This window comes from Lolium perenne, chromosome 4 (genome assembly GCF_019359855.2).
Source record: "Lolium perenne isolate Kyuss_39 chromosome 4, Kyuss_2.0, whole genome shotgun sequence".
NCBI classification, from domain to species: domain Eukaryota; kingdom Viridiplantae; phylum Streptophyta; class Magnoliopsida; order Poales; family Poaceae; genus Lolium; species Lolium perenne.
In genome coordinates, this window is record NC_067247.2 from 44,941,068 (window position 1) to 45,002,015 (window position 60,948).

Here is a 60,948-nt window from a genome sequence, read left to right on the forward strand (position 1 = left end):
CGCCTTCCGCATATCAAGTTTTAGCGCACAAACTGACTGTTCTTCGGAAATAATTTCCGGCAGAATAACCTTAAGCCTATTTGCAGCAACCTTTGATGCAATCTTATATACCGCATTGCAAAGGTTGATCGGTCGAAACTGCCTAGCTCCTTCGGGCTTGCCACCTTCGGGATAAGCACTATAAATGTTTTATTCACACTTTCTGCGCTGTCGTCTCCAGCCAGAACACACATAACAGCCTTCGTCACTTCCTCTCCACACACATCCCAATTTCTTTGAAAAAACTGTGTTGGGAAGTCATCTAGCGCCTTCGTTGGAAACATCTCGAAAAGAGCCTTCTTGACCTCATCAGCCCCGAACGGTGCTCCCAACTTTCTATTCATTTCACTTGTAACCCGATAGGGTAGCTTGCTCAACATCTCCTCCATGCCAGAGACTCCCTCTGACTCATATAGGTGCTGGAAAAAATATTCGCCATACCTCCCATCGCTCCCTCCTCGTTGACAATGGTACCATCATCCTTAGTGAGCTCTGACACCCTGTTCTTTTTCTATCTTTGACTCGACCTTAAGTGAAAGAAACGAGTATTTTTACCCCCTTCCGCCAACCATTGGACACGGGACCGCTGCCTCCACATAATCTCCTCTTGATGGAGAACCTCCGCCAATTTTTCTACAATTTTCTGCTCCTCATATGAAGGTCCAACACAGGTTGGCTCCGAAGCTCACTCAGCTCCCTTCGCGGCATACGCATTTTATGACGTACATACCCAAAGGTATCTTCTCCCTATCTAGACAATCCTTTTGCAACCTCCATCATTATGTTGCAAATCACCCATTGTTTTGCTTTTCTCCTCTATTTCAGCCTTTATACTTTTCTCTCTAGTAAAGCTGGCAGGGGAAGATTGAGGCTCATTTAAGATGATTGTAAAACCTAACATACACATCCATCATCAATGGGTACTAATTTTAGACAGGAAAGCACTGTTCTAAAACATGGCCACCACTACGGGAAAACTGCACTTTGCCGTGCGACAAATCGCACGGCAAAGGACCCTATATGCCCGACAAAGGGTTTGTCGTGCGATGTCGCACGGCAAAGACCGACCGGCAAAGGTTCCGACGGCAACGGCATCATTGCCATGCGCGTTGTCACTTCGCACGGCAACAACCTTTGCAGTGCGCGTGCTGGGCTGCCGTGCGGCAGGTGCTTTGCCGTGCGCGTGGTCTTTGTCGTGCGTGCGCTAGGCTGCCATGCGGCAACTCTTTGCCGTGCGCCATGTTCTTTTCCGTGCGCGAGTACGTTGCCGTGCGGCGGCCCTCTGCCGTGGCACTGCCTTTGCCGTGCGCCCTCAGTCCAGCCCGCACGGCAAAGACCCCTCCAGGCACGCCCCCAGGAGCTCCCATGAGCACAGCTGCACGCCACGTGGCTCCTTAAGTTCTTTGCCGTGTGCATACACACGGCAAAGGCTCCTATATTTTTCATTTTTTTGCTGTTTTTCAATATTCTATGCATTTCAAAAATAGCATTTGATAAATATAGCATATACAACATATAGAGTTCAACATATCATCACCAAACACATCAACAACACCACAAATACATCGAACGCACATATTCATGCATACAATCCATTACATAGAGTCCATCCACATAGTTAAATAGCAATGTCCATTACAATCCATTACAAGTGTATACAATCCATTACAAAAACGACAAGTGCACGACAAAAGTGTGGTGGAAGGTGTAATGGTGCAAAAGTAGCTCCCCTAAATCCTAAATCCTAAACTGGGGAGGCTTCGAGACCTAAACCCTTAGACCCTAAACTATGAACTACACGTGCTGACACCGGAGCTGCAAAACCCTGCATCATAAACCCTAACCCTAACCCTAAACCCTAAACCTATACCTAACCATAAATCCTTACCTTGACCCTAAACCCTAGCCCTACCCCTAAACCCTAGTCCTAACCCTAAAGCTAACCCTAACCAGTAGATCAGGTACACCCTCGATCGTGTGATAATGGCTCTAGCTGCGGGTGACATAGGCATCCCCAATGGGCCTGCCGAAGATGGTACCCGGGGTTTACTGAAGGCCCACGATCCGAAGGATAAGAAGAATCGGAAGCCCAATTTACTATTAAGGAAAGCTAGAGTTGTATTAGGAGATGAAACTTGTAATCTTGCGGGAGGAGTTGAAAACCCTCCCGGACTCTGTAACTTGTGTATCACGAATCACTCGGCTCCGCCTCCTATATAAGGGGGAGTCGAGGGACAAAGAAAGCATCGATTCATTGTCTCACAAACCCTAGTTTTCACATCTTCGAGTACTTTTCGGCTGAAACCTTCGAGATTTACTTGCCCCCTACTTCCAACTAAAACCCTAGTCTACAACCCGTAGGCATTGACAAGTTAATCCCTTGTCAATTGGCGCCAACCGTGGGGATTAGAGGCGTCAAGGATCTGATCTCGATAGCACGTTCAAGATCATCGACTTCATCAACAGCAAGCAACGCGATGGATCGAGGTAAACAGATCGAAACTGGTCTAGTCGATTTTGTTCCTCACCCGCCCTCCCGTTTGGATGCATATGCGTATCTGGAGGAGCCTATGGAGATGACGTTCGGAAGGTTCCACTTTCGCGTCGAGAAAGAAGGAGCGTATCATTTCGAAATTCCGATCTCGTCGGGATTATCGGCGGTCGATTCCGATTTTTCGAGTTCAACATCGTCAATCGAGTCAGGCAACGAGGAGACTTCTTCGCCGCGCTTCATCAGCACCAGGGCAAGCGAAAAGCTCGCCAAGATCTTCAGCGACATTCCTTCGAGTCATCTGCGGACTCAGATATAAGCGATGACTCGAGCAGCGTCGACAAGTTCAACTTCATCGACAGATCCACCACCGTGGGCAAGGTCTTCACCAATCTCTATGATGGTGTCACCAAACCCAGCAAGGCTCAGAATTCAAAATATCATCAGATCTATGCCATTGGAGAAACAAGTCGCGATCAGGAGGAGACATCAGAGGCTTTCGACGATTTGGGAAATCCATACGTCGATCCCTCCGACCTAAGGTGAGGTTTAGGCAATAAATATGTCGGGCCTACACCACGTGTTAGGGTTCAACTTCCACAAGCAGCATGGGATAAAGCCGCAAGAGCTATGGATGGTTCAGAACCAATGGCCACAACCGCTACAACGGAAGAATTGCAAGCATACCAATATAGGCTCGCTCGAGCTGGAAGGGAATTGGAAAAACAGACAGCTGCTCTGAACAGAAGAAAGGAGGCAGCTTCCGCATCAAGCAGGCGAAGGACGGAGCAAAGTCGACATTCAGGCTCAGGAGATAGCCACAGAGAAGCTCGGAACAGAGCAAGATCTAGGTTGCAAAACATACCTGAGGCTGATAGGAAAAACTTGGTTCAAAACCTCGATATGTCCTTTATGTCGATAGACACGAGAGGAAACATTATCCCTAAAACACCAGAAGCCGGATATATGGCGACACAAGCCTTCATCCTTGCATCCAGGCCACCTCCCGAAGATCCAAGGGAAGCATTGTACAATATGTCCATGGCAGGAGTTGGAGCCATGAGAACGGCGTTCGTAACCTCGCCTCCTGAAGGATCAGCAAGGCAAAATAGTCCACGACCCGCTACAGCAGCACCAGGTCCCGAGAGAGCAAGTGGGGCAAGAGATACAGCAGCCCAAGCACGGGTGGACAGAGCACGACAAAACAGAAGGGAACATTGGCACTCCCCGGAGATAGATGACGAGGATATGTGTGGGCTGCCGTGCTTCACAAGGAGGGTCCGGAAAACTCGAGTTCCTTCAGGATTTAAGTTACCCGATAACTTCAAAAAGTTCGACGGCCTGCAAGATCCAGAGGATTGGCTAGTCGATTATCTCGAGACGGTGAAGCTGATAGGAGGAACCAGAGCAACAACCATGTAGAGCATGCAAGTACATTTAAGTGGAGCCGCGAGGTCTTGGATAAAGAAGCTTCCTCCGGGTTCCATCGACAGCTGGGACAGTTTCGAGGACGTGTTTGTCAAGAACTTTCGATCTACCTGCAAAAAACCTGCATCGTTAGAAGAGTTGAGAGCGTGTCGATAAAATCAGGATGAATCCATGAGAAAGTATATCCAAAGGTGGAACATCATTAAAAACTCGGCAGAGAACATATCTGATGAGATAGCGATAGATGCGTTTGTCGCAGGAATCCGACAAGGAGACTTTGTCGAGGATTTGGGGAGAACCAACCCAAAGACAGTATCAGCGTTGATGGAGATAGCAAACAGATGGGCAGATGGAGAAGACGCTGTTCACAACAAACGGCATAGGTCACCAGAGGAGGACCGTGGTCGAAATTATCAAAATAGACGTCGGTTCTCTCGACAATTCTCGAATTACGACGCTCCTGGCCAAATCTCGGCTGGGTTTCGAGCAAGCGCTGGAGGAAGCAATAGAGATGACTATCAAAGGAGCAACGAGCAGCGAGGCGACAACAGAGATGACTCCCGAAACAACAGGCAAAATAGTGGGCCAAGGTTCCAGAGACCTTTCGTATCTCCCGAGGATATGATGAACGGGCCGTGTCAGATGCACTTCTATCTCGACAGCAACGGGAAGAGACAGTCAGGACACCTGCAGAAGGACTGTCGAAATTTTCAAGCAATGCTAAGGTTTGCAGGGCAAGCCAATGCACAGGCAACAAATAGAAATCCCCAAGGGCCTATGAGTGAGATCCACTTGCCACCTCCTCCCGCAATTACGGACGAAAATCGACACCAGCTCAGAATAGCGGCATCACCTCAATGACCTCCTTACGTTGATCCCAATTCCAACGGAGCGGTCTCGATGATTCAGAAGGGCAGGCCATCCAATAGAGCTCAGAAAGTAATCTCGCGACAAGTGTTCATGGCAGAGAAGATGCCTCCACCAACGATTGAGTACCTCAATTGGTCAGGGCAAGACATTGGCTTCACAATAGCGGATCATCCGCAGCAAGTTCCTCGACCAGGGCAGTCAACACTTATCTTACCAGCAGTAATCGCAGGATTCAATATATCTCGAGTATTCATAGATGGAGGCAGCAGTCTAAACCTTATGTACGCAGATACACTAAGGAAGATGAACATATCCCTAGCAAATCTGAAACCAACCGACACACGTTTCCATGAAATCACGCCAGAGAAGCCGAGTTATCCGTTGGGGAAGATTAATCTCGACGTTTGATGCTGTCCAGGACTGGCGCGGGGTTGACGAGGGAGGAAATCCCTGTGGTGTAGCTTTCTGGTCCCCGGCAACGGCGCCAGAAAATAGCTTGATGTCTACTTCCCCCTCCTTTTCCTGTAGACAGTGTTGGACCTCCAAGAGCAGAGGTTTGTAGAACAGCAGCAAGTTTTCCCTTAAGTGGATCACCCAAGGTTTATCGAACTCAGGGAGGAAGAGGTCAAAGATATCCCTCTCATGCAACCCTGCAACCACAAAGCAAGAAGTCTCTTGTGTCCCCAACACACCTAATAGGTGCACTAGTTCGGCGAAGAGATAGTGAAATACAGGTGGTATGAATATATATGAGCAGTAGCAACGGTGCCAGAAAATAGCTTGCTGGCGTGTAGTTGATGGTGGTAGTATTGCAGCAGTAGTAACGCAGTGGAACAGTAAACAAGCAGTAGTAACGCAGTATTTAGGAACAAGGCCTAGGGATTACACTTTCACTAGTGGACACTCTCAACATTGATCACATAACAGAACAGATAAATGCATACTCTACACTTTTGTTGGATGATGAACGCATTGCGTAGGATTACACGAACCCTCAATGCCGGAGTTAACAAGCTCCACAATTTGTTCATATTTTAGTAACCTTATAGTGTAAGATAGATCAAAAGACTAAACCAAGTACTAACATAGCACGCACACTGTCACCTTCATGCATATGTAGGAGGAATAGATCACATCAATATTATCATAGCAATAGTTAACTTCGCAATCTGCAAGAGATCATGATCATAGCATAAACCAAGTACTAACACGGTGCATACACTGTCACCTTTACACACGTGCAGGAGGAATAGAACTACTTTAATAACTTTGCTAGAGTAGCACATAGATAAATTGTGATACAAACTCATATGAATCTCAATCATGTAAAGCAGCTCATGAGATTATTGTATTGAGGTACATGGGAGAGATGAACCACATAGCTACCGGTACAGCCCCGAGCCTCGATGGAGAACTACTCCCTCCTCATGGGAGCAGCAGCGGTGATGAAGATGGCGGTGGAGATGGCAGCGGTGTCGATGGAGAAGCCTTCCGGGGGCACTTCCCCGCTCCGGCAGCGTGCCGGAACAGAGACTCCTGTCCCCCAGATCTTGGCCTCGCGATGGCGGCGGCTCTGGAAGGTTTCTGTGGTTTTCGTCGTACGTATCAGGGTTTTCGCGACGGAGGCTTTAAATAGGCGAAGAGGCGGCGCAGGAGGGTCGAAGGGGTGCCCACACCATAGGGTGGCGCGGGCCCCCCCCCTGGCCGCGCCGGCCTAGGGTTTGGGTGGCCTGTGCCCCCTCCCTGGTGGCTCTCGGGTGTTCTGGATGGTTCCGGGAAAAATAGGAACCTGGGCGTTGATTTCGTCCGATTCCGAGAATATTTCGTTACTAGGATTTCTGAAACCAAAAACAGCAGAAAACAGGAACTGGCACTTAGGCATCTTGTTAATAGGTTAGTTCCAGAAAATGCACGAATATGACATAAAGTGTGCATAAAACATGTAGATAACATCAATAATGTGGCATGGAACACAAGAAATTATCGATACGTCGGAGACGTATCAGCATCCCCAAGCTTAGTTCTGCTCGTCCCGAGCAGGTAAAACGATAACACAGATAATTTCTGGAGTGACATGCCATCATAACCTTGATCATACTATTTGTAAAGCATATGTAATGAATGCATCAATCCAAGACAATGGTAATAACATGATTAAACAACTGAATCATAAAGCAAAGACTTTTCATGAATAGTACTTCAAGACAAGCATCAATAAGTCTTGCATAAGAGTTAACTCATAAAGCAATAATTTAAAGTAAAGGCATTGAAGCAACACAATGGAAGATTAAGTTTCAGCGGTTGCTTTCAACTTGTAACATGTATATCTCATGGATAGTTGTCAATGCAAAGCAATATAACAAATGCAATATGCAAGTATGTAGGAATCAATGCACAGTTCACACAAATGTTTGCTTCTTGAGATGGAGAGAAATAGGTGAACTGACTCAACAATGAAAGTAAAAGAATGGTCCTCCATAGAGGAAAAGCATCGATTGCTATATTTGTGCTAGAGCTTTGATTTTGAAAACATAAAGAGAGCATAAAAATAAAGTTTTGAGAGGTGTATGTTGTTGTCAACGAATGGTAGCGGGTACTCTAACCCCCTTGCCAGACAAACCTTCAAAGAGCGGCTCCCATTTTATTTTATTTTGGGTGGCACTCCTTCCAACCTTTCTTTCACAAACCATGGCTAACCGAATCCTCGGGTGCCTGCCAACAATCTCATACCATGAAGGAGTGCCTTTTTATTTTAGTTTTATTATGATGATGACACTCCTCCCAACCTTTGCTTACACAAGCCATGGCTAACCGAATCCTTCGGGTGCCGTCCAACAATCACATACCATGGAGGAGTGTCTATTTTTGTTAATTAATTTGGGACTGGGAATCTGTTGACTGCCAAAACCCACCGGCGGGCAGCGACGGTCAACACGGTAGAGCCGGGAAGAGCCTAGAGCTGCGGCTGGCTGAGACCCCTCCGAGCGACGGCCCGCAATGCTCTTCTGGTCACACGTCCGATGCGAAGTGCAAGGGCGTGCCACCTGACCTATACCTGGTCAGGAAGGTGATGGGGATGCCTCGCTTAGTTTCCTGCATGGCATACACGTAAACATTAAATACGAGCCTCGATCGGCTCTCAGGTTATCCTGTGAATCGGCTCAAAGAGCCGATCCACCCATGATTCGTACGAGGTGCACGAATATATGGTGATCCTGCTTGATCAAGATAAAGCTAATTAGATCTACGACGATTTAGGGTTTTCACCGCATAATCGGATCATCCTACTCCAGGTTGGGCCTCGCGGCCACGCACGGTGATCATAAGCCGATCCTAAACAAGGCCTAAAAACCAACATGAAGTTGATCCTCGGAACATCCTGTTTAGGACTTGCGAACGCCACCCTACGTGCCGCTGGATCCTCCCCCCCTTTGTAAGGCCTAACTATTGCAGATATTAAACTAATCCTTGCAGAGCAAGGAGCAACCATAACGGATCAGATCTACTAAATAATGATCAAGCGGGGTGCCGCCCCCACACCTGAGATAGGCGTGAGGACGGCTAGATATGCAAGGGTTGCACTACGTAAGCATGTTATACGAAGAACTATGCTAACCCTAACACATCTATGATAACTACGTTGCTCGCCATCAAAGACGCTTCAGTACGAGCAACGCATGAACAACGTGGAGCTTGTGCTGCCTAGATCGCAAGATGCGATCTAGGCAGCATGTCGCTTACTTGATAGAAACCCTCGAGACGAAGGAGTTGGCGATGCGCCGAGATTGGTTTGTTTTGGGTTGAACGTGAGTTGTTGTTTTATTCCATAAACCCTAGATACATATTTATAGTCCAGGGGACTTTCTAACGTGGGAATATCCCACCGTGTGCGATACAAACTCTAAATCTTGATCTAAGATATAATCTACTATAATTAAAGATACACGGGCAAACTAGCCCAAATTCTCCGTGCAAGGCCGCTTCAGAGATCTTCCACGTGTAGTCTTCCAAGCCCATCTCTCTTACGGCCCACCTCTGGATTTGTCCAAAATCTGGTGATAACACATGCCCCCCTGGTTTTGGAAATAATTTTTCCAAAATCATTATGCCTTCCTTCGTCGGGTCATGTCGTGGCGAGCAGAGCTGTTGCAGTATCCGTTATCATTATGCCCTGTCTTCTCAGCTTCTCTGCAAAATTCGATAGCTCTGGCGTCATCTCCTTGGAAACTGTAATGACATTAAATTTCCACCAGGCTCCTCATTATTTAACTGTGCCGATCGATTAGCTTTCTTCATCCCCTTCCTCTGTTCCAGCCATCAGCACCCAAAAAACCCTCTTCTCCCTCAGCCATGTCTTCCTCTTCCTCCTCCTTCTCAAACCTCTTCCCCCAATTCTCGCCGAAGAAGAAGAACGAGGACAAGCCTCATTCCGAGGTGAACCCCCTCTCCTCCGATAATGAGAAGAAAGAAGGAGAAGTAGCGAAGGCCAAGACCTCCCCCTCCACCAAGCTCCCGCCGAAGAAGCGCTCGCGTATGTGGGCGGACAGCGAGGACGAAGATGACGAGGAAGAAGGAGAAGAGGAGGAGGAAGATGAATCTTCCTCTTCCGCCGGGTACCCGCCAACCAAGCGCTTCCGCTCCTGGGCGGACAGCGAGGATGATGATGATGACGAGGAGGAAGAGGCTCCGGCCACGGGCTGGGGCAGCAGCGATGAGGAGCTCCCTGGGAGCAGCGCCGACGACATCGACGGCGGTGATGACGAGGACAGCGACGACTAGTAGAATAGGACTAGTAGTAGCAGTGCACTAGGCACTAGATCCCTCTTTTGAGAGCCATCGGCTCTTTCTTGTAAAGCCGCTCCTCTGAATTAATGAAATCGGTCTTTTGATTCAGCCTTCAATTATTCCAATTTCATTCCTTCCGCCTGTCATGCCAAGACCGATAGCAGCGTATCGGATTTCTCTTCTTTTGGACGCCCATGAAGCCGGACCCCATGTCAGTTAGCTCGTAGGCCAAGAACTTCTCAATTTCAGGCTGCGATTTGGTATCCGACCACAATTTTTCGCAATCCCTTAGCTGATGACTACTCATCGGCTATTTTGAGAATCTAGTCCCTTTCTTCCTTTTGCAGCGACAGGACGGTCCAACTTGCAAAAAACCGACGGCCTCCTATCCCGATCCAGAGGAGATCACAATGCAGGGCCAGTCGATGCGACTTCAATCGGCTCTCCAAAACAGAGCAGCCACCAAGCCGCCTGCCCCCGAGTCTCAGTCGAGGCAAGAACGGTAATGGATCAGCCGAATGTGCCGCCTATGCAGAGTTAGCCGATTTCAACAAAATCGGCTCCCCAAAGCAGAGAACCTTCAGGGTGAGCTGCCCCCCGAGCTTCTTCAGTCTACTTTTCGCACCTTGCAGGCCAGGTCGGCTCCTTCCCTGCACTGACCGTTGATGTCGATGTGAACTTTGAGCATATAACCAGCCGGTCTTGGTCTTGTGTGACTGTACTAGTCGATGGCTGCGCATCGGCTTCGCTTCGTGCGAATTTTTTTTTTATTTGGCCGATTTTTCCTAATCGGCCCCCAATGTTCCACTGCACGCATGTCTGCACGTGTTTGCACATGTTTATCTGCACATGTTCATCTGACTATATGCCCCCCGAGCCGATATTTGCCAAATGACTGCAGATATCGGCTTCTATGGTTTAGCCAGGGCCCTGTATTTACACGTCGGCTCCACAAAGATCCATGCTGCCTTTCATCTGCCGACGTGGCCGCTGCCCAGTGAATCATTGCTGAACACAAGCAGAATATGTGCTGAATATGTAGCGAACATAATTTTGGCCGATTGCTGGAATCGGCCTCCATTAGAGTGCTGACTGAAGGTTCTGTAAAGCTCCTTCATAATCATGGAGCCGATCACAAGGATCAGCCTCGTCTTGTTTTGCTCACTGGTGTGTTCTTGCTACTCGGTCAGGCTGGATAAAACCAACCCAACCTCTGACTTGATGCGCCTGCTGTCGTCCATTTTGAGTGCATCGTAGACTCGTGGAGCACTAAACTCTGTCGGAAGGATGAGCACCATGTTTGTGCCAGCCGATGTTTCATCATCGGCTTTCTTTTGCTTGGGACGCCACTCCATTCTCCGTGGACGACCCTCTTCATCCAGGGCTCGCTGAACCTTTGCAGCCAGATCAGGCCGTGCCTTTCTTAGCGTATGCAGGTATAACCTTTCGGCTTCCTCCAGGCCGCGCAACCGCTGAACCCTGCGCTTCTGTGAACGGCTAAGTCCGTCAGGGCACCACCTTGGACGGTGGTACCTGTCTTCATCATCTTCTAGTCCCTCGTCTTCGGAATCCTCAAGATCTGCCGAACGAGGTGACTCAGCGCGTTTGCTTTGTGGCGGGAGTGGCCCTAAGCGCTTGAACACAGACACGTTGGCTGCCTCCTTCTTCTTCTGGTTGCATTCTGGGCAGTTGCCGATTGTGGGCAATCGGCTCATTCCTGAATCCCAGCAGTGTCTGAAGAAAGGGCAGTCCCAGTGTCTGGCGTTGTCATCTTGCTCCCTTGACCTGTCCGTGGCACGGCGCTTGTGCTCCTCCTCATCGCGATCCTGCCGACGATGTCTTCTGGCTTCTCCAGCCAGACGATCTCCTTCATCATCATAATTGGACCGTCGGCGTTGGTCATACTGACTCACATATTTGTTGAGGAGGTGATCAGAAAGAGGTCGTTGATATCTTATATTCTTCACCTCTCCCTCTGTGACGTAGCGCTTGCCATCATGATGGAGCCGATCGCGTGGAGCGGCCTCCTTTGTGTCCTTGCTATGAGAGCAGCTGCCCTCATCTCCATCTTTGCCAGAGTGGTTTCCAGGTCCTACCATGTTGATACTGAACGAGGGACCTGGCTGGCAACCCTCAGGGTAGGTGACTTCCACCATGTTAACGGCGGGGAAGGGTTGGGTGTCGACCTTCATGGCGTACTGGTTGAAAATTAAACGCCCCTTCTCTATCGCCGCTTGGATGTGCTGACGCCACACCCTGCAGTCGTTGGTGGCATGGGAGAGCGAGTTGTAGAATTTGCAGTATGGCTTTCCGCTCAGCTCTTGCGCCGTGGGGAACTTGAGACCTTCAGGAATCGTCAACTGTTTCTCCTTGAGCAGGAGGTCGAAGATTTGTTCAGTCTTGGTCACGTCAAAATCAAATCCCCTGGGCGGCCCTGGTGGCTTTACCCATTTGCAGGACACGGGGGTTCCTCCCCGAGTCCACTCAGCCACTGCTACTTCTTGATCTCCCGCAGGAACTTCGTCTTCCTCTGCATCGACCAGGACTACTGCACACTTGAACTTGTCTTGGTACAGGTCCGGGTGGCGCTGTTCATATGCTGATAGTTTCTGAACCATGTGCGCCAGCGAGGGATAATCTGCTTGGGAGGCCATGTCCTTGAGCTGTGTTGCAAGGCCAGCTACTGCCAACTCGACTGCTTCCTTTTCAGTTATACGAACCGAATAACATCGGTTCCTAAGATTCCTGAAGCGCTGGATGTACTCTGTCACCGTTTCTCCGCGCTTCTGACGTAGTTGTGCTAGATCGGCAATGCTAGACTCGGAAGCTTCTGAATGGTATTGCATATGGAATTGTTCTTCCAATTGCTTCCAAGACTGGATGGAGTTTGCTGGCAAAGAGGTGTACCATCCAAAAGCCGATCCCGTGAGGGACTGTGAAAAGAGCCTCACGCGTAGCTGATCCGACACTGAAGCCGGTCCTAGTTGCGTCAAATATCGGCCGACGTGCTCGATGCAGCTGGAGCCATCTGATCCACTGAATTTGGAGAAGTCAGGGAGCCGATATTTAGGTGGGAGCGGGATCATCTCGTACACGTCGGGGTACGGCTTGGAATAGCCGATTGCCCTTCTTTTCGGCACCATGCCGAACTGGTCTCTCAGTATGGTACTGATCTGATCCGCTGTGCTGGCTGCAGGAGTTGCACTCTGAAGATTCGCCGGGGTGGCGTACTTAGCCAGCCATGTTTGCTTTTCCAGCTCTGAGCCAACTGCAGGAGCTGGGCTCTGGAGTTTCATCGGGGTGGCGTACTTAGTTAGCCACGTCTGCTTCTCAAGCTCTGTTGCTGACGTTCCTCCTATTTTCGCCGGAGTCCCTGATGTTGTGGCCTGGTTTGAGAGTGCCCAGTTGCCACAATCTGGCACATACGTGCACGCGTATCCTTGAGGGATCTCTTTAGGCGCCTCAGCCAAGAACTGGTAGTCACTAGGGTCACCACCGATCTTGTAGACGACGAATGCCGGTGTAGCCGGCACTTCAGCTGGTGCTGCCAACGCATATGGCAGCGGTGGACGGGACTGGAGTGGCAACTCTCCTTGATGCGTCCCGAGAGCTGGTCCTGACGGCGAGTACTGGTGGCTCATGATCTCCTGGATCACGCGCAGAGCGACACGCTCCAACACGTTGACCAAGTTCTCAGAGTGGCGGTGTAGCGAGTGAGCCACCAAGTAGTTGATCTCCTGCCGCAGGCCCCTGGTGCGTTCCTCCGACGGGGCAGAGAGGTCTATCCCATCGAGTGCACCTTGCGGTGAGAATCCCTTCCATCTGATGCCATGGGAACGGGTTCTCTGAAAAGAGCCGATGAGGTCGGCTTCGAGGGTGACCTTGATCTCGTCATATCTCTTCTTGAGCTCGTCAGGCAGCTCCTCGTAGGTGACTGGCGTGCCGTCCGCCATCTCAGATGTAGATGGCGATGTGGTTGATGTAGACGATTGTCCCACCGGGCGTGCCAGAATGTGTTGACTGCCAAAACCCACCGGCGGGCAGCGACGGTCAACACGGTAGAGCCGGGAAGAGCCTAGAGCTGCGGCTGGCTGAGACCCCTCCGAGCGACGGCCCGCAATGCTCTTCTGGTCACACGTCCGATGCGAAGTGCAAGGGCGTGCCACCTGACCTATACCTGGTCAGGAAGGTGATGGGGATGCCTCGCTTAGTTTCCTGCATGGCATACACGTAAACATTAAATACGAGCCTCGATCGGCTCTCAGGTTATCCTGTGAATCGGCTCAAAGAGCCGATCCACCCATGATTCATACGAGGTGCACGAATATATGGTGATCCTGCTTGATCAAGATAAAGCTAATTAGATCTACGACGATTTAGGGTTTTCACCGCATAATCGGATCATCCTACTCCAGGTTGGGCCTCGCGGCCACGCACGGTGATCATAAGCCGATCCTAAACAAGGCCTAAAAATCAACATGAAGTTGATCCTCGGAACATCCTGTTTAGGACTTGCGAACGCCACCCTACGTGCCGCTGGATCCTCCCCCACTTTGTAAGGCCTAACTATTGCAGATATTAAACTAATCCTTGCAGAGCAAGGAGCAACCGTAACGGATCAGATCTACTAAATAATGATCAAGCGGGGTGCCGCCCCCACACCTGAGATAGGCGTGAGGACGGCTAGATATGCAAGGGTTGCACTACGTAAGCATGTTATACGAAGAACTATGCTAACCCTAACACATCTATGATAACTACGTTGCTCGCCATCAAAGACGCTTCAGTACGAGCAACGCATGAACAACGTGGAGCTTGTGCTGCCTAGATCGCAAGATGCGATCTAGGCAGCATGTCGCTTACTTGATAGAAACCCTCGAGACGAAGGAGTTGGCGATGCGCCGAGATTGGTTTGTTTTGGGTTGAACGTGAGTTGTTGTTTTATTCCATAAACCCTAGATACATATTTATAGTCCAGGGGACTTTCTAACGTGGGAATATCCCACCGTGTGCGATACAAACTCTAAATCTTGATCTAAGATATAATCTACTATAATTAAAGATACACGGGCAAACTAGCCCAAATTCTCCGTGCAAGGCCGCTTCAGAGATCTTCCACGTGTAGTCTTCCAAGCCCATCTCTCTTACGGCCCACCTCTGGATTTGTCCAAAATCTGGTGATAACAGAATCCCATTGCCAGCTCTTTTTGCAAAATTATTGGATAAGCGGATGAAGCCACTAGTCCATTGGTGAAAGTTGCCCAACAAGATTGAAAGATAAACACCACATACTTCCTCATGAGCTATAAAACATTGACACAAATCAGAGGTGATAAATTTTGAATTGTTTAAAGGTAGCACTCAAGCAATTTACTTTGGAATGGCAGGAAATACCATGTAGTAGGTAGGTATGGTGGACACAAATGGCATAGTGTTGTTTGGCTCAAGGATTTTGGATGCATGAGAAGTATTCCCTCTCGATACAAGGTTTAGGCTAGCAAGGTTATTTGAAGCAAACACAAGGATGAACCGGTGCAGCAAAACTCACATAAAAGACATATTGAAAACATTATAAGACTCTACACCGTCTTCCTTGTTGTTCAAACTCAATACTAGAAATTATCTAGACCTTAGAGAAACCAAATATGCAAACCAAATTTTAGCATGCTCTATGTATTTCTTCATTAATGGGTGCAAAGCATATGATGCAAGAGCTTAAACATGAGCACAACAATTGCCAAGTATCACATTACCCAAGACATTAATAGCAATTACTACATGTATCATTTTCCAATTCCAACCATATAACAATTTAACGAAGAGGAAACTTCGCCATGAATATTATGAGCTAAGAACACATGTGTTCATACGAACCAGCGGAGCGTGTCTCTCTCCCACACAAGCATTTATTCAAACAAAAACAAAAACAAAATCATACAGACGCTCCAAGTAAAGCACATAAGATGTGACCGAATAAAAATATAGTTTCAAGAGAAGGAACCTGATAATTTTGTCGATGAAGAAGGGGATGCCTTGGGCATCCCCAAGCTTAGACGCTTGAGTCTTCTTGATATATGCAGGGATGAACCACCGGGGCATCCCCAAGCTTAGAGCTTTCACTCTCCTTGATCATAGTATATCATACTCCTCTCTTGACCCTTGAAAACTTCCTTCACACCAAACTTCTCATAAACTTCATTAGAGGGGTTAGTACATAATCAAAAACTCACATGTTCAGAGGTGACACAATCATTCTTAACACTCCTGGACATTGCCCAAAGCTACTGGAGTTTAATGGAACAAAGAAATCCATCCCACATAGCAAAAGAGGCAATGCGAAATAAAAGGCAGAATCTGTCAAAACAGAACAGTCCGTAAAGACGAATTTCTAATAAATACTTCCGTTGCTCAAATCAGAAAACTCAAAACTAATGAAAGTTGCGTACATATCTCAGGAACACGCACGTAAATTTGCATATTTTTATGATTTTTCTACAGAGAGAAAATCCCAGATTCGTGACAGATAGAAATCTGTTTCTACGCAGAAATCCAAATCTAGTATCAACCTTCGATTAGAGGCTTCACTTGGCACAACAAAACACAAAACTAAGATAAGGAGATGTTGCTACAGTAGTAAACAACTTCCAAGACACAAATATAAAACAAAGTACTGTAGCAAAATAACACATGGGTTATCTCCCAAGAAGTTCTTTCTTTATAGCCATTAAGATGGGCTCAGCAGTTTTAATGATTCACTCGCAAGAAATAGTAGTTGAAGCGAAAGAGAGCATCCAGAGGCAAATACAAAACACATTTAAGTCTAACATGCTTCCTATGAAGAGGAATCTTGTACACAAATAAATTCATGAAGAGCAAAGTGACAAGATTGGGAAGATAAAACAAGTATAGCTTGAAAAATTTCAGCACATAGAGAGGCATTTTAGTAACATGAAAATTTCTACAACCATATTTTCCTCTCTCATAATAACTTTCAGTAGCAACATGAGCAAACTCAACAATATAACTATCACATAAAGCATTCTTATCATGAGTCTCATGCATAAAATTATTACTCTCCACATAGGCATAATCAATTTTATTAGTTGTAGTGGGAGCAAATTCAACAAAGTAGCTATCATCAAATATAGGAGGCATATTGTAATCATAATCAAATTCATCCTCCATAATAGGTGGTACCAAAAGACCAGTATCATTATAATCATCATAAATAGGAGGCAAAGTATCATCAAAGAAAATTTTCTCCTCAATGCTTGGGGGACTAAAAATATCATGCTCATCAAAGCCAGCTTCCCCAAGCTTAGAATTTTCCATATCATTAGCAACAATGGTGTTCAAAGCGTTCATACTAATATCATTGCTACTAGCATGCAAATAAGATTCCATGGGTTTTTTAATTTTCGCATTAAACCATTCATGTCTTGACTCAGGAAATAGAATAAAAAGCTCACAGATGTTTTCCATTATGCCTAACTAGTGTAAAACAAGAAACAAAAAGTTGCAATTGCAGGATCTAAAGGAAATAGCTTTGAGTACTTACGGCGCCGGGAAATAGCTTGGTAGCCGAGATCCGGAGTGTGAGTACCTTTTACCTTTCCTCCCCGGCAACGGCGCCAGAAAATACTTGATGCTGTCCAGGACTGGCGCGGGGTTGACGAGGGAGGAAATCCCTGTGGTGTAGCTTTCTGGTCCCCGGCAACGGCGCCAGAAAATAGCTTGATGTCTACTTCCCCCTCCTTTTCCTGTAGACAGTGTTGGGCCTCCAAGAGCAGAGGTTTGTAGAACAGCAGCAAGTTTTCCCTTAAGTGGATCACCCAAGGTTTATCGAACTCAGGGAGGAAGAGGTCAAAGATATCCCTCTCATGCAACCCTGCAACCACAAAGCAAGAAGTCTCTTGTGTCCCCAACACACCTAATAGGTGCACTAGTTCGGTGAAGAGATAGTGAAATACAGGTGGTATGAATATATATGAGCAGTAGCAACGGTGCCAGAAAATAGCTTGCTGGCGTGTAGTTGATGGTGGTAGTATTGCAGCAGTAGTAACGCAGTGGAACAGTAAACAAGCAGTAGTAACGCAGTATTTAGGAACAAGGCCTAGGGATTACACTTTCACTAGTGGACACTCTCAACATTGATCACATAACAGAACAGATAAATGCATACTCTACACTTTTGTTGGATGATGAACGCATTGCGTAGGATTACACGAACCCTCAATGCCGGAGTTAACAAGCTCCACAATTTGTTCATATTTTAGTAACCTTATAGTGTAAGATAGATCAAAAGACTAAACCAAGTACTAACATAGCACGCACACTGTCACCTTCATGCATATGTAGGAGGAATAGATCACATCAATATTATCATAGCAATAGTTAACTTCGCAATCTGCAAGAGATCATGATCATAGCATAAACCAAGTACTAACACGGTGCACACACTGTCACCTTTACACACGTGCAGGAGGAATAGAACTACTTTAATAACTTTGCTAGAGTAGCACATAGATAAATTGTGATACAAACTCATATGAATCTCAATCATGTAAAGCAGCTCATGAGATTATTGTATTGAGGTACATGGGAGAGATGAACCACATAGCTACCGGTACAGCCCCGAGCCTCGATGGAGAACTACTCCCTCCTCATGGGAGCAGCAGCGGTGATGAAGATGGCGGTGGAGATGGCAGCGGTGTCGATGGAGAAGCCTTCCGGGGGCACTTCCCCGCTCCGGCAGCGTGCCGGAACAGAGACTCCTGTCCCCCAGATCTTGGCCTCGCGATGGCGGCGGCTCTGGAAGGTTTCTGTGGTTTTCATCGTACGTATCAGGGTTTTCGCGACGGAGGCTTTAAATAGGCGAAGAGGCGGCGCAGGAGGGTCGAAGGGGTGCCCACACCATAGGGTGGCACGGGCCCCCCCTGGCCGCGCCGGCCTAGGGTTTGGGTGGCCTGTTCCCCCTCCCTGGTGGCTCTCGGGTGTTCTGGATGGTTCCGGGAAAAATAGGAACCTGGGCGTTGATTTCGTCCGATTCCGAGAATATTTCGTTACTAGGATTTCTGAAACCAAAAACAGCAGAAAACAGGAACTGGCACTTCGGCATCTTGTTAATAGGTTAGTTCCAGAAAATGCACGAATATGACATAAAGTGTGCATAAAACATGTAGATAACATCAATAATGTGGCATGGAACACAAGAAATTATCGATACGTCGGAGACGTATCAACGTTCAGTTTGGGACCCGAGAAAACTACCGAATAGAAAGGCTGGAGTTTGAAGTCGTGGATTTCTCGTTGCAGTATCACGCCTTGTTGGGACGACCAACATATGCCAGGTTTATGGCGGTACCACATTATACATACTTGTTATGGAGGATGCCTGGACCTAAGGGACCTATCACAGTCAAAGGAAGCTTCGCGTTAGCTGATAAATGTGACAAGGATTTTCATCGACTGTCAGAAACTTTCGGGATGCAAGCAGAGTACACGGCGTCAAGGCCCACAACTGATTATGATGTGTAGCCAGATGTCGGGAGGCCTAACAAAGAACCGACCTTTAACACTGCAAAAGACTCCAAGGAGGTGCAGATTCACCCGACAGATCCGAAGAAGATGACATCTATCGCGACAGACATGGACCTCGCATAGGAAAGCGCGCTCGTCGAGTTCCTCCATGAGCACTGGAAAATCTTCGCATGGTGTCCAGCTGACATGCCAGGAGTACCCAGGGAACTTGCCGAGCACCACCTAAACTTGGATCCAATAGCAAGACCTATCAAACAACCTTTGCGGCGTTTTTCGGAGCCAAACCGCAAAGCTATGTTGTTAGAGATTGATCGACTAAGAGAAGCTGGTTTCATTAAGGAGCTGCATACAGAGGCCACGTGGGTAGCAAACCCAGTGTTGGTTCCGAAGAAAAACACTAAAGTCCTTCGCATGTGTGTCGACTTTACGTGCCTCAACAAACACTGTCCAAAGGATCACTTTCCCCTCCCGAGGATCGATCAAATTATCGACTCCACGGCAGGATGTGAACGTCTTTCCTTCCTGGATGCATATTCTGGTTATAACCAGATCAGATTGAAAGAAGAGGACGAGGTCAAAACAACGTTCATTACACCTTACGGCGTGTTTTGCTATAGAACAATGCCCTTTGGTTTGAAAAACGCGGGAGCAACATATCAACGGATGATGCAGAAGTGCTTAGCAACACATATCGGGAAAAACGTACAAGTGTACATTGATGATGTCGTCATAACGTCAAAAAAGGGGGCCACGCTAATTGAGGACTTGAAGGAAACCTTTGACAACCTCGACAAGTTCTGTCTCAAGCTAAATCCAACGAAGTGTTATTTCGGCGTCCCCGCAGGAGAACTTCTCGGGTTCCTAGTCTCAGCAAGAGGGATTGAAGCTAATCCCGAGAAAATCCAAGCTATCGTAACAATGAGGAAGTCAACAAAGTTGAAAGAAATACAACAGTTAACTGGGCGAGTTGCAGCTTTAAGCAGATTCGTCGCCAGGCTGGGAGAAAATGCGTTACCGTTCTACGCTTTAATCAAGCAAGGAGAGAAGTTCCAGTGGAATGAAGAAGCAGATAGAGCCTTTGAAGATCTTAAACGCACAATTTCGACACCACCAATCTTGGTGGCGCCAAAAGAGAAGGAACCCCTCCTGTTATACATTGCGGCTACACCCCAGGTGGTCAGCACGGCGCTAGTTGTCGAAAGAGAAGAAGAAGGAAAACTCCATGGAGTGCAGAGGCCGGTATATTTCATCAGTGAAGTTTTATCGCCTTCAAAACAGCGGTACCCGCAGTACCAGAAGCTAGCATATGGAGTGTTCATAACCGCAAGAAAATTGCGGCACTATTTTTTGGCACACCCGATAATAGTGGTCAATGAAGCACCTCTATCCAATATACTAAATAATCCAGAAGCTACAGGTCGTGTCTCCCTTTGGGGAATAGAACTTTCTCCTCGGGACATCACGTATGAAAAAAGAAAAGCAATAAAGTCGCAAATTCTACCAGATTTCATCGCAGAGTGGATGGAGTTGCAAAACACAGGACCCCCGAATTTATCGAGAACTTGGACTATGAACTTTGACAGGTCCAAGAGGGTAGAAGGAGCTGGAGCAGGCGTGATACTTATATCACCTGAAGGCGACAAATTGAAGTATGTCTTACGGATGACGTTCCCAAACGCGTCTAACAATGAGGCAGAATATGAAGCTCTTATACACGGGATGAAGATGGCGAAGGCTTGTGGTGAAACTCGGCTAAAAATCTTTGGTGACTCACAATTGGTGGCTCAGCAAGTCATGAACCAATGTGAGTCAATGATAGCATGGTGGCGTACAAAGAAGTGTATAATGAGCTCGAGAAATTATTTGATGGATGCGAAGTAAACCACATCAGCAGGTTGAGCAACGATGAGGCCGATGTTCTTGCAAACATCGGGTCGCAGTGCCTCACAATTCCACCAGGTGTGTTTTGGGAAGAAATAACCGAGAGGTCTACAAAGCTGAAGAAGGCGCAGAAGAAGCAGAAGGAGGAGAAAACCTCGACGGCTCCCAAAGAAGCTCCAGAAGAAGAAGAGGAACAGGAGTTAGTGATGATGGTGCAAATCCCATGGATGCAAGCGTACATATAATACATCTTAAGGAAAGAAATACCCGACGACCCAGTTGAAGCACGGCGAGTTATTCGACGATCCAAAACCTTTACAGTGGTCAAAGGGGAGTTGTACAAGCGCAGTATTTCGGGTGTGTTACAAAGGTGCGTCACACCCGAGGAAGGAAGGATAATCCTGAAGGACGTACACGAGGGAATATGTGGTCATCACGCGAGCAGTCGAGCTATCGCGGCCAAGGTTTTCCGAGCTGGATTCTACTGGTTGACAGCAATCAAGGACGCGAAGGTGATAGTACGAACTTGCGACGCGTGCCAGAGATTTGCCGCGAAACCTCACTCTCCGGCAGCAGAGCTGATGCCAATACCACTGTCTTGGCCCTTTGCTCAATGGGGCCTCGATATGGTAGGAAAATTAGAGAAGGCCTCGCCAGGAGGATACGAGTATATGCTCGTCGCTGTCGACAAATTCACCAAGTGGATAGAAGCAAAGCCGATAAATTCATCAGACGCAGCGTCAGCAATAAAGTTCGTGAAAAGCATTGTTTTTCGGTTTGGAGTACCTCATAGCATCGTCACGGACAATGGCAGTAACTTCACATCCAAGGAATTCAAGGCATACTGCGCAGAAGTAGGCATCAAATTGCACTTTGCGTCAGTTGGGCACCCGCAAACCAATGGTCAAGTCGAGAAAGCCAACGGTATCATCTGCAATGGTATCAAGAAGCATTTGTTGGGACCACTGGAAAAAGCTCGGCATACATGGCCAGAAGAGTTGCCAAGTGTATTATGGAGTATTTGAACAACGCCAAATACAGCGACACAGGAAACTCCGTTCTTCCTGGTCCATGGAGCAGAGGCAGTACTGCCGATAGAAATAGAGCATGATTCTCCAAGAGTCACGGAGTACGATGAAGAAACTTCCAGGAGAGCATTAGAGGACGATGTCGACGCACTTGACGAAGCTCGAGATGAAGTAATATCACGGGTCACCAAGTACCAGCAAGATCTGAAAATTTACCACAATCGACGTTTGCGACCAAGATCCTTTCAGGTTGGAGATCTGCTTTACGACTCAATCAGCAAAGCACTGAAAAACTCGAGTCACCATGGCTTGGCCCTTACATTGTCACAGAAGTCATCGAAGGAGGAGCATACAGGATAAAGGACAAGAAGACGGGGGTTCCCGAGAAAAACCCCTGGAACGTGGCGCAGCTAAGGCATTTTTACGCTTAGTGTCGAAATATAGTCCTCCTTGTAAAAATACAATGTACTGAAACGCCCGCGAGTTTTCAGACGCACTCTTTTCCTTTCAGGGCACCGAGTGGGGCTGAAAGGTTTTTAATGAGGCGGGCTCGCGGTGCTGCAATATAGTAAAAGATATTGGTGATATACATCTTGCTTCGTCGACAGGCTCGGGGGCTCATAACCCACGACAACAAAATATATATACTCTCGTAAAATAGTAAATTCATCGACACGCAAAAATAGCTTGAGCTCCGGCCAAAGGCTCGGGGGCTTCGCAATAAAGATTATACTTTACAATATAGACAACTTCATCATCACGAAGAATTCGACACACAAATATATATGATTTCCCACAATATAGTACAACTCAGTTAATGCCTAATATACTATCTATGGATAGACCTTTGTTGTTTGCAGAAGTTGTCGTATGTTTAGCATAGCTCCCTTTGACAAAGAATTCAGAGTCCATCCGAAGAAGTTCATCCATCATTTCTTCGGCTACATGAGTAACATCATTGATTTTGTCAATGTTCCTTTTTCGCTTCGACTGCTTGGCCAGACACTTGGCGACAATCTTCGTTAGGTCTAATTTTCGGTAGCAGATCTGTATCATAATCATGGCGAATCTTGCTCCAGCAGACAGTTGAGCTCGCACAAAGTTATGGATACGAGGGGCATCCCGAAATTTTTCCATCAAACCAAGAAGAGTGTCCGGTATCTCGTTCCGAGGAAACATGTACTATAAACCAAGGACAAGGTTCTGGTACAGAAGTCAAGGAACTCACGAACCTGACAGGCGCGGTCTTGAAATCTGACAATTTGTCGGGTGTGTTCTGGAGTAGCCCAGAACAGAGAACCATGGTCAAGTGAAAGGTTAACCAGGAGATTTGTCCTTGCATCTACCCTTTGGTATTCAGCAGCAGTGTCTAGAAAGGAACCTATTTGGCGACAGCACAAGAATTTCAAAGGAGGAAACAGCGGAAAAACAGAAGAAGTTTTTGTTTGCACAAACATACCTGACATATCCAAGCTGGCTTCATTCATCAACTCGAGCATAAAATTCTCTCGGGTGATAGCCTTTGCAGCTTCAGAAACAGCGGCTTCCTTGGCAGCTATGGCTTCTTGAGCCTGCTGCAGTGCAACCTTTTCTTTTTCCGATGATTTTCGAGATTGCTCCATCATTACAAGTGTTTGCTTCTTCGCATACTGAAGCTGCTGACGAAGTTCCTCCAAGTCCTGCGCTGAACCCTTACTCGAGGAATCTTCACCAAATTCACTATCAATAGGCGTTTTCTTCGAGCGAGAGGAAGTAGGAAAAACATCGGAGGGACGAGGAGTTGGAGTGTAGTTATCAAATATCAACTGAAACAAAAGGTTCGACATCAATCATCAAGCAAAATAGAATTCCATTGATTTTCAGAATATTTACAAAGCATTACAATGGAGGACGCCCTAACAAACTAGTGGGGTAAGTGTCGCCAAAGCTACTTTGGCGACAGCATCAAAAGGAAAAAATAAAAAATAAGAAAGACAGGGTGGTCTACTTGACCTCCGGCTTGGATGAGCTTGGAGCAGGAGTTGGTTTGCAACCGAGGAAGGCAAGGATTGGCTTTGAGGGTGGCTTGGCAGCTTTAATTAAAGATTGCCATTTCTTCGTCTCCATATCCTTTGTGTCGCCAACTTTAGCCCAGTCGACGTCTTGCTGGCTGTCAGCAATCAGAGCGATTGTGCCTTCAACGCCAATCTTCAGGCCTTCTTGGCGAAGTTTGAGCCCAAGATCTTCCGTCAGGTTGAAGCATTTGGCGAGAGCAGTAAAAGTGTTGGGCTCTTCTTTCTTCGGGAAGAAATAGGGGAAAAGCTTCGATAGACCTGCTTCGGCGTCAGCAAGGCCATCACGTGCTTCATCTCCATGGATTTCAAGGAGAGAAAGCGCGTCGATAAGTTCATCGCCTTCAGGACATTCCAGTTCATACTCTTGATGCGTTCTCCCTGAAAACAAGCAAAAGGAAGTTTGTCAATAAGTACGCTAGAGAAAGTGAAGCAACCTGAAGAAATGCACAAGGCTTTGAGTACTTACTAACAAAACGTCGACTCTGCGATTGCAAGCGACTGAGGATTTCTTTTTCTCGAGCAGCTTGCTCGGTCATCTTATCGCTCAAAGCAGTTTCTGCTTCATGAAGTCTTTTTCGCAGATCTTCGATGATAGCAGCATCAGATTCAGCCTTCTTGAGAGCATTTTCCTTTTGCTCCAGTTTACGAGCAAGAGAATCAGCACGCTTGTTGGCTTCGACGAGATTTTCTGACAAAATAGTCAACAACAATCAAGATCATGGTAAGAAATGATGGAGAGGTCATTTACCAGAAGAAATAGCAAAATAGTACCTTCGGCTTTTTTGGCACAATCACGGTACCCGACGAATTGGGTACCAAGACGGATGAATTCCTTCATCGAAGGATGACAACAAAGATAGAGAAAGAAAGTATAAATACAGTAAAAAAATCGACAACAAAAAGTAAAAGGGAAGCGAAAAACAAAGAAGAGTCGACAGCATTGAAATATTCGGAATAGAAGAGAAGAGGTGAACAACTTACATCATCCAAGGAAGGAGTCGTGGAGCTACCAGGTAGTAAGGCAAGCACCTTGGTTGGCTCGACCCTTGCCCTCTTCGGTGAAGGGGCACGGGGGCTTGCAGGTGGAGTTGGATGCTCAATGTTTTGCTGAGGAGGCGAAGTTTCATCTCCGTCAGGTTGAGCTTCAGATACAACTAAAGTACGCGACGTACTCGTTCGAGAAGTCGTGTCAATAGGTTTCTCTTCTTCCTCGTCACCACTGCAATAACAATGGCGACAATATAAGAATCAAGATAGACAAAAACGTCGAGAGCAAAACAATAAAGAGCAATAGAGAACTTACGAGCTGACAAGAGCATCATCGTAAGGGTTGAAAGCCGCTTTCCTTTCGGATGGACCAGCTTCTTCGGCTTTGGAGGCGCCGGAATTGGCGACTTCATCCCTTTTCCTCTTGTTCCTTGGAGAAACAGCGGAAGGAAGGGAGCGTGTCGAGGCAGTGGCCTCAGACTCGGCTTCTTTTTCATAGGAAGCCGCGGATTTTTGAGAACCCGCAACTTCACTCTCAGGGCGAGAAGTGCCCTGGTTGTCATCGTCGACAACGGTACGTTCTTCGACTTCTCCACCTTCAGGAAGAGGAGGAAGAGAAGCCAGAACAGGATGGTTCTGCGACAAACAAAAAGTGTCGACAAAAAGTTATGCAAAAGACGCTAGCAAGATAGTAGTCGACAAATACTAAAAACCCGAGAAGACAATATAGTAGACAAGAGGAAAATTACCTCGGGAAGGGAATTGGCGCCACTATATGGCGTAATGCGGCAAGAGGATGGAATAGTATCCTTCTTGCTGAGCGATGAGATTCTTCGGATAAGTTTTTCCAAATCCTTCAAAGGAAGGTCTTTGGAGAGCCTGTCGACGTCTTCTTCACCAGCATACCTCCAAAGGGGATTTTTTCGAGCCTGGAGAGGCTGCACTCTAATCCTAAGGAAATAGGCTGTGATCTCAATACCCGACAGTTCCTTGCCGCGGGTGTTCTGGAGCTCGTGGATACGAGTCATCAGCGCCTCTGTCGCCAATTTCTCATCTTCGGTAGCTTCAACATCCCAGGAACGGCGGCGAAGGATTCTGGCTCCTCCGTCGAAAGGAGCGATGTTGTTCTCCATTGAATCGGAGCTCTCTTCGTGCACATATAGCCATCTCTTCCGCCAACCTTGGACGGAGTCGGGGAATTTGACGTCGAAGTATTCGACGTCAGAACGAACACAGATAACAACGCCGCCAATATTGTAGGTGGCGTTGTGGGAGCCATTACGGCGGAGGCAGAAGATACGCTTCCACAGAGCCCAATTAGGTTGGACTCCGAGGAAGCACTCACACAGTGTGATAAAAATTGACACGTGGAGGATGGAATTGGGCGTCAGCTGATGCAGCTGAAGCCCATAGGCAAAAAGAAGACCTCGAAGAAACTCATGGATAGGGGGAGAAAGACCGTGGATGAGGTGGTCAACGAAACTGACCTGGTACTCGATTGGAGGCGAAGGATAGCTCTCCTCCTTGGGGAAGCAGAGCGCGTTCTCCTTCTTGGTGAACCCCAGCTTCTTCAGCAGGTTCATATCCTGGTTGGAGATCTTAGATCTCTCCCACTCCAGATCTTCGGCGGCCATCTTGGACTCAGGAGTGCTGTGCCTGGTCAGACGCGCGCGAGGTGGCATCAATGAGTGTGGAAGAGAAAGGTGCGAGCGTGGTTGAGCGCTTGAAGCAATGGGAGAAGTGGAGGATTTTGCAGAGGAGAAGCAGAGATGCGGTGCGAGCGAAAGTATTGATGGAGGAAGACGATGACCTTAAATAGAGGTGTGGTGAATCGACGCACCGTTGGATGAAGAGATTGCGGGATAGATGGTGTACACGTGGACAAGGGGTAAAAAGTAAATTCATACAGACGAGAAAAAGCAGGAACTACAATGCGTGCGCCAGGAAAAGTGGAGGACGTGTGTCCCCCACTTGCACGACGTGTCAACTTGGTGGGCAATTTGGGCCCGCATGGCAGCGAGAGAGCAGTTCTCGCATTTTCCCGATACAGTGGTCGTGGCTATCGTCAGCAATGATGTCACCTTGGCAAGAGAAAAATTCGGCTAAAGCAACTTTGTAAGAATGGCGACAGCAGAAGATTGATTGATTATTTCGGGAGCCTTTGGTCAAATACAAGTTTTTGATCAAATGCTCGGGGGCTACTTTGGAACAATGAAAAACTCGAGAATGACAAGATAGAAATGGCGAGAGCCTATGATCAAATACAAGCATTTGTTCATAGCCTCGGGGGCTACTCCCATCGGGAGCGCTGTTCGCGCACCCGACAGATATGAAAATTGCGAGAAGGAAGGAAAATATAGCAACGTAAGGCGTTGAGCCTACACCCAAGTACAAGTCCTTGGCTGTAGCCTCGGGGGCTACTCCCATCGGGAACGCTGTTCGCGTGCCCGATGAAATCATAAAAAAGAGAGAGTGAGCATATTTCGAGTTATATAAATAACTCTACATATACTCCCATCGGGAGAGAAATATAAGTCATCCGTTGACTCAGTAAAATATGCTATTCTAGCAGCCGAAAAAGTACTCGACAATATATTCTCAGAGCGCCAAAGTTGCGAACAATCTCTGAATGCCGCAAAACTTTGCGAAGGTAAGACCCCAGATCCGTTCTGTGTGGCGTGGCGCCGTCTCTGACGTCGGTTTGCTACTTTTTTCCGTATCAACAGATACGAAGAAAAATCCTAACGGACGCGTTAGGTACCCGATAAAATATGACTGGGACTCGACAGAATGGTAAGACCTTAAGCGGCACCTGTCGAAGTTTACACCAGTATCCCGAGATCATGTCCAGAGACGTGATCTTGAAGTAGGTTTTAGCGGATTGCCACTAGAGCAGTTAACTAGTACCTGATCCGTCAGATGAACTAGCCTCAACTACCATTATCCCTGTACAATATATAAATTTGTATCCAAAGATATGTGGTAAAGTTCGGAACTATTGAACGAATATAAAGTTGGAGATTTTCCCTGACTCTGCGATTCAAGCAAAATCTCGGGGGCTACTGACATAGGCATCCCCAATGGGCCTGCCGAAGATGGTACCCGGGGTTTACTGAAGGCCCACGATCCGAAGGATAAGAAGAATCGGAAGCCCAATTTACTATTAAGGAAAGCTAGAGTTGTATTAGGAGACGAAACTTGTAATCTTGCGGGAGGAGTTGAAAACCCTCCCGGACTCTGTAACTTGTGTATCACGAATCACTCGGCTCCGCCTCCTATAAATGGGGGAGTCGAGGGACAAAGAAAGCATCGATTTATTGTCTCACAAACCCTAGTTTTCACATCATCGAGTACTTTTCGGCTGAAACCTTCGAGATCTACTTGCCCTCTACTTCCAACTAAAACCCTAGTCTACAACCCGTAGGCATTGACAAGTTAATCCTTTGTCAGCGGGTATATGTGCCAAAGGGTCCCAATATTGGTTCTCCTTGTGTATATGTCCTAACCAAACCTAAAACAATGAAAAAGTACATTGGTGCACCCTCGCGCGGAGAAATCTAGGGGTAGACCCGCCGGGGCACACATACCGCTGTTTTTGTGGGAGGAGGGGGAGAACGACCGCCGGAGCAACGGAATCCCACCAAATCTTGCATGTGGACCTATGATATGTGTGAAAGTGTGGCGGAAGGTGTAATGGTGCAAAAGTAGCTCCCCGGTGTGGCCTTCCTCACATTTGGACGATAACACTTAGCAGATTTTCCGAAGCGCGGATTGCTCCGAAACCCTGATATATGTTGGGCATGAACATGGAGAGTAATTTTGTATTGCACATTGTCTTAAGTAACACTAATAAATAGTCATTAAAAAGTAAAACTAATTAAAAAAAGTAAATATAAGTATTATATGAATAAAATAGAAAGAAAAATAAATAAATGTATGTTGGCGCATGACAAAGAAAGGAACGCACGACAAAGGTCCCTTTGCCGTGCACCTTGTCTGTCCGCACGGCAAAGGGCGCGCCACGGCGACGCCCAGAGCCTTTACCGTGCAGTATCTCTTTGCCGTGCGGCGTGTAGGGACTTTGCCGTCGTTGTTTCTTTGCCGTGCGTTTTCTTTGGACTTTGCCGTGCAAATATTCGTTGTCGTGCGCCACTGTTGACTTTGCCGTGCAAGAATTTATTGCCGTACACTGGTCTCAGACCTTGCCGTGCGATTTATCTTTGCCGTGTGTGCTGCTCGCTGCGCACGGTAAAGATATCTTTGCCGTGCGGAGGCGCACAGCAATGATTGGCTACACAGCAATGCCGTTTTTCCCCTAGTGCACCTAGATCGCACATGTAACATCATACTCCTGTCTCTCCTGCCTATGCAGCCACGTAGCCTGACAAATGGCAACTAGGCTGCGACCACCGAGCACTTATCACCTAGGACTTAAAAATTCAATTTAGCTAGTTAGTACATATAATCTGGCTTCAACTCGTGGAATCCAGGAAGGGGGCATATATACGACCAGAGTTCGAAACCTTTCAGGAACGAATTTCTGGAATTCTCACCCCGAGGTCCCGCTTCAACTATATCATTTAGTGTCTAGTTCCTCCTAGCACTAATTAATTTTTTTTTTCCGATTCTGTTTGATTTTGGAGTACTGGCTAAATTACTTCTTCTATTAGATTGACTTGATCCAAGTTTCACCGAGCCATCCAAGGAAAGTAAAATCCGTTCCACTTAATACTTAGGAGGAATCGTCAGTAATGCACAGTTCCTGTAGATTTGCACACATCCTTATGTTAAGCCAGATTTTGAATTTCTTCTTGTGGGTGAAATCCGATGTGGACCTCTCAGCAATGGCACTCTTGCATTGGCTAGGACACCTAACATGCACTGAACTCAAACCGATTGAGGTAGATGCAGTTTGCTACTTTGGGGTTTTGTGCCAATTTAAGAGTTCACCCCATGGGATCAATCAAGAAGCGAATACTCATTTTAAGGCTTGTTCTTGCTCTTTTTTTGTTTTAAATTCTGTTCTTGCTTGTTCCGTCTAAAATACACATTGCACATATTTCTGCTGAGTCAAGATGTCATAGGGAACATTGAGGATAATTTGGAATGATTTTAGCATACATATTCATGGCTGATTAGTGCTCGTTTGTGGACAGAAAAAATATTCTAATTTATCCACCAAAGTCGACTTGGCACTGGCAAGCACATTCCTGTATCGCCTATCTAGCCTACCTATGCAACCACTTCGCCTGACTAGTTAGTAGTGTGCATAATCTTGCTTGGACTCGTAAAATTGGGTAGGGTAAAGGCTCTGATTAGTTTGATTCTGGAGACCAACGATAATAAATCGGATCCCAGTTGCGCCCAATCATCAAAGACAAATTTCTATGCCACTGTATATTTAATTCCAATAGATTTGTATGGGGCAGATGTTTGATTATATTAAGTAAGTCAGCTGCGTGGGGACTGGACACTTGATCAGATGTGGAGCTCACTGCGACGCGGTGGCGCTCTTTTGCATTGCCCCAGGACATCTCACATGCATTGAATTGAAACCGACTGAGCCTCTGAATTTGGGATTTCACTTGATGCCAATCAAATAGTTTGCTCTGTAGGATCAACCAAGAAACAAATATTTGAATAAAAAATCTTGCTCTTTTTTGATTTAAAATACTGCACATAGCTTTTGCTCTAGTGAAACTGACAGCCTGTCAGGGAAGGTTGAGGCTAATTTGAGTTGATTGTAGAACACAGCAGCAGCCACATTCATTGTTGATTGGTACTAATTTTAGACAGGAAAAACATTGTTCTAAAACATGGCCACCTAGATCACTTAGGTTTTATGGATTATTGTATATGTTCTTGTTTTGATACCTTGGGCTTGCAAAGTATAAAAAACTAGTGGTTGCAATGAAGGTTCCGTGGCTCTTCTGCACTTGCATGGACAATTATAGAGTATATACCTTGAAAGGTGCAAACAGCATGAATGCAAGTCCTAGCCCCATACCCAAGACCAAGTGTGAAGGATGAATATTAGTCCATTTATAGAAGATCTCGCAATTTCATTCAAGCCTCTCATGGCAGTTTATGCATCCCTGACAGAATGCTTTCCTGTTCTTCTGAAGCAATGCATAACTTTACTTAATGTATTGGAATTTTACAGGAGGTTGCGAAGACATTCCGTGTAGAGGCGATGCCGACCTTTGTACTAGTGAAGGGCGGGCAGGAGGTGAGCCGCGTGGTTGGGGCTAAGAAGGATGAGCTTGACAGGAAGATCAAGACGTTCATCGCATCATGCTAATCCTAGTTCAATACTTGTACCCCAGTTCTCGCATCGTGCTAATCCTAGTTCAATACTTGTACCCCAGTTCTAGTGCCAGGTTCTGGCTCCTATGGTTTCCTCGTGTTACAGTGCCAATTCTCTTTCTAAAATTCTGTAAAATTCGGCGTGAAAGTGGCAATAAGCTCCTGAAACTTGGATTATAGAAATGTGTAAATGTGTAACTCTACCCGTCTTGCCATTACTGTCTTTCTACTGTAGTTTTGTTACTGAAAAATCAATCTGTTTCTCTTTGCTATAAAGTGACCGGCCGACACACGGTTGAATTTGGTTTGGATGATGCATCGGATGTTGTCCGGTTACCTGCTAGTCCGGCTTCCTCAGCTAAAAGCAATAGCTGCAGTAGTGATCCGACCTGCAACCACTAGCAATGCAAGAAAATAGGAACAGGAACAATGCCTCTTCATAGTCGTAGAGAAACCATATAAAATGAGCCAATGTCATCTATTTACATGTACGAACATGCCAATGTCATCTGCCGTACGTGCCAGTCAAGCAAGTTTGTTCAAGCACCTCCATCGGCGCCCTAGATCTCGTGTCCACCACCCTCAGCGTCCTCAACCTCTTCGTGATCAGCTCCGTCGCGTCGGCGCGATCCTGACCCGTCGTCGCGTCGGCCGTCCCTCCGGGGATCTCCTCGACGACCCGCCGCTTCTGTAGCCTCCTGCGCATGACGGCGTCGAGGTCCATCTCCTTCCTCATCTCCTGTAGAACCTTGAAAACCTCGTTGATCTTGGCAACCTTCGGGAGCGAGCCGCATCCGGCCGCGCGCGCACCGCGGAGCAGCTCCTGCTGCGCCCCTATCAGCGCGTCCAGGCGCGACACGATGGCGTCCACTATGCCGAGCTCCCGCCGGCTGCCCCCGACGTTGGCGCGGCTTTGTCGTCCGCGGCAGCCGCCGGCGCCGAGGCGGGCCAGGTGGAGCGTCCATGGGGAGATGCTGATGGTGGCGAGGTCGAGGCAGTGGGCCGGCTCGCTCTTCCCTTTGGAGGAGGTGTACTTGGCGAAGGCGTCCGCGTCGCCGCGCGCGTTGTTGAAGGCGACGCAGCAGTGCGCGGCGCTCGCGTGGACGGTGAGCACCGGCGAGTCCGGGTCGGCGGGGTCGATGGGGCGGCTGAGCGCGACGATCCCGCCGCTGGCCGCGCCGACGATCTCGCGCGCAGCGGCGTACGTGTCGTCGATGATGGCGAGGGCCAGGCTCTGCAGCTCGTCCCACGGGCGGTGCCGCTCGATCAGCGTCCTCACTGGTGCAGCCGTCGTCGGGCCGGAGTCAGCAGGCTGCATGATTCCGGCACTGGCGCTTTAGGTCAAACGGGGGCAAGGGTAACTCGTTGAGGCGACGATGGTGCTGCGTGGAGTTCTTAATATACACGGTCGATCGGGGATTGCCGGGGACGAGGCGGACTCGATTCCGAGTAGGACTCGGCGCATGCTGGGCTGGGCTGCCATCGTCCTGGTAAACGAAGTTGTGTGTTAACCTTGCCGCCGATGATTGCAAGCTCCTGGTAGACGAATCAGAACTGGTTCTCCTCGGTCATGTCGTCGTGTGATGCGGATGCTTCTGCGCGTGCGGCGGCGAGCAGGCGTCGCCGACGAAGAGGGCGCGCCCGACATTCACGTCGCTGGTCTTCAGACTTCAGCTCGTTGATGGGCTTCTTAGCTGACATATTGGGCTGGACTTGGATGGGCCACCACTACATGTTGATGGGCTGAACACGTACGCGAGTGACCTTCTGCTAAAAAAAAAAACGTACGCGAGTGACCTCTGTCGCTCTGTAGTGTGTCCTCTCATCCTCTGCACTTCACTCAGCGCAGAGCAGGCGCTCAGCTCCATCCCAGTCTCCGCTGCACAACGGCCGGCGGTCGGACCACGGCGAGGGAGCAAGAGAAAGGAGGAGCGGCGCCGCCGTAGACCACCATTCGAGGTGAGCCCTTCTTCTTCTTCCTCTCCTTCTCGATCTCACAGTAATTTCTTATTTTCCCTGCGGAAAACCTAGCTTGATTCCCCATAAGTACTCTAACAAGTACTTCGCCGTGGTGCGACAGCGGAGAGAAGAGATGGTGCTACGAATGAGTGAGGACGGATCCTGATTTTGCAACAAGCGTTGGTTGAAGAAACCGGCCCAATCAGGGCAGGATGGATCCTGCTGCTCAGAGTACCCAAGGGTAACACCCTATTCCTCTCTCCATTCCATTGCAACTCTCCTAGTTGCTGCTCAGATCTAATTTTTCGCTTGAGTGCTACACACATGACAATTCACGTCCCATCCCTGTATGATACTTCCTGCACTCGTGCTAGTTACGGCCCTGTGCTAATTAATTCTCTCTCCCATGCCCAAGGTGTATTTCACGCTGTCACTTAACAACCTCTATTTTTATTGGCTATCATAGGTTGGTGATGGAGTCAAATTCATATTTGGATGGAGTAGTTGAACAAGATTCTGTATCTCACGAAGATAATGAAGATGATTTCATCTTGGAGGAGATTGGGGATTGTTTGGATGACCAGCAAGGAGAGCCGATCGTGATTTTGGAACCTAAAAAGGGGATGATGCTCGATAGCGAGGATGATGCTGTTAGGTTCTACAAAGGTTATGCCAAAAAGAAGGGATTTGGTGTAATAAGAAGAACCACTAGGCATGATGAAGACAACAAGCTTAACTATTTCACACTTGCTTGTAGCAGACAAGGGAAGGCTCAGTACTCATCAAAGAACTCATTCAAACCGAATCCGTCTACAAGGATGCAATGCCCATGTAAGATAAATTTCTCTCGCCGTGGAGAAAAGTTTTGCATTACGTCTGTTACACTTGACCACAATCATCCTACAAGTCCAAGCAAATCCAGATTGCTGAGGTGTCACAAGAAACTAGACTTAGACGCCAAGAGAAGGTTAGAATTGAGTGATCAAGCAGGAATCCGTATGAACAAGAATTTTGGTTCTCCTGTTATTCAAGCTGGTGGCTATGACAAACTTGAGTTTGGTGAAAAGGAGTGCGGAAACTATTTGCAAGAGACAAGAAGGTTGAAGTTTGGTTTTTTTTTTTTTTTCGATATGGGAGCGATGCCCCGGCCTCTGCATCAATCGATGCACACAGCCATTTATTTAAAATAGTACTGTAAACAAGAGAGTTTATTACACATGAAAGTGTGCCATTGAAGCAACACTACCAACCAGCTAAAGATGAAAAGTACAAAACCTAGCCATCTCGAATCCTACTAATATGACGCCATCCGATAGCACAAAATAACAGTCCTGCGTGACCTTGAGTAGACGGCTGCATCCAGTATCCATAATACCCCGCTGGTCCTCCGGAAGCATATACGCCCATAGCTGTATCCATTGCGCCGCACGAAGAATAACCTGCAAAAAATTTGTTCCCTTATGTCTGTTAAAAATAATATCATTTCGGCTAGTCCAAATTGACCAACATATTGCCGAAATACCAATCCGGATATGAGCCTTATCCTCTTTTTTAACACCATTTAACCAATTACCAAACATATTTGTTACATTAGCCGGTGGTGGAATGTTATAAGCAAAATATATCATCCGCCAAACAATTTTTGCAAAAGGGCAATGAAGAAACAAATGATCCACAGTTTCATTATTGTTACAGAAACAACATGTTTGACTCCCTGTCCATTTTCTCTTCACCAAATTGTCCTTTGTAAGCAAAACTTTATTACTAAGAAACCACATGAATATCTTAATTTTAAGAGGAATTTTAATCTTCCAAAGATATTTCCGTAAGAATCTAGTATGACCATTCATAAGGTCCATGTACATAGATTTAACAGAGAATAATCCACTATCAGTTAATTTCCAGATAAATTTATCAGGTTCATTTGTTAACTGAATATTCATCAGCCGTTGACATAAGTGTAGCCATAGATTATATTTATATTCATTAAGCGTTCTCCTAAAACCAATATTAAGAGGATGCTCGGCCAGAACTGTAGATACTAACACATTTTTCCGTTGGACTATATTGTATAAAGACGGATATTGGAGAGAAAGTGGAAGATCACCTAGCCAACTATCTTCCCAGAAGCGTACTCTCGTTCCGTTGCCAACCTTAAAGGCTCCTCTTTTAAAAAATTCATGTTTAACCCGCATGAGTCCCTTCCAAAAAGATCCAGACTTTTTTCATGTTATGGATGTGGCCGAGGATGGACGCCTGAGGAATGTCTTTTGGGCAGATGCAAGATGCAGGGCTGCATATGAATCTTATTCGGATGTCATCACATTTGACACTACATACTTAACAAATAAGTATAGCATGTTGTTCGTTTCTTTTGTTGGCGTAAATCATCATGGAGAAACAGTTTTATTGGGTTCCGGTCTTCTGTCCAATGAGGACTGTGACACTTTTGTTTGGTTATTTAAATCTTGGTTATGTTCTATGTCAAACAAACCACCCAATGCTATAATCACAGACCAGTGCAAAGCAATGCAAACTGCTATTGAAGAAGTTTTCCCTCATGCTCATCGCAGATGGTGTATATGGCATATCATGAAGAAGATTCCTGAAAATCTTAGTGGGCATGAGAAGTATGGAAATATTAAATATACATTGTCAAATGTGGTGTATGATTCCTTGACCAAACATGATTTTGATGAAGCCTGGGTTGAGATGATCAACAAATATGATCTTCAGGATAATGATTGGCTTCATGGATTATACAATAGTAGATATCTTTGGGCACCAGCATATGTAAAAGATACTTTTTGGGCAGGAATGTCTTCAACACAAAGGAGTGAGAGTGTGAATGCTTTCTTTGATGGCTATGTCAATGCTAGAACAACTCTGAAGCAATTCGTGGGGCAGTATGAAAATGCATTAAGAGACAAGGTAGAGAAAGAAAACCATGCTGATTCAAAGTCATTCCAAGAGGTAATTCCGTGCATTACTCACTATGACTTCGAGAGGCAATTTCAAGCAGCATATACCAATGCAAAGTTTCAGGAGCTTCAAGAGCAATTAAGAGGTAAAATCTATTGCTATCCAACTATTTTGAACCAAGAAGGGTTACTTTATACATTTGGAGTCAGGGAGGACCGCAAGATAGTTTTTGAAGGAGAGGATGGCGAAATTAAAGAGAAAAGATTTATTTCAGAGTTCACTGTCTTGTTCAACCAAGGGGACTGTAATCTCAAATGTCTTTGTAGGCTTTTTGAATTTCAAGGCATCTTGTGTAGCCACATACTTTCTGTTCTTGCTCTCATGGAGATCACAGAAGTACCTTCTAGGTATATATTGCAGCGATGGAGAAAGAACTTTAAGCGCAAACACACATTTATAAAATGCTTCTATGGTGATATGCTGAATACACCAGTTGTGCAACGTTATGATAGTTTGTGCAAACGTTCCCACCAAGTGGCAGAACATGGCGCAGAGTCTGATGCATTGTATACCTTGGTGATGGATGGCCTTAATGAGTTACAAATAAAGATTGACGCGTACCGTGCTAGCCATGAAGTTCAAGATCAGCACACTGAAAAAGTTGTAGTCAGTCCGATCCCTGTTCGAACTGTAGGTCGCCCTCCTTCAAAGAGGAAAGAATCCAAAATCAATCAAGTGGTAAAAAAACCGAGAGCAAAGAAGCTACAGGTAGCAACTAGTATCAACTATTTACTGTCCGAAATTATTTGTCTATGGCTAATTGGGTATTTTGATCTTTGAAGGGAAAGACAGATCTGCTAGCTGCTAACCTGAATGGATGAAAGAGACGTGCACTGCAGTACTTCTGAATGGATTTGTTTTTGGTTTCTTGTGTATGAATTTGGTTAGTTCCTAAACTGCCTAGTTATTACAGTTCTAAAGCATGTCTTCTATTTTCTTGAACATGCCTTTGATTAGATACCAGACATTTTTTGCTTTGTACTTTGTGAGCCGATACAGGAAATAATCGAACGACTTGATAATCTAGGAAGTTCAATGCCTCCATTTCCTTTACTTAGCTTGTAAAGCGATGATATATAATTATGTGGCAAAAAAACATGAGAACATGTGAACAATGGAGGTTGAAGGTGTGTAGTACAAAGTACAAACTGTACACCAAATGTCCTTCTATTGCTTGGGTGATGTTAAGTTTGTCCAGTAATGCTGAGATGCTTTGTCTTTGGGTATTGCTATGTGATCTCCAGAACGTGGCTTGATGTTTGTTATTGCGTCTGTGCAGAATTTTGAGATATAACTTCATTAGCTTTTGGTGAGTGAGTGGTACACATTGGTTTTGGCCAATGACATTTATTGGTGTGCAGGTATCTGGAGCGGAAATGGATATCTGCAATAGGTTCTTCCGTCTTTATGTGGCTGCTGACATGACCGACGCTGAAGTTGACCCTCTTTGTGGCATGTTGGTTGTACCATCTTGTACTCTCTGACCTGGGAAGTGGACTTGTAGGGTTAGGTGTGTAATTTGCTTACTTTATGTCATTAGTACCTAGTAATACTTGTAGACATAAGTCATCTTTGCATGCCTAGATGGTGACTTGCAGTTGCTTCAGGATTTACGGTTAATTAGTATTGCATTGTGGTTTGTTTGGTCACAAAGCAAAACAGCTGGATGCTCCATTGTATCCGCATGGGCTCCAAATATTTAAGTGAAGCCTAGTGCTAACATCACACATAAGTTTTTTTCTCGGAGTTTGCATCACTCCAAGTTGTTCTTATTCTTCTTTTCCTTCATTTGTTTTTGGTACTAGGATACTACAGGTAGCATTTTGATCCATGCATGCAAAACCACCTCACACTCTACCCTCGTAATCAACGTTTCCGATTGTTGAATTAAGGCTTGAATCAAATCCTCTCAAAACCTTCACTCAAGTAGAACAACCATTGAAAATGATCCTTCCAACTTCTGTTAGCATCTTCAATGAACTTGTAAAAAGTGATTGTATGCGGAATTCCAAATCACAAAAAATTGCCCTATGATCTGAGTTTCAGAATCTTCTTTCGCCATAAAAAAAATATCAGAATACTGAGAATACAAGAAACATCTCGATATCCTCTGAGCTTAGTTGAAAGCAAAGAACTCTGCAGGATCAAAGCAAAGACACAGTGATCAGTCATCAGAGTATGCACGAGAAAACCAGCAGATTCTCATCCACACAAATGAATGGTATGTGCACTGAAACGGACATCTTGTGGCCAGTCTTAAGCCACAGTTTTGTTTTGCTTTCCTCCCTCAATGTTTTGCAGTGCCAATTCTCCTAAAAATTCAGCATGAAGTGGTAATAAAGGTTTTGAAACTTGGATTAGAAATGCGTAACTTTGGCTCGTCATATCATTACCTGTCTTCAGCAATTAAGTGACTGAAATAAGAAGTTTGGAATAAAGGAGACCCCCTCTTGCTGCCCAAAGAAGAAACTTAAACACCTCTGCAGATACGTCGATGACGGCAGGGCGTGCTCAACATTTTCGTAGCCAAAAAACTTGATTTCTTACCTGTCAGCATGTTTTGAACCTGATACTTTCTAACCGTGGTACTGAAAATTAGAAGATGCAGCTGATTCTATCCGGCTAGTGTTAGATATCTACAAGTCTTCGGTATTGATGAATGGATTCCTCAGTAGAACTGTAGAAGCCATAGCTGCACCGATGACCTGACTTTGTTCTGCTTATAGAATTCTCACTTGTGCAAAAACAGTAGTAATGCAAAAAAAATAGAATACCATTCAAGAGCAAGAACAATGCCTCTTCATCTAAATTCTGAAGACATCAGGAACGATTTGTTAGTAACCAGGAACTCAGTACAGCGTGACCATGGAATGAACGTGTATAAAAGGATTGGACCTCGGGAATACCAGGAATCCTCATGGTCCTTCGGTCCACAGAGTCTCTGCCCAAAGGGAATGGACCTCGGGAAGTCCTGAACCCTCGTTCTCGGGAAGTCATGACTCCTGAACCCTCGTCAGCTGCCATCGTCCCGTCCGAGTAGATGAATCTCCCGGCCGGTCATCAAGTAGGCTTCCACGGTGCCTAGGCAACGGCGGCCGAGGTAGCGGTCGGCGATCATGATCACGGAATTGCCCTATGATCTGAGTTCACAATCTTGTTTTGCCATAAAAAAATTCGAATAGTGAGAACACCAGAAACACCATTCAAAAAAAGAACACCAGAAACATCTCGATATCCTCTGAGCTTAACTGAAAGCAAGAACCACACAGGGACACGGTGACCAGTCAGCAGAGCATGCACAAAGAAAGCCACTAGTTGTCGGCATTAATAAATGGATTTCTCAGCAGAAGCCATAGTAATACCAGGAAAATAGAATACTATTCAACAATGCTTTCTTATCTAAATTCATAACGAACGATTTGTTGTTAGTCACGGCTTCACCAAGAGTGTGCTACAGAAAGCATTGCAGTGTCAGGTGTCGATAAACCCATTCAAGAACAAAAACAAAGCTATCTTATCTAAATTCATTATCAACGCGTATAGGATATCCTCTGAGCTTAGTTGAAATCAAGAACTATGCAGGATTAGAGCAGAAACCATACAGAGACACAGTGACCAGCAATCGGAGTATGCACGAAGAATGCCAACAGATATCTCAACCACACAAGTGAATGGTTTGTGAACTTGAAACGAACAGCATGTGGATAGTCTTAAGAAACAATTTTTTTTTGCTTTCCTCCCTCAACATTTTGCAGTGCCAATTCTCCTTCTAAACTTCGATCATTACCCATCTTCAGCAACTGAAATAAAGGAGAACCCCTCTTGCAACCCAAAGAAGGAACTTAAACACCTCCGCAGAGACGTCGATGGCGACACGGCGTACTCAACATTTTCCTAGCCAAACAAACTTAATTTCTTATCTGTCAGCATGTTTTGAACCCGGTTCCGTAGTAGTGAAAATTAGAAGACACAGCTGATGCTATCCGGCTACTGTTAGATACATATCATTCTTCAGCATTGATGAATGGATTCCTGTGTAGAAGCCATAGCTGCAGCGATGATGAGCTGACTTTGTTCTGGTTGCAGACTTTTCACTTGTGCATATACAACAACAATATAGAAGGAAAAGTAGATAATCATTCAAGAACAAGAACAGTGTTTCTTTATTAGAGCTTGAAAAAGATCACATCGAAAAGTAACTCAGTATTGGATTTCAGATGACCACAGAATCCTGCTCATTGAGTTTGGCTCCACCGAGTCTCTGCCCAAAGGGAATGGACCTCGGGAAGTCCTGAGCCCTCGCTAACTTCCACCGTCCCGTCCTCGCCGCCGACGATTCGCTGGGCCGGTACACGTTAACGCACCGATCGCTCATGACGTAGGCTTCGACGGTACGGAGGGGGCGGCGACCGAGGTCGCGCTCGACGTTCCTGAACACGGAGCGGTAGACGCCGCCGTCGCGCGGCCCGTAGGCATCGGCAGACGGGCTGCGGTTGTCAAGCTCCTCGCTGATGCTCATCTCGTGGTCGACGAAGCAGACCTGGTTCCCTCCGATCATGTAGTCCGAGGCGGACGCTGCGGCGGGGAAGGATCCTGAGCAGGTGTCTCCGACGAAGATGGCGCGGCCGACGATGCCCTTGACCCGCGCCCAGGAGTCGTCCGGCTCGAGCGCGTGGACCTCGATCATGACGGTTTCGTTGAAGTGGACATACCTGATAACCGTGAGGAGACGCCCGTTGCACTCCACCAAGTACCGCCTCGACGAGAAGTACAACTTGCCGTCGTAGCTATAGGCAGCGGGCGGTGGCGGGAGCTGCTCCTCGTGCAGCCTCCATGGCTCGCGGCGGAGGAGGTCCAGCTCCCCGTCGTCGAACACCATCAGTCCGTCGCATGACGGAAGCGCGTGCAGCCTCCCCTCGTAGAATGCGATGTCTTGCAGGTCAAACGCCAGGGAGACCGGCCACCAGGCGCCCTCGCGTCCCTCTCCCGGCCGGCACGCGGCGATCCTCCTGCGGTTATCGCCGCAGTCGACCGTGCAATCGACCATGGCGGCGACGAGACAGGTCGAGTCCGGGGCGGACGACATGACGATCTTGCAGATGTGTTCTTTCTCCGTCCACGGCGGCAGCGGGATCCTCGCCCCGGAGAATGGGTTCAGCAGGAAGGGGGCGGCGGCGCCGGACGACTCCAGCGGGACGAGGGCGAGCCAGTCGCCGAAGGAGCCGCGGCAGCGTGCGTTGCGGGCGTCCTCGGGGAGGGGCGCGACGCAGTGGATCGCGCCGTCGGGGAGGCTGACGCAGTGGCCCGGGACGGCGAGCCACGGCGCCGGCGGGTGCGGCTGGCGGCGCCAGGCGGCGCGCCACGATCGGCAGGCGGCGCGGAGGCGGGAGCGGTCGGCGAAGGACGGAAGCCGGCGGATGATGTCGCCGAGCATGTCCTCCGGGAGGTCGGCCCACGAGGCGCGCTTCCGTCGCCGGATGCGCGTTTCCATCACCATGACTCGCGGAGTGATGGATCGATCCGCGTTACTCGCCAAGCTAGGGCTCAACTTGAAGGAAAAAACAGAGGGGTCGGAGAAAAGGTGTACTGGGTTGTTAATTTGCAAATAGGGATATTTTTCAATATTGTCATAAACAGATATTTAAATAAGACCGAAAATGGATTGTATTAAATAAATAAAATATCGGAAACAACTGGATAATGGGGTAATTGAACTAATCGAAGCGAAAGACCTAAAATAAAGAGGTAATTACAAGCAAGACCCTAAGCCTCAACTTTCTTAGGCCGCAATCGAACTCAATGCCAATGATGAGAACACCGAGAAATTCATCCACCGTAAAGACCCCGAGAACAAGACCAAATAGTAGATCGTGGGTGTACGACAAATATTGGTGTATGACAAAGATCTCTGACGCACGGGCTTGAATCATCATATCAAGCTGAATACTACCTTGCTAACAAACTATCAAAAGAATGGGTTGTTGATGAAAATTTCTTTGTCGCCAAATATGCCCACGAAGTCACTTCAACGCGGAACAGCTCACTAAAGAAAACCGATCAGGACAAAAACCAACCATCTCCCCAACAACGCCAAACCAAGCGCCACCGAGGGATTGGAGCCGAAGGACTATTAATCAAGACAACATGGCGTGATGAACAACGCGGCACCAAAACGGTTGTGAGAAAGCATTACTAAACAAGAGATGGAAACCACTTTCCTTTGTCCCATGGCATCATGGTGGTTTTATCAGTGGAGGTTTGATATCACACGAAGCTTATCTTCGTTGCAGTGCCCACTTCTTCTCCAGCTTCCTGTTCAGTTTCTTCTCTGAGGTGAGTGATCCCTGGACAATAGGTATGGCTCTCTTCAAGATGTATCCTCATTGGATCTCGGTATCAATTCGCATCCAGGCCCAGGGTGAGCGCTACCATCAGCCGACGGTACGACGTCATTCGAGCCGGGACGAGGAGGGCAGGGAGCCTTCTTTGGCAATGGACATGATAAGGCTACGGTTTTCATTGCCCAGGGGCAATCCATGACGTCAGTCTTGCTAGATCACGGATGAGGGCCTCGACTATCTCAAGTTGTTCTTATTGGTGTATATGTTGTGGTGCTTGTTTGTTCGATGCTTTGTAAGCTATTCTTCAGCACATGTGTACTGGCTATAAAAGGCTTTATTAATTTAAATTGATCACTTGTTTTTTCGAAAGGGGGAACAAGTCCCAGCCTCTGCATCAAATTGATCACTTGTGCCTTATGTTTAAAGCTTATCTTCGCTTTCTACACATCTCATGAGTGTTGTATTATATCAACTTATTTTTGGTATCTGGGTATATGCTTTGGTATTTCCAAAGTAAGAATTAAAATCATATTTGAAAGTTTGTGAAAAAAATAAAGAGAAAATGCACATGTATGTAAAGATGTGATTGACATAGCTGCAAATTCTCATTGATACATAGATACATTAATTTTGTGAACTACAAAAAGAAGTGCGGATTTGTAATAAAGATAATAAATTGGTTAGAGATTTCATATTTTCCTTTTTCTGTGTAGCTGTCAATTAACATATTTCTTCATGAAATATTTCACAGTCTCTTATTAATCATCTATATGGACATGTCTCGGAGTTTTATTTTATGAAAAACCTAAGGTGTGTTTTTTGATTTAAAAAGGGGCTATATTAGACTAGGGATCATTTGTTTTTTCTGCTCAGTTTTGTATCTATGTACTGTATATTGCATTGCAGTTAGTCTTTGTTTGCTCAAAGCCATGTATGAGAACGACCGTCGCTCGGTTTTGCACGTGCACAATTCACCCTATTCTTGCGTTCAAGAAAAATAATACTCCTTCCGCATTAATATAGAGTACGTGTACACTTAGCTCAAATACAACTCATCAAAGTTTGATTAATGTTATAGACAGCAGTACTAACACTTACCATACCAAATCAGTATCAATAGATACATCATCGAATATATTTTTATTATATATTTATTTACATCAATGAAAATTGTGCTTGAGGCACCACTTGGATAGTTGGATGGACTAACGTATATATGTTTTTGTTTTGATACCTACGTTTTCATTTAATTTTCAATTAATTTGCATTCTGTTTTTTTTAAGTCAAACATTATAAGGCTTGACCAGAAACATAGGAACAAATATCAACAACCATACTACCCAATGCATATAGTATGAAAATAAAGCTGATGTCGATTCTAATACTATAACTTTTAGTTATTTTCTAGTTCTCAGCTAGCTAAGAACGGATTTCGTGCTCAGTCAAGTCTTACACCAATCGATTTGCATCGTGATTTGTGCTATTCATTAATTGCAACATGAGTTGCAACTGAATTTGATGACATCATCTGACTGAGAACGACGTTAGTTCTCAGTCGATTGAGAAATAGTCACACCCTTACACTATGGATGTTGATATCTTTTCCTGCATGCTTAGTCAAACCATACGAAGTTTAACTTTGACTAAATCTAGAACGCACATTAATTGTGAATGGAGGGAGGAAGTTAACCAAAAGCTTCAGACAACATGGATGGAAAGGATTTCTAGACGCTCCCAATATTCTAACAGTAGCCCTTCAGCCCTTTGAGCGAAATGTAGCAAAAGGAAGGAAAATCCATGGATCGATCCCATTGTCTCCATCCCGTAGGAACTACGAGATCACCCCAAAGACGCCTTCGGCGTCCAGGGGTCACAGACCGATCATAGACCCTGTTCAATAAGTGGAACACATTAGCCATCCGCTCTCTGATTGAGCGGTAAGGGTCGGAGAAGGGCAATCACTCGTTCTTAAAACCAGCATTCTTAAGTTAACCCTCAAATTAGGAAAGCCTCAATTTCGGTCAACCCTCTCATGGCAGTTATTGCGTCACGGCAATCCTTTTGAAACCGAAGTGCATAATTTAAGGGCGAGCATGAAGTGGGTCCCGCGGTTGGATCTAAGAAAGATGAGCTTGACAAGAAAGTCAAGAAGTTCATCTCATCATGGTAATCCTAGCTCAATACCTGTGTGGTTTAGGGTTAGTGTCAGTGTCCCCTTGTTGTAGTGCGAATCTTCCTAAATTTTGGCAAAGATATGAAAGTGATGTGGTGATAAAGCTTTTGAAAATTGGATTAGAAATGCGTAACTCTGGCCGTACTATCATACTGTATTATTTATCTTCGTATTGTAGTTTTGTTACTGAAAATGAATCAGTTTGTCCTTGCTATATACCAAGTGACCGGCCGACATTACTGTTGATTCTATTTGGATGATGCGCGCAGCTGCTGTTATCCGGCTACTGTTAGAATATTGGGAGCGTCTAGAAATCAAATCGCCCGCCTGAGACTTAATAAGTCTAAATCGTTGACAACAGTAGCTTATTAAGTGGTGTACTACTTTAATTTTGGTGTCCAGTTTTGTGCGTTCTATTTTTTCACTAGAAAAAATAATCTGTGCAACTATTTAAAACATAAGAAAAAATTTAGTAGCAATTTACGTGTAACTGGTAATCCACATGTAAGTGGAAATTTTTAGTTGCGGCGCATGTATAACTGGAAAAATCTCAATTGCAACCCACATGTACGTGGAAATTCTTAGTTGCAACATATGCGCAACTAAAAAAATCTCAGTTGCAACACTCATGCAACTGGAAAAAAATATCAGTTGCAACCCACATGTAAGTGAAAATTCTTAGTTACGACACGGGCGTAACTGGAAAAACTTGCAACCCACATGTATGTGGAAATTCTTAGTTGCAACATATAGCGCAAGTAGAAAAATCTTAGTTGCAATGCTCATGCAATTGGAAAAACAAAATCAGTTACAACTCACGTGTAACCGAAAAAACCTCAGTTGCAACCCACATGCAACTGGAAATATGTCCTTTACAACACACACGCAAGTGGAATGTGCGGTAAGCTGTTCCATGGGAGAGAGAAATACGCCTTGTAGATAGGAACCGTCACCACGAGCCCACTTCACAAAGCCCGCAAAAAACAAGTCAGCCCGCTTACGTGTCGGGTCAATAACAACACAAACACACACAAACAACACAAAAGTCAGAGCACGAATCTACAAGCACAAAATACGAATGTTCAAGACGCTCGACTTAAATTTATTAAGTATAAGGCGCCTGATTTCGAATATACTACATATTAGTTCCCTGCATTGATCCATGGAATCCTCAGTAGAAGCCATAGGTGCAGCAGTGAGCTGACTGTGTTCTGTTGCAGACTTTTCTCTTCCGAGAATCATCTGTTCCCAACTTAACTTCTGGTCCGTCCACTTCGAAAATTCACCCAATTTCACTTCTGCAGAAACAACAGTAGTGGAAGAAAATAGACAGGAACAATGCTTCTTCATCTAAAGACAGCTTGGCCAGTTGATCTAAAAAAAAAAAACAGCTTGGCCAAGAGTGTGCCGCAGATTATCATGCCGGGTCAGGAGCTCAGGTGTACGTGGATGAACGTGCGCACGATTGGATTTTAGATCACCACAGACAGAGTTGTCATGGTCCTTCCCTCCACGGGCTCTATCACCAAAAGGAACGCAGCCTCGTCGGATGCCACCGTCCCGTTCGCGCCGACAAATGTCCGGCTCTGTAGTCGTTCCTGCACTGCTTGCCGCTCGTGATGTAGGCCTCGACGGTGCGGAGGCGGCGGAGCACGGACCCGTAGAGGTCGCAGCGCCGGCTGGAGACTTCGACGGTGGTGCGGGTGAGCGCGGATCGGCTGCGCTTGTCAAGCTCGGCGCTGATCGCCATCTCGTCGTCGACGTAGCAGACCTGGTTCTCTCTGATCAGGTCGTCCGAGGTCGACACAGCGGCGCCGGCGGCGGCAGGGTAGGCTCCGGAGCAGGCGTCGCCGACGAAAAGTGCGTGCCCGCCGATGAACTCAACCCGCACCCAGCTGCCATCCGGCTCCAGCGCGTGGACCTTGATCCTGACGGTTCGGTGGATCTCTCGCCGGACGGACCTGGTGACGGTGTGGAGGCGCCCGTTGCACTCTAGCAGGTACTGCCTCGACGTGATATCCTCGTCATCATCGTAATCAATGTTGGCGGCGGGCGGCGGCGGGAGCTGCTTCTCGTGCAGCCTCCACGGCTCGCGGCGGAGGAGGTCCAGCTCGCCGTCGTCGAACACCAGCAGCCCGTGGCACGACGGGAGAGCGTGGAGCCTCCCCTTGTAGAACGCTATGTCCTGCAGGTCGAACGGCAGGGACACCGGCCACCAGGCGCCCTGATCGTGTCCATCTCCCGGCCGGCACACGGCGATCCTCCTGCGGTTCTCGCCGCAGTCGACCATGGCGGCGACGACGCAGGAGTCCGAGGCGGCGGACGACATGACGATCTTTCGGATCGGCTCGTGCTTCTGATCCGGCCACGGCGGCAGCGGGACCCTCTCCGCAGAGAAGGGGTTCAGCAGGAAGGGGTCGTCGGACGACGCGAGCGGGACGAAGGCGAGCCAGTTGCCAAGCGAACCGCGGCAGGGCGCGGCGCGGGCGTCATCGGGGAGGGGCGCGACGTGGTGGATGGCGCCGTCGGGGAGGCTGACGCAGTGGCCCGGGACGACGAGCCACGGCAACGGCGGGTGCGGCTGGCGTCGCCAGGCCGCGCGCCATGCGCGGCAGACGGCGCGGAGGCGGGCTCGGTCGGCGAAGGACGGCAGCCGGCCGAGCACGTCGCCGAGCACGTCCTCCGGGAGGTCACCCCAGGATGCGCGCCTCCGTCGACAGTTGCGCGTTTCGACCATCATGACGCGCGCAGTGCTCGATCGATCCGCGTTACTCGCCAAGCTAGGGCTCGACTCGGTAGGGAAAAAAGAGGGATCAAACAGAATATGTACGGGTAACGTTTCACGGACTTGATTTATTCGGGGAAAATGAGGCTTGATATCCACGAAAAGGTCACCGACGTATACTTTGGTATTAAAAAATAAAAAATAAAAATAAAATTTGAAGCTTAAAAAATCAATTATAAAAAGTCCGGCATATACATCTATATTAAGGTTAACAAACCCTTACACACAACCCCAGCTTCAATAGAAAGAAAATTACGGACAAGTCCACGGGGATATCGATGTTTTCCTCCCGCAATCGTCGGTGTGAAAATTTCAACAATTTGCCACTTTGGATAATTTGTTTTTGATCTTGTTTGCAAGGGTGAAAATATGTGTTGTTGTGCTTATTTATCCGATACGCTTTGTTCGTTTTGGTTCGAATCCGCTCTATGTCCGATCCAAATCCGTAGTACGAAGTAATCCGCATCCGGTCATTATCTGCTCCGCTTCGACTCGGCCAAAATAATATATTAAAAGACATAAATAGAAAATTATCAGATCCAACCCGTTTACATGCCTACATTCTTCTATTTGAGCTTCATACGTGCACGAAGATCCGAGCTACATTATTTTTCCTCTCGGACACTTCTATTTTTTTTTTTTATCTATCACGCCATATTCCACCGAAGAAATTGAGATTGAATGCATGAAAATATATCAGTATTTTTCCACCATTAAATATAAATACTATATATATCTTAAGGTATTATAATACTTTAAAAAAATTAGAATTTTATTGTACGCAAATAAAAACTGGGAAAAATATTAGGATGTAGCATGGGGTTCAATTAAAACTTTCCCTCACATCCACTGAGATGAAGGAGCAAGAGAGATAAACAACTGGTTGGAATTAAAGATACGAAGGCCATGTCATTGTGGGTCATTGTGTGGATATTGATGTAAAATACAAAACCTGGTTCTATTCACTACTAGGAAAAACAAAAAAAGCTATTGCTGGCGCACCAATTTTCACTAACGCCTCCGCGACCGTCCGCGCGCGTGCCTTGGTTTGGGGTTGAGAGGACGGGAGAGAAGATATGCTTGATTTGGGGGAGGTTGCGTGTCTGGTACGTGTGCTGGTTCAGAGGATAAGCAAAGAGAAGGAAACGACAAAAGGAAAAAAGGAAACGAAGTGGAGAGAGATCATCGATAAAAAAAGGGAAAACGATTGTATTCCCCCGGGGGATCACGCTCCGCGCATCCTCCGGGTGCGTGGCCGTTGGATCAGCTCCATCGCGTGGACGTGCTAGCGTCCGACCCGCGAGACAGGTCATGGGTGGGGGCCACCACGACCTTATCGTCTCCATCTTCTCTTCTTTTCGTTCTCGCACAGGAATTCCTCTGGCACCTGCTCGTGGCGCACAATCCCGATCCCCAATCCAACTGCCCCATACGGCCGCCTCTTCGCTCGCAAGGAACATCGTCGACGAGTCATCGCCGGAGAGAGTAGGGCCCTCTCGCCGGTTCCCGTCCGCAAACGCCTCCGGGCCACATCGACCCGCTGGAGCCGCCGCGCCCTCGTCATCGTCGGCCGTCCCCCAAGGAGATCCGCCTGCCGTCCCCCACGGTGGTGGCGCAGCGGCCCATGGCTGGTCGTCGATGAAGCTCCATCTGTTGTGCCGCCGTTTCTTCCTCTCGCCGTCGCCGACCTCCCTCTCATCAACCTCCCCGGTCGGCGCTGTTCCCTGGCCTCCGCACCTTCGTCCTTGAGCTGACCGAAGCAGCTAGAGGAGGTGGGTGCATCTGCTTTTTCCGCGGCGGCAGGTGTCTATGGAGGCAGTGAGCGGCGTGAGGGGCGGCAGCGAAAGTCGCGTGGCCTTCTCTTGCTGCGAGGTAGGCGACACTGCTCGTGGGTTGGTGCCCGCGCTACCTCGTTTCGCAGCTGTGCTTCCATGGCTGGGCATCGGTGCTACTGTCGGTGTGCGATTGTGTTGTCGTAGGTGTGCGGATGTGCTGCGAGGAGAGGACGGCTCACGACAACGCTGCTGCGGGCGCCACCGACGTTTGGGCCGGCCGCCACTGCGCGCCGCGACAGCGTCGCCCGCCTAGCTCGCCGCCGCCGGTCGGGCTCACGACGCGGTAGAGCTCCTCAGTGGTGACAGCTGCGCCGTCCAGCCGAGCTCTCTGCGCCTCCTGCTATGATTTCTGGATGACTGCCTTTTGCACTGTCGCGGGGTGAGTCTGGCTTTCCTGGATGTCCCAACCATAGTGCTACCATTGGCCAACAAGGGTGCTACCAACGCTGGACGGGGAAGCTACACATGGTATTCCGAGTTGCTACTGTATGGTGTCCTGATTTGGGACTTTGCTCCGCCAGCTACATAGATATATAATTTTGCTATTTTTGCTACCTCAAAGTGCTACGAAGCCACGATGCTACAATAGTATATTTCTTTGCTACAATTATTAAAACTGTTTTGCTACTTTTGGTACAAAATTAAGCTACGATTTTCCGACGAGGTTGGGTTTGCTACGATTTTCCGGCGGAGGGTGGATTTTTGCTACCATAGGCATAGGGCGTTGCTCCTAGCAGCTTGTGGCGTTGCTGTACTTGACGGACGGAGTTGCTACAACCTAGGACGGCGTTGCTGCCGGCTGCAGGCGATGTCTCCGTTGATGTTTTAGAGAATTTGCAACATATGAATAAAAAAGTTTGCTACAATTTATTTGCGGTTTTGCTACATCTGCGTAATATTTTTGCTACGTGGTCTCCGACGAGGTCTCCGACGAGCCTTGCGTTTATATTTTCTTTTGTAAACGAACCGTTTTTGCTTCAGTCATTTGCTGCCGGGGGTGATTTTTTGCTGCCGGAGATGTTTTTTTGCTACATGCAAATCTAACCGTCAAAATGGTTGATCCGACGGCTGGGGACCCGGGGGCTGGGGAATCAGATCCCCCGGGGGACGCCCAGCAGTTTCCTAAAAAAAGAGCACCAACTGCTGCCGGCGCACCTCTCTGTTAGGGCATGTACATTGGTTTAGACAAATGGTGTCTGTAGTACTAATACATATCATATATAGACGATACTATAGACAATGTGTACAACAGTCTAGTTGCCTATTTTTAGCCATAACCATATGTGAGTATAAGCTACAGACACCCTCCATACAATACCAAAATCGCAGTCTGTAAGCTGTCTGTAGACAGCATCACTCTCTCTCCTCATTTTCTTTCCTCCACATCATCAAAATCACATATAACCACCACTTACAGACAGCTTAGTCAGCACCATTGTACATGCCCTTAGAGCGCCAACGGTGCTAGTTTATTAATGTCGAACCAAAGTATGGTGCGCCGGCTGTATTGTAGGGCATTGCTATGTGCCTAACAAAAAATTATCCCCGGCGCCTTAAATTTCAGGTACGCCGGCGATATCTTGGTATCACCGGCGCAACACATATTTGGTGCGCCAGCGATAAATACCACCGGCGTGCCACTTATTTGGTGCGCCGGCGGTACCACTTACAGCTATAGGCCTTTTTCTAGTAGCGATTTCTGCATCAAAATATTTTTTTCGTAAATGTAGGTCCTATCACCAAATGGAAAAAAAACTTCAGATACAATCCTCTGTGGTGCTTGTTAATTAGTATTATCTTTCGTGGGGAAGTGTTTTTTACGTGTCTGTGATGGCAGGTTGCAAAGACATTTCGCATAGAGGTGATGCCCACATTCCTGCTAGCCAAAGGCGCCTGCTTGGGACGAAGAAAGATAGCTTGAGCCCCTCGAAATAGGCATTTGGAACCGCAATACAACCAAGCTAAAGGAAACCAAAGAGAAAGAAAAGAGAAAATAAATGTTGACACCGGCAGCTCGATAAGAACAAAAACAACTTGTAACTGTTGCGCCCTCCGGGGAATCCCACCACACTCCTGGCACGCCAAAGCCCCACATATCAAGCAACACCTTCAACAAGAAAAGCAATGACGACGCCACTGATGCCCAGACTAATCCTAGGGTTTACCCCGATACACAAAAGGGATTGGGGAGGAGGTACACCCGACGCCCTTCAGGAAGGCAGGGTGACACCCGCAGGCGTCACCGCGTCGGTGTCGGGCATGCCGACAAGGATTTCTCCCACCCCCCCCAAACCCACAATCCTGGACGATTCGACGTGCTCCACCTAACTTGCCACCAACCAGCACACGCCACCGTGGTCTTGAAGCCATCCTCGACATCTCGTTGTGGTCACCAGAGAGGGGTTTGGAAGGAGAGAAGAAAGGCAGCAGAGCCAAGGGTAGCAGCACCTCAGCCGCGAAGGAGAGAACTACCTCCGCCGCCTTCGCGGTAGTCGACCGGACATGGCAGAGGACAAACCAGGTCCACACTGGCCCGGCTGGGCCCTCACAGGCCCGCAAAAGTCCCCACCGCCACACTGAAGCAGGCCGGCTGGGGCACCGCCGCTACCCATCCACCGCCGCGCCTTCTCCACCTCCAGGGAGCATCGCCGGCGCCCTAGAGGCAGACGGCCTACCCCACCCAGATGGGCCCCAATCTGGGCCCATATCTGGACCGGACGAGCTCTGCCCTAGCACCTCCGCTTGCGCCGCTCCGTCGCCAACGATGGCGCCGCCACACCTCTCCCACCCGACGTGCGGGTCTCACTCTGCCACGTTGAACCGCTGGCGACCGAGGTCCACCGCTGCCATCACGAGTCCCCTGCACCCCCTCCGAGCCACGGGTAGAAGCAGCCCCGCCACCGCCGGCACCGCACGGGCAACGCCCAGCAACGCGAGGCGACATCGGTGGTAGGGGAGAGAAAGGGAGGGAGGCTCGAGGGAGGGGAGGGAGGTAGGGTTCGCCCATCGCCGCGGGAGGCGAGCGAGCGAAGGAAAGAAAGTGGGGTTTTCAAGGATGAGCTTGAGAGATCGGACGAGCTCTGCCCTAGCACCTCCGCCTGCGCCGCTCCGCCACCAACAACGGTGCTGCCACACCTCCTCCCACCCGACGTGCGGGTCTCACTCCGCCACGCCTAACCGCCGCCCGCCAAGGTCCACCGCTGCCATCACGAATGCCCATGCACCCCCTCCGCGCCACGGGTAGAAGCATCCCCGCCACCGCCGGCACCGCACGGGCAACACCCGGCGGCGCGAGGCGAAGGCGGCGGCAGGGGAGAGAAAGGGAGGGAGGCTCGAGGGAGGGAAGGGAGTTAGGGTTCGCCCGTCGCTGCTGGAGGCGAGCGAGCGAAGGAAAGAAGGTGGGGTTTTCATGGTTGAGCTTGAGAGGATGACCTTAGAGGACATGACCGCATACTACTTAGGTGAAAAACGAGTACTCCAGTTTTAGTGCCAGGTTTTGCTTTTTTCGCAGCGGTAGGAGGCTTCGATGGTCTCACTATGTGTCATTGCCGATTATATCCTACTAGAATTAAGAGTATCTCCACCGGGGTCCCTAAATAGATGCTGGTAGAGGCGTCGGCACTGCCATATGGGTGCGCCGCCACAACATACTCTATTTGGGGATGCTGTTCCCACACCGGTACCCCACCGAGCCGCATAAAAAGCCCCAAACTCCAGGAATTCGGCGTGGAGTTGTTTTTGAAGAGGCGCCGGTGACCCCGATCGAAGCCTTTCGCATAGGGATTCTTTCGAGCGCGCTAGCGCTTTTATGGGGCTCTAGAACATGCCGGCGCTTTTTGGGGAGCTTCGGTGTGAGCGTTTTCTCTCACTAGGATCACAATAGAGCTATTGAGAGCGATATTGGAAGCGCCGGTAGAGATGCTCTAACGCAGCCAAATTTATAATAAAGTTATACTAGTAAGTTTATTGAAGCATTGATGGAAAATGTGTAAACTGTGCACTTCCAGCCTCTCTTGTGATTACGCATCCTCTTCCGTCTGAGTTTTATTTGGAAAATGAAAGATTTTCTTGGCCCCGGACTCTGCACCGGGGATGCATACAATGATACAATTACAAAATTCTTACATTGTTTGAAATTCACAAGTAGAATTAGCTAATCGAAAACATGTGTGGCACATAAAAAAGCTTAGAAACTAAGAAGCATATGTGACGTGGACATGGTGCTTTGGCTCATAGGTTTAAATGCACCTATTAAGAAAAATGAATTTTAAGTTTAGTCTAAAATATTGAAAAATTATGAAGAAAAATCCTGGATGTACATTTGGACATTCTATGTTCATTCATAAAATTTTGTGGAAACAAAACATTTTGTGTGGCCTACTAAAAAAAGATAAAAACATGACACGTAAAGGGCTATTTTGAATGACCGAACATTGTCTTTTTTAACAGGCATTAAAATTGTCATTTCTTTGCGAAACATAGTGTGTGAACATAGAATGTCAAAATGTACATCTGAGTTTCTTTTTGAAATTTTTAGACATTTTCAAATATACTTTTTTAACAACGGATACGTCTACACCTATGAGCCAAAGCTGATTTTCCATGTGACGCACGCGACTCAAAGAGGGATATCGGGAGGTAGGGAGCGTTTGGTTCCACTGCTTAGATGAGCCATATTTTGGTTTGCCTTGGCTACTTGGCTAGACGTTTGGTTTGGCTGTTTGCTTTTTCTGGCAATTGCAAGCGGATCAGTCATTTGGATGGACTGTAACGGTTGCTTCTGGAGGTAAGCCACGACAACGGTGATAAGGTATTAACTTATAAGTACCTACGGGTTGTAGACTAGGGTTTAGTTGGAAGTAGAGGGCAAGTAGATCTCGAAGGTTTCAGCCGGAAAAGTACTCGACTGCTATGAAATTAGGGTTGCGTAAAACAATGAATCGATCCTCTCTTTGTCCCTCGACTCCCCCTTATATAGGAGGCGGAGCCGAGGGTTTCATGATGTACAAATTACAGAGTCCGGGAGGGTTTCTGAACCGTTCCGCGATATTTACAAGTTGATATTCCTAATACAATTTTATCTTTCTAAACTATGTAAAACTTCGGGTCGTGGGCCTCCAGTAAACCCCGGGTACCTTCTTCGGCAGGCCCATCGGGGATGCCTATGTCAGTAGCCCCCGAGATTTTGCTTGAATCGCAGAATCAGGGAAAATCTCCATCTTTACAATCTGCATATGATTTCTTCAAGTCGACAAATTTTTATAAAGGAATTGTATATTGCACAGGGATAACGGTAATTGGGGCTGGTTCATCTGACGGATCAGGTACCAGTTAACTGCTCTCGTAGCAATCAACCAACACCTACTTCAAGATCACGTCCCTGGACATGATCTCGGGATACTGGCGTAATTCGACATGTCCGCTTAAGGTCTTACCAGATGCCGAATTCCAGTCATGTTTTATCGGGTACCTAACGCGTCCGTTAGGATTTTTCTTCGTATCTGTTGATACGGGAAAAGTAGCAAAGCGCCGTCAGAGGCGGTGCCACGCCGCAGAGGATGGATCCCGGGGATTTACCTTCGCAGAGTTTTGCGGCATTCAGAGATTATTTCGCGACTGAGGCGTTCTGAGAATATATTGTCGGGTGCTTTTTCCGGCTGCTGGAGTAGCACATTTGTTCGAGTCAACGGATGACTTATATTGTTTTTAACATAACTTCCCGATGGGAGTATATGAAGAGTTATTTTGATAACTCAGAATATGCTCACCAGGACTTATTCAAATTTCATCGGGCACGCGAACAGCGTTCCCGATGGGAGTAGCCCCCGAGGCTACAACCAAGTGCTTGTACTTGGTTGTAGGCTCACCTTTTTAGCATCTTTGCCACTATATTGTCATGTTTCATGCTTCTGTTCATATTTATCGGGTGCGCGAACAGCGCTCCCGATGGGAGTAGCCCCCAAGGCTACAGTCGAGGATTTATTCTTGGCTGTAGGCTCCAATTTTTCTCTGTCGCTATATTTTGAAATGTCTCCTTCCGAACCATCTCCATCAAACTTCTCGAAACCTTTTTATAAAGTAGCCCCCCGAGCATTTGAATAAAAACTTGTATTTGGTCAAAGGCTCTCGAGAGTACCGTCTTCTTTTGCTGTCGCCACTTTTCATAAAATCCCAGCCGAAATTTTCATTGGTAAAGTGACATCAGTGCTGACGATAGCCACAATCACTGTATTGGAAAGACGCGAGAGTTGTCCCTTCACTGACCTGTGGGCCCAAAATCTGCAACCTGTTGACACGTTACGCAAGTGGGGGACACACGCCCTCCGCTTTTCCTGGCACGCGCGCTGTAGCGCCTGTCCAGTTCCATCATGGTAAAAATACCGTTTTACCCCTTGATCCACGTGTGAAGCATCAAGTCCATTCGTAGAGCATCCAACGGTGCGACGTTTTGACTGAACCCGCTATAAATACTCGTCTTCTTCCTCATTTAATCCCCTTCGCCGTACCATTTCTCATATCTCTTCTGCTCCGATCCCCATTGCAACCAACAGAGCTCTAGCGCTCGCGTACTGCTCCACTTCCTCGACACCGTTGTTGATGCCGCCGCGGCCAAGACTTTCAAGGCACAGCACCCCCGAAGCAAAGATGGCGGCGCAAGATCTGGGAGCATCTGAATGGGAAAGATCCAAGATCTCCACTCAAGACATCAACCTGCTGAAGAAACTCGGCCTCAGCTAGAAGGACATGCTGCGCTTCCCCAGCGAGGAAAACTACCCGACGCCTCCCATTGGTTATCGGGTTAGTTTTGTTGACCATCTTATCCGTGGCCTGTCTGCACCTATCCACGATTTTCTGCGTGGATTGCTTTTTGTGTATGGGCTGCAGCTTCACCATCTTACTCCCAACTCCATCCTCCACATCTCTATTTTCATCACTCTTTGCGAATCCTTCCTTGGAGTCCATCCTAACTGGGCTCTATGGACGCGTATCTTCCTTGTCCGCCGTAATGGCTCCCACAACATTGCCTATAATATTGGTGGTGTTGTTATCTACGTCCGCCCTGATGTCGAGTACTTTGACGTCAAATTCCCTGACTCAGTTCAAGGGTGGCGCAAAAAATGGTTGTATGTCCGCGAAGAATGCACCGACTCGCTAGAATACAACATCCTTCCTTTTGACGGTAGCACAGCTATTCTTCGCCGCCGATCCTGGGACGCAGAAGCTACCGAAGGAGAAAAAACGGCGACAGAAGCATTGATGTCCCGTATCCATGAGCTCCAAAATACCCGCGGTAAAGAACTGTCGGGTATCCAAATTACAACATACTTCCTTAGGATCAGGGTGCAACCTCTGCAAGCCTGCAAGAATCCCCTCTGGATGTATGCTGGCGATGAGGACGGGAATCGCCTGTCGAAGGATCTCTCCGTGAAGGACCTGGAAAAACTTGTCCGCAAAATTTCTTCTCTGAGCAAAAAGGACACCATTCCATCCTCCTGTCGCGTGAAACCGTATAGCAACCCCAACGCTCTCCCCAAGGTGAACTATTTTTGTCCTTTCGAAGTTCATCATTTGTCGATTACTATTTTGTGCTGAATTCCTTATTGTCGATATATCCCCTTTTGTCTTGCAGAAACACCAATTCCTATCTTCTCTTCCTTCGCTACCTGAAGGCGGGGAAGTTGAAGAACGGACCGTCGTCACTGACGACAATCAGGGTACTTCTCGCCCTGAGAGTGAAGTTGCGGGTTCCCACAAATCCGCGGCTTCCTCTGAAAAAGAATTGAAACCGAGGCCTCCGAGTCTTCACGTTAACTCCCTTCAGCTGCTTCCCCGAAGAATAAGAGGAAGAGGGATGAGCTCGAAGATTCCGGTACCTCCAAAGCAGGGGAATCTCCTATCCAGGAGACTTCTCCCGAAAAAGAGAAGAAATCTTTCAACCCCTACGAGGACGCTCTTGTTAGCTCGTAAGTTTTACTTCGCCTTGTATATTTTGTACTATATTGCTTTTTCTGTGTCTTCTCATACTATCTTTTGACACAATAGTGGCGACGAGGAAAAGGAGCCCATTGTCAATGTAACTGCTCACACGAGCACGTCACATACTCTGGTGCTTTCCGATACTCGCCGTGCTACCAAAGAAACCTCGCCCCCTCGGCGAGATATAGGGGATTTGACTCCTCCCGACAGCCCCCGTGCCTCTTCGCCAAAGAGAGCAAGGACTGAACCTGTCGAAGGATCAAACCTTCTTCCCGGGAGTTCGTCGACTTCCGCGCTGGATGATGTAAGCGTCTTTACCACCTACTTTTACTACTGTCGATCTTCTCTTCTTCTGGCTTTCTTATCCCTTTTTTGTTTTTCTCAGCCTCTGATGCAACAATTTATTCATCTTGGTACTCAATTTGTTGGGTACCGCGACCATGCGAATAGTTTGAACGGTACTTCTCTTATCTCTTTCTTGTCGAATAATTTTTTCCTCGCTACTTTGTTGTAACTTTTGCTGCTTTGGTTTACCAGAGGCTCTCGCCAAAGCCAATAAGCGCGCCGATGATCTTGCTCTCGAGCTGGCTAAGAGCGAAAAAGCTCGAGAAAAAGCGGAGCTTGAATCTGCCTCAGTTGAGAGTCTTCGAAAGAGGCTCCATGATGCTGAAAATGCTTTGAGTGAACGCACAGCTCAATGATACGTCTCCAACGTATCTCTATTTTCTGATGTTCCATGCTAGTTTTATGACAATATCTACATGTTTTATATGCACTTTATATCATATTATGGCATTTATTGGACTAACCTATTAACAAGATGCCACAGTGCCAGTTTCTGTTTATTATGTCTGTTTATTGCAGAAAAGGCCCAAAAACCAAAGTGCTCGGAAAAATCCAGAAAAATCACATAAATTCTATTCCGCCAGAAGACTCACGGAGGCAGAAGGGCCAGGCCAGAGGAGGTCCAGGGCCTCCTCCCCATCAGCCGGCACGACCAGGAGGGGGGCCGCCCCACCCTATGGTGTGGGCCCCTCGGGACTCCACCGACATCGCCCTTTCGCCTATAAATTCCCTCGCGATGGAAAACCCTACATCAATCGACCATATTCCAGAAAGACTCCAGGAGCACCACCGCCATCGCGAAACGAACTTTCGGGGGACAGAAGTCTCTGTTCCGGCACGCCGCCGGGACGGGGAATTGCCCCCGGAGTCATCTCCATCGACACCACCGCCATCTTCATCGCCGCTGCTGTCTCCTATGATGAGGAGGGAGTAGTTCTCCCCCGAGGCTGAGGGCTCTACCGGTAGCTATGTGGTTCATCTCTCTCTCCCATGGTGTGATCTTTATGTGATCATGAGCTTTGTATCACTATTAATCTATGTGCTACTCTAGTGATGTTATTAAAGTAGTCTATTCCTCCTCCATGATGTAAAGTTGACAGTTTGTGCATCATGTAGTACTTGGCATAGGTTATGATTGTAATCTCTTGTAGACTATGAAGTTAACTATTACTATGATAGTATTGATGCGATCTATTCCCCCTTTCATAGCTATTGGTGACAGTGTGTATGCTATGTTAGTACTCGGTCTAAATTGCAACGGTCTATTATGCACTCTAGAGGTTACTTTAATATGAACTCCGGATGTTGTGGAGCTTGTTTACTCCGGCTTGAGGGAGCTCTTGTAGCCCTACACAATGAATGGTGTTTGTTATCCAACAAGAGAGTGTTTGAGAGTAGCACAAGTGAGGAGAAGTTATTTATTTATTATGTGATCATTGTTGAGAGTGTCCACTAGTGAAAGTATGATCCCTAGGCCTTGTTTCTAAGCATTGAAACACCGTTTCCAACAAGTTCTGCTACATGTTCTCTTGCTGCCATTTTTATTTCAGATTGCAATTACTACTTACAATCATCCATATTACTTGTATTTCACTATCTCTTCGCCGAACTAGTGCACCTATACATCTGACAAGTGTATTAGGTGTGTTGGGGACACAAGAGACTTATTGTATCTTAATTGCAGGGTTGCTTGAGAGGAATATCTTTGACCTCTACCTCCCTGAGTTCGATAAACCTTGGGTGATTCACTTAAGGGAAACTTGCTGCTGTTCTACAAACCTCTGCTCTTGGAGGCCCAACACTGTCTACAGGAATAGAAGCGTGCGTAGACATCAAGCTATTTTCTGGCGCCGTTGCCGGGGAGGTAAGGTAAAAGGTATTCACATCCTCCGACTACTAAGCTATTTCCTAGCACTGTTGCCGGTGTGTGAGTGCTCGAAGGTATCTCCTTTAGATTCTGCAATTATATCTTTTTGTTTCTTGTTTTTATTTTCACTAGTTAGGCTTAATGGAAAACAAAAAAAATTAGAGATCTTTATGAACTTTATCTTGTATTAGGACATGATGTGTTTGAAGGGAGAATTAAAAAACCCATGGAACTTTGTTTGCAAAATAGTTGTAGCAATGTTATTAGCATGAACTCTTTGAACACTATTATTGCTAATGCTATGGAAGAATTTAAGCTTGGGGAGGTCGGTTTTGATGAAAATGATCTCTTTAGTCCTCCGGGTATTGAGGAGAAAGTTTATGTTGATTATGATAAGCCTCCAATTTATGATGATTACAATAATGAATATGATATTTTCAGTCCACCTACTATTGAGGAGAAAATTAATTATGATTACAATATGCCTCCTATATATGATGATTATGGTGATGAGAATAATGATAGCTATTTTATTGAATTTGCTCCCACTACAATTAATAGTAATGACTATGCTTATGTGGAGAGTAATAATTTTATGCATGTGGCTCATGATAAGAATGTTTCATGTGATAGTTATATTGTTGAGTTTGTTCATGATGCTGCTGAAAGTTATTATGAGAAAGGGAAACATGGTTATATGCATCTTAATAATATTAAGTTTCCCCTCTTTATGTTGAGAATATTGAAGTTGCGCTTGTGTTGCCTTTCTATGCGTGTTGCATTATGCTTACATGACTTGTTTATTTACAAGATTCTTTTCATAGGAAGTGGGTTAGGCTTAAATGTGTTTTGAATTTGCTTCTTGATGCTCTCTTTTGCTTCAACTCTTATTTCTTGCAAGAGCATCATTAAAACTACTGAGCCCATCTTAATGGCTATAAAGAAAGCACTTCTTGGGAGATAACCCATGTTTTTATTTTGCTACTGTTTTGTTGTGTCTTGGAAGTTGTTACTACTGTAGCAACCTCTCCTTATCTTTATTTTATTGCATTGTTGTGCCAAGTAAAGTCTCTAATAGAAGGTTGATACTAGATTTGGATTTCTGCGCAGAAACAGATTTGCTATCTGTCACGAATTCGCATTTTTCTCTCTGTAGAAGAATAAAAAAAAATCAGCCAAACATCATATATGTACGCAACTTTCATTAGTTTTGAGTTTTTCCATCTGAGCAAGTTAAGTGCCTCTAAAAAATTCGTCTTTACGGACTGTTCTGTT

The 60,948-nt window shown here is 46.9% G+C and overlaps 3 protein-coding genes and 2 long non-coding RNA genes across 5 annotated transcripts; 3 read left to right on the forward strand and 2 right to left on the reverse strand.

Annotated features, from left to right (window-relative positions):
- The first annotated feature begins 33,209 nt into the window (after positions 1 to 33,209).
- On the forward strand, positions 33,210 to 34,608 carry LOC139830467 (uncharacterized). Its single transcript, XR_011742454.1, has 3 exons — positions 33,210 to 33,368; positions 33,490 to 33,609; positions 33,835 to 34,608. It is a non-coding gene; the product is annotated as an uncharacterized lncRNA (long non-coding RNA).
- A 950-nt stretch (positions 34,609 to 35,558) lies between these two features.
- Positions 35,559 to 38,106, forward strand: LOC127292349 (protein FAR1-RELATED SEQUENCE 6). Its single transcript, XM_051321729.2, has 3 exons — positions 35,559 to 37,058; positions 37,133 to 37,233; positions 37,712 to 38,106. The coding sequence occupies exons 1-2, from the start codon at positions 35,562 to 35,564 to the stop codon at positions 37,169 to 37,171; spliced, it is 1,536 nt and encodes a 511-aa protein (XP_051177689.1). The 5' UTR covers positions 35,559 to 35,561; the 3' UTR covers positions 37,172 to 37,233; positions 37,712 to 38,106.
- Positions 38,107 to 40,563: 2,457 nt separating this feature from the next.
- Positions 40,564 to 41,847, reverse strand: LOC139838915 (uncharacterized). The gene has a single exon (XM_071828932.1). The coding sequence runs from the start codon at positions 41,845 to 41,847 to the stop codon at positions 40,564 to 40,566; it is 1,284 nt and encodes a 427-aa protein (XP_071685033.1).
- Positions 41,848 to 45,907: 4,060 nt separating this feature from the next.
- On the reverse strand, positions 45,908 to 47,643 carry LOC127348344 (uncharacterized). Its single transcript, XM_051374399.2, has one exon. The coding sequence runs from the start codon at positions 47,602 to 47,604 to the stop codon at positions 46,387 to 46,389; it is 1,218 nt and encodes a 405-aa protein (XP_051230359.1). The 5' UTR covers positions 47,605 to 47,643; the 3' UTR covers positions 45,908 to 46,386.
- Positions 47,644 to 48,796: 1,153 nt separating this feature from the next.
- Positions 48,797 to 50,144, forward strand: LOC127292350 (uncharacterized). The gene is made up of 2 exons (XR_007845103.1): positions 48,797 to 49,521; positions 49,629 to 50,144. It is a non-coding gene; the product is annotated as an uncharacterized lncRNA (long non-coding RNA).
- Positions 50,145 to 60,948: the final 10,804 nt, after the last annotated feature.

What these genes read in the sequence shown, in the direction of transcription:
- LOC127348344 (XM_051374399.2), bottom strand. Translation starts at nt 47,604, where the DNA reads ATGATGGTCGAAACGCGCAACTGTCGACGGAGGCGCGCATCCTGGGGT.
- LOC139838915 (XM_071828932.1), bottom strand. Translation starts at nt 41,847, where the DNA reads ATGGTGATGGAAACGCGCATCCGGCGACGGAAGCGCGCCTCGTGGGCC.
- LOC127292349 (XM_051321729.2), top strand. Translation starts at nt 35,562, where the DNA reads ATGAGTCCCTTCCAAAAAGATCCAGACTTTTTTCATGTTATGGATGTG. An exon ending in CGAGAGCAAAGAAGCTACAG is followed by an intron (nt 37,059 to 37,132) that starts GTAGCAACTAGT and finishes TGATCTTTGAAG; the next exon opens with GGAAAGACAGATCTGCTAGC.